At 37.5% G+C, this 72,089-nt stretch overlaps 1 protein-coding gene across 3 annotated transcripts; it reads right to left on the bottom strand.

Annotated features, from left to right (window-relative positions):
• Positions 1-36,810: 36,810 nt before the first annotated feature.
• On the bottom strand, positions 36,811-71,770 carry LOC149281340 (stromal interaction molecule 2-like). 3 transcript variants are annotated; one of them, XM_089499413.1, is made up of 11 exons: positions 71,645-71,770; positions 56,614-56,728; positions 48,032-48,143; positions 45,464-45,579; positions 45,170-45,347; positions 44,344-44,521; positions 43,323-43,505; positions 42,475-42,575; positions 41,249-41,487; positions 37,785-37,986; positions 36,811-37,291 (listed from the first exon to the last, which is right to left on the bottom strand). In XM_089499413.1, the coding sequence occupies exons 1-11, from the start codon at positions 71,690-71,692 to the stop codon at positions 36,811-36,813; spliced, it is 1,953 nt and encodes a 650-aa protein (XP_089355539.1). In that variant the 5' UTR covers positions 71,693-71,770. The 3 variants fall into 3 exon arrangements, with proteins under 3 accessions (XP_089355539.1, XP_089355538.1, XP_089355540.1); XM_089499412.1 differs by having other exon boundaries at positions 37,761-37,986; positions 43,338-43,505; positions 71,645-71,767; XM_089499414.1 differs by having other exon boundaries at positions 43,338-43,505; positions 71,645-71,767.
• Positions 71,771-72,089: the final 319 nt, after the last annotated feature.

Genomic DNA, 72,089 nt, shown 5'->3' with positions numbered 1-72,089 from the left:
ATCTTTGCAAGTGTACATATTAAAAACCCAAAATCATAAAGGAAAAGACTAACTCCCATTTGGAGCCCTCCCTGACTATACACATCCCCACCAGACCCAGCTAAGCCAGGTTCTGGAAAACCTCCTCCATACAAAATGCACAAGTTCAGATGGGTAGTGCCACACGTGGCCTAGGGATTGTCTTCAGGGCTTCTCCTTGCAGGGTAACTTCCTCTCCCCTCAACAGTCTCCTTGATTGTGACAGTTCAGGGGATTTAAATGTCAGGCACCTGTACTCTTGTATGGACTTTGCCTGGGAGGGGAATGGAGCACTGGCACACTCTGTATACATGATTTGTACAGCACCTGTGCCAAACAAATCATCCCCCTGGGGCTTACAGGGTCATAGTATGTACACGTATAAGCGTCAGTATATTTGGATGTAAATAAGATTGTAGAACTAACCTATAAAGCAGGAGTCGTTATACACAAGTACTTAAAATTTAGTGTAAAGTTTACGTATTATACAAAGGCAGATATTACACCTAAGATTTTTACAGTACTTGAGATCTGTTCTTGAAGACCACTTCATATTATCCCATTGCTGCTAGGATGTTGCATTTTAACAAGAATTGTTTTTAAGTAAATTTGTATTCCGCTGGCAGTTTTACAGAGATGTGTACCTTTTCACTCTTTAATTGCCAGAGGGATTTTGGAAGGAATGCTACTCAAACACTGGGAAAGATATGTGTATTCTTAATGGGTCAAATTGGCCAATGAAAACCGTAAAGACAAAAGTTTTGTAGCTGCCGACTGCAGGTGGTATTAAAATACATTTCCGTTAGTTGCACAACTTGTGCGACTAAATGTTTCTATTGTAACAAGAGTTGGTTGATGGTAAACTCATTGCGCACTCCCTCACCATACCAGTTTCAACTTGTTAGCACAAAGTTTAGCACACATGATTAGTAAGTAGAAACATTGTTGGACAAATTACAGTTCTATCTATTAGACTTTTTTCTGCACTAAAAGGTGAAATCCCTCCACTACTGGTAAACTACTCAACATCAAACACAACAGACAGGTTTTGTCTTTGCTTTGGCTCATTTTAATGAAGAAAAAGACATTAATAGTTATACAGGCATGTAGTTTCTTTAAAAATCATTGGTATACTAATATATCATTTTCAAAGTTTATCTGTGATTCCATGACCTTGATCCTATACACTTATTGCATATTTATGTATCTTTATTCATGTCCATTATTGTTTGACTATTAACTAGAAAACAGACCAGCTTGAAATACTCATTCTTTGCATTTGCTATAATTGACTATGTAACAGGGTCAGTTGAATCCTTTTTACTCCTGAACATCAGAATAATAGTTACTTGCATCAATGATTGTTGTATTTCTATGAAGAGATAGTGGTTGTTTGTACAAAATCCTTTTTTCGTTGTATGCCATGCCATTCTATCAAAGTACTTTGTATATTTGTTCATGAAACAGTGAAACAGAGAAAACAGATATAATAGCTAATTCTTTATCCAAAATTCAGGGTCAGTTAATTCTGATAAGTGAAAGATGTAAGCAATAGCGCTAAAGCGATAACACGTATTCTACAAATAGACTATCTAAAGACAGTGACCGGGATCATACTGACAGCATTTTATCACAATACAAAGTCAAGTTTCCAGGACCATCATTGTTAATATAGAGGGAGTTAAAATGCTATCGTGGTTAACAGGGGAGGGCTGGCAGCCTAAGGCCTGGGGGGCAAGTCTAGTCAAGTGGCCCATTGCGCCACCAAAGCGGCTGTGAGCGACATTGAAAGCGGCGGTCGTGCGGCAGTCACTCCACCGGCGCCTAATGAAATTAAAGCGGCCGGCGTGCACGCACCGCCCAATGGCCGTGCCTCATCTCTTCATCCCACCCCTTTTAAGACGTGGGACAAAGAGCTGAGGAATGGCCATTGGGCCTGACTGCCGCACGACACAAGGGAGTACCTAGAGTATTTGGCACCTGTGGCAGATTCTGTATGTGGCACCCCACACACACACACACACACACACACTTTAAAACTGCATAGTTTCTATGGTTAGGCAAACACTGACAGGGGTACAGCATAATTGTTATCATTGTATACTGAGGTACACATTGACAGTGGTACAGCATAACACCTATCACTATATACTTAGGGATTACGCTGTACCACCGTCAATGTGTGCCTATACTTTGAGCCAGACACTGACAATACTGCAGTACAACCCCTATCACTATATACTATGCCAAACATTGATGTGGTGTAGGCCTAACACTTCAGTGACTGGCCTAGTACATAGTAGGGATGCACCGAAATGAAAATTCTGGACCGAAACTGAAAATTCTGCATTCATTTGGCCAAAAACGAAAAAAAAAAAAAACTTTTAAAATACTTTATTAAAAGTAACACACCAAAATAAGACAAAAAAAAAAACAATAACAATATTAATATATATATACCTATATATATACATATATATAATTAACAGCAATCACAATTCTATCATGCCAAGGTTCTAGCATGTACTGGCTGACTTAGCATGATAGGCGTGTGATTGCTGTTTGCAATCATATATATATATTAATACTGTTATTGAATTTTTCTGTCCAATTTTGGTATGTAATTTACTTTTAATAAAAGTGTTGTTAACACACCACAGTTGGACAAAAAAATAAATTGATAACAGCAATCACACTCCTATCATGCCTAGACAGCCTCCCTATGCCATGCTATTCCCCCCACACTTCCATGCAATCTCAAACCCTCATTCACAAACATTCATCATAAACTATAGCATAACACCCATCACTCTCACACACTTACTAATATTTTCCTACCTTTCCTCTGGCACTGTCACTTTTCCTCCCCCTCCTCATTCTTCCTCTTCTTCTTCCCTTCTGTGTCCTGTCCTTCCGGTGCAGAGATCGCAGAAGACGGTGGCCGTGGCTTCAGTGTTGTGCGCCGGGATTTGACATCAAGTCCCGACGCACAGCCACAGTTGCCGCGCGCATCGTTTTTGGAGGCGTGCCGGCACCCCTCAGTGAGCGGCACTCCAGGCGGGCCGCCCCCGCCAGGTACGCTACCGGCACGGCGGACAGTCCCGAACATGAATGTTCGTCTGCCGGCCACCCGGCCAGCCCGGATCCAGGGCGGCCTGGGGGGCAATTGCCCCCCTGTCCCCCGGCCCAGCACGCCCCTGGTGGTTAATGTAATGGGAATAGCATCTTTGAAAACCATTTAAATACTTACACTTGATAAGTGGTGTATATGTGACTTGGAGAAAAAAGTGACAGATGTTATGAAATATATTTCACATTTGCTGAAATCAATGCTTGGCCAAGCTTTAAAGAGATGTAATAATAAGTAATAATAAAAAAATATATGACGATTGATGGAGCCACAGTATATCAGGTAAGGAGGTTGCACACACAAAATATTGTACGTACACTTGTATGTCCTTATTATTAGTCTTAAATTTAGGGGAGAAATGGTGATGACAAAATTAAGCGTCTTTGAAGTACAACCAAACTGCATGTGAAGAAAAAGAAAAAAAACAACAAAGAAACCACCCCAAAGTGGGGAAAGAAATACAATAATCAAATATTATGGGTGAATTATAGAAAAACAAATAAATTAATGTAATTACCAACCATATATAAGGAGGGAAATTGGACTCAAAGGATGAGTAACAACCAATATAAAGAAAAGCAGCTAATCCTGGAAATATGAAACTCCCTAGAAAATAGGGAGAACCTACAAAAGCAAAAAGACACTCAAGAGACAGCGCTTAGGTAAGTATAAAAATACATAATTTTAATCATAACACAATAAATACACAAAACAAAAAACAATACAAAAACAAATAATAAACAAAATAAATAATAATATAAAAGATCTATTTAACAAATGTCCTAGCACAAATATTATACAAATAACAAAAAATACATATTAACCCCTTAAGGACAACGGGCGGTCCCTAAACCCATTGAAAACAATGCAATTTAAGCCCGTACATGTAGAAAGGATGGGTATATAAAGAGATCTATGAGCACATAGGACTTTGAACTGTGCGTTATGAAACATATAAGGAAAATAAAATATAATACTAAACAGTCTGAATACGCTATATGGACAAAAGTATTGGGATATCTGACCATTACAGAGACTTATATGACATTATAAATATATAGACATTAATATATAGTTGGTCCCCCCACCCTTTGCAGCTATAACAGCTTCAACTTGTCTGGGAAGGCCTGTCACAAGATTTTGGAGTGTTTCTGTGGGATTTTTTGCCTATTCATTCAGTGAAACATTTGTGAGGTCAGGCACTAATGTTGGACAAGAAGACCTGGCTCACAATATCCATTCCAGTTCATCACAAAGGTGTTCGATGGGGTTGAGGTCAGGGCTTTCAGTCAAGGCCAGTCAAGTTCTTCTACACCAGACTCATCCAACCATGTCTTTATGGACCTTGCTTTGTGCACTGGGGCACACTCATGCTGGAATAGAAAATGGCCTTTCCCAAACTGTTCCTACAATGTTGGAAGCATGGCATTGTCCAAAATGCTGAAGGGACATACCAATGCATCACTGTGGAGGAACTTTGGCCCACTTTTCTTGGCAGAATTGTTTTAATTGAGTCACATTAGAGAGTTTTCAAGCGTGAACTATCTTTTTAAGGTCATGCCATAGGATCCCAATTGGACTCAAGTCAAGACATTGACTAGGCTGCTTAAGAACCTTCATTTTGTTTCTTTTGAGCCATTCAGAGGTGGACTTGCTTATGTGCTTTGGATCATTGACTTACTGCTTAACCCAACTACACTTGAGCTTTAGGGCATGAACTGATGGCCAGAAATTCTCCTTCAGGATTTTCTGGGAGAGAACTGAATTCATGGTTCCATCAATTATGGCAAGTTGCCCGGCAACAGTAAGAAAATGGAGAAATAAAGAGAAGGATAAAGGGGAGAGATAATAATATAAGGGTGCACCTGAGCCAGACTGAGAGGAGCCCTGACTGATAGAAGACCCAAGACTCTGGGAGGATTCCACTGTGGGTAAAATCTGGTTGCTAGGTAAATCCTGTGGATGCAATCTGGGGAAATCATGTGTCCGTAATCTAGGTGCTGTGGCGAATCCCATTCATACAATCTAGGCAAGTCCTGTGTCTGTGTCCGATCTGCGTCCTGGGGCAAGTGATTATGTGTGCAATTTGGGGGTGGGCAGGCCCTATATGTGCAATATGGATGCTAGGGATGGCCTTTGGGTTGTGCGACCTGTGATCTAAGATGTCAATGTAGGGGTGCGGGTCCTGTGTATGATGCGCTCACATGACTCCGTTCCAAGGATTGAATAAAAGGGGCGGAGCCAAAGGGGTTTTGCCTAAGGTCACAAAAATCCTGGCACCAGCCCTGACACTGACTTTAACTGAGGCAAGTGATGCCCGCAGTTCTTCACATATTAGTCTGGGTTATTTTGATGCACTCTTGGAGGAATTTTGGTAGGCGGCCACTCCTAGTAAGGTTCACCACTGTTTCAAGTTTTCTCCATTTGTAGATAAATGGCTCTCACTGTAGATCGCTGGCGTCCCAGAGCCTTAGAAATGGCTTTGTAACCCTTTCCAAAATGATAGATGTCAGTGACTTTGTTTCTCACCTGTTCTTAAATTTCTTTAGATTGCAGCATCATGTGCTGCTTATTGGGACATTTTAGCCTATTTCACTTTGCAAAATAGGTTCAACAGGGCTGGCAGTAAGCACGTCTAGATGTGTCTAGTGTAATTGAACACAGATATCAGTTACATTTAGTTCATTCTTGATTTCATAACTAAGGGAGCAATTACTTTATTACATAGGGCCATGTAGGGATGGATAGCTTTTTTTTCCCTTCTATACAGCAAAACATTTAAAAACTATATTTTGTGGTCATTTCGGTTATCTTTGTCTAATATTAACATTACCTTGATGATCTGAAATATTTGTGTAATATAACTGCGAGAAATATGGAAAAATTGAAGAAATTGGGAGGTGGCAAATAGTTTTTCACAGCACTGTATGTTGCAAAATATTTACTGTTTTCAGTGAGATGATATATGCATATGTACATATATACTATGTACATATATATTTATGTATATATATACATATATATATTGTCTATCAAATAAAGGCATTGCCCTTATCTACTCATTTTTAACGGCAAAACATGGAATCTTTTGCAAATGTGGTAAGTACAGATACAGAATTATTATTCGTATAAACCAAATGCAGTCCTAAATGACCTTTTCATTGATGTTATTCTATGAATAATCTGTGGAAGCTCTGGTCTTGTCATATTAAGTGGTGCATAGCAGTATTAGTACCATACACCTTGAAGGTTTCTGCAATGATAAATGGATCTGATGCAGCCTCGCTAGTTAGCATGCACAGTGTCAAAATCCCAGAAGTCACAATATTCCAAGAACTATACATCAATGATTGCAGTGTGGTAAGCCAAACATAATAGATTTCATTCAAATAAACTGCACAATTGGGAGGAATTCACATTTTATTTAGCGAAAAAGGTTGCTTTATTATTTTAGATGTGCTAAAACACAAAACAGCTTTTTGGTCAATAAATAGGCTGATTTGGATGAAGTCAATAAAAATGCTAAGCCAAGCTCTTAAAGATATGTGGATATACAGTATTCGGAACTGAAAAATAAAGGAAGTAAGAAGGATCCAGCTTATCTGATGTTTGTTTCTATTTTCACGTATCCTTTCACAAAAATAAAAGCTACATATAACTACAAAAACTATTCAAAAGTAGCAATATTCTTCAGTTAAAAGACTGATATTTAGGCATAGTGCTACTTATCATTTTTTATTATAAAATACAGTGGATATAAATTAAAATTATGAAAAAGTTTAAGTGATATTTCACATGTATTATCAGCGGTAGATGACATGGGGCATAAAGGGCGCATCATTTATTGTTAAAACAATGTTACAAATGGAACAAAGCTCTTCAAATCCATTATTTTAAAAATCCCATCTGGATGTATTTTAACACAACAATTTCATAATGTATTATGTAACTTCAAGCCTTTATGTACACATATTCATAAAGGAACAATGGGGCTTTCTGCTTTCTTTTCAGCAAGAATCTGTTAATTTGGGTTATTGCTTTAGATGGAGGCTGTATGTCAAATCAGAGATTTAACGTGATACTCTAGGTCAAGCAATTTATTTTTTGTTTTCCATTGCTGTTGCTACGGGTGAAGTAGAATCAGATGTTGTACCTGCACAACAATGAAAACGACATAATTTACTTACTTAGTAGGGAAAAATAATGGTCAGATGACTATCTGTCTTATCTTACCAAAGGCATACCAAACCACCAGTTACTTACATAAACATTTTAATAATCACAATGTGTTCTTTATGACACATTATCTCACTCAGTGTCTGCATCAGAGCGGACCCTCAGCTCACAACACAGGGACAGTTTAAAGGTGCACGCTGGTTTTCTTTTTTTGTTTTATAAAAAATAATGAAACACATCAATGTAGACTTCACACATCCGTAAAAGTGCACAAGAATAAGGCATGCTACAGAGAGTGTTTTACCTTAATGCCAAATACAATAATCACCAGCATAATTTTGAAGAGATGTGGAGCAATCTGCAATGACATCCTAAACTTTGTCACAAAGACAGGTCTATTCACCGAAGCTGGAAAAAAGTACATTCAGGGTAAAAATTAAATAAAAGTACATTTAAAAAAAAGCAAAATCAAATGGGGTCTCTTATTAGCAAAGGGGGCTATAATTTTCCCAACTCGTCCCACAGCCTGTAAAGTGTACACCCCCTAGTGGGTATATTGCACAATATACCTCCTCTCTCTCTCTCTCTCTCTCACACCCCCTGCTGATAATCCACAAAGCCCTCATACACAGAAAGGCCCATTGACCCAAAAATTATGCAAAAATAAATAATAATCCATCTTTGCCTGATGGCAGTAAATTCAAAACAATTGGCTCCACTGTTTGAAGCATGTGGTGTATCCTCTGTTGACTTCAATTGGCTGCATAGACATGAATATGAATGAGGTAGGCAACATAGGCCAATATATCCCCACCAGGTTTCTTTAATTATCCCACACCTCACGAGTATAGGGTGAGGGATGCATGAGTGGACCCCTTCCCTAAAGTTTTGTTTTATTATTGTAGTGAGGGAGGTATTTTACAAGTTTTTACTGAGGGCATGTAAGCTCACCTTGAATTCTCATGCCCTTATCTGAAACATGAAAAATGTAAATCACTTGCATGCCCTTGTAAACAACAGGTTTTTGAATCTGGAAGTAGTTTTATGAGTGCTAGCATGCACGAGCATGCAACTGAAGTAGAGTTTGGTCAGTTGGGTGAATCCTTAACTTCTTAGCAAGAGACTCAAGTAACTATGTATTTTTTATTAAGATAACCACAGACAAATTTGCCAGTTTCAGTGCAGACTCCTGAAAATTACACATCATGATTGATTAAAACCTGATAATTGCATTGGGACACAGGGTTATTCACATGGCATTCATTTAAATGAGTGTTTCATTGCCAGTATAGGTAGTTCATTCATAATCTTTGACATACATATTTTTTTCTTATTAAAAAATATTTGTCTGTGGGAAGTGCAATAACAATCGAAAAAAGTAGTAAAAGTATATTAATTATAATCAATTAAATAATTACATTGATGTAATTATTTAATTTCATCAATTGAAAAGAATTAAATTGGAAAAAAGAAATGGCCAAGGATAATTATATGAAGTAACTATATTGACATTAACATTACTTTACATAGCTGTGATTAAAGGTTAATAACATTGTAAACTATGCTTATCAATTTAAGAAGGATGATACTAGAGGCATGTGTTCTGGCTGAAGACACCGAAAGTTAATTAAGCATAATTTTTTTTTAAAAAACACTTGTTTTGTAGATATTTACTTAATACTTTACCTCATGAAACCAAAATCGATAGTAAGCAAAAGGATAGCAACATTCAAGCAAAGCAGCAAAAGACATATCTTGCAGAGAACATGCTCCATGTACATTATTCAGTCCGGTTTAAAACATAAATAAAAAATGTATAGTTAACACATAAAAGGTGTGGATAAGGGATCTGGTCAGCATGAAAAGTCACTTAAATGGCTGCTCTCCCTGGACATCCTTGTGGTTTTGTGTGGAACTGCTATAAGACCTTCAGTTAGTAGCCCAAAATATTTGCTCTCCTTGAATTATCTCCCTGAACAGATCAACAATGATCAGCGATTTAGAAATAGGGGAGAAAAACTGATGTGTTTAAGTATGACTGTTATACCTCAATGTAGCTGAAATCAGTGAAAATGTGCATGAGAATTTGTTTGCTTTCTGCTACCCTTGCAAAGAATGCCAGAACTAATTGTCTTCCATCAAAGGAGAAAAATAAAATAAAGGGGGAGAAATGATCACGCAAACCTTGAGAACAAAAAAAAACATGCCTGCTCCCTTCTCACATGTTGTCTCTATAAGTCAAATTGTTATGCTATATATATCACTTGTTTTTGGTTTGTTTTTTTAAAGTGTTTTATTTGCACTTTGACATAGAGAAAGCAACCGTTGCCATTTCCAAAGTGTTGCATCAGTACATATCACGATACATAGACATGAATACATCCCACATCCTAGACAATACAAAACTGTAGACTGTGGCAAGTAATTGCAACAAGGGCGCAGCAGTGAATAAAGTCACAGACATCATAGCCCTAATGGGTACTGCGCATGGTAAGTAGACAATCAACTGTCAAACACTTCACAAGTGGAGGGGAGAACAGAAAAAGAAAGGAGAAACGAAAAGAAAAGAAGAGAGAGAAAGAAGGAAAGAAAGAAAAACCTTCTTCGCCAATTTACAGGCGGAGCAGTGAATGAACCGGCCTAGGGCTGGGGTATGTAGAAAGCCAAGGCTTCCATATAGCCTCAAACTTCGGCATGGTATCGTGCAATTTGGCGGTAATCTTCTCCATACTGATGAGATGCCATATGTTAGACTGGATTTCACGGAGGGTTGGAGGGGCTCCCTTCCACCTTTTAGCAATAACCTGTTTGATCGCAGCGCATATCCTGTGAATAAGTTGCTGATTTGGTGTGGACAAGGTGCTGCCTGGCACGTCCATCATGAGGAGTGTCACTTCTGGGGATAGGCGTATGTTGGTGTCTAACACTCTTGACAACTGGGCCGAAAAAGAGGACCAAATAGGCTGAACTAAGCCACACGTCCACCACGCGTGGAGGTAGGTGCCCCGTTCCCCGCATCCTCGGAAACAGCAATCACTAGAACCCCTGACCATATGTGACAATTGCACGGGAGAAGTATACCACCTTGCGACCACCTTATAAGCCCTTTCCTTAACCAGCGTGTTGACCGTGATTTTGTGTAGAGTCTTCGCCGCCGAATCCCAGTCATCGTCGGGGTAAGTAGAGAGTAAGTCTGTGTGCCATTGGGATCGATATAGAGGAGGATGAGCGGACGTAACAGAAATAAAGCTGGAGTAATGCGCCGAGATTGATCCCTTAAGCCTTGTTCGAGCCATGAAGCGTCGTTCAAAAATCGTTAGAGTAGACATTTTGCCTCTAGTCAATAAGGAGCGTATAAAATGACGTACTTGTAGATAGCGGAACGTTTCATTTGGAGGTATATGCTTGGATTCCCGGAGTGTGGCAAAAGAAAACATCTGTCCGTCTCGAACTAGGTCGCCAAGAGTGGTTAAGCCAGCATCCGACCACCACCGGAATGTCAACATATGCATGCCTTCAGGGAAAAGAGGATTGGACAACAACGGCGTTAGTGGAGAAAGTGGACCCACTAAACGTAATCTGAAGCGCCAAGCCCACCAGAGAAGGAGTGCAGCTGATACAGCTGCGGAGGAGGAAGGACCGAGGAGCGTCGGGTTATCCAGCCACAGGATCTGCCCAAGGGTCTGGTGCAGAAAGTACGTTTGTTCTATATCTACCCACGGAAGGGTGTTGGCTGGGTAGGACCATGCCTCCAATTGAGATACTCGACCCGCCACATAATATAAGAAGAAATCCAGAACAGCTAGACCCCCTGAGTGCTTCGGTTTATACATAGTAGACTTTTTGACACACGCTCTCCTGTTGGCCCACACATAGTTGAAGACAGTTGATTGAAAGGCCGCAATCTCGTCTTTCTTGACTGGTATGGGTAGCGCTCGAAAGAGATATAAGATCCTGGGCAATAAGTTCATCTTGACAGCAAATATACGCCCTAGCCACGATATGTTGTAGCGGGTCCAGTGTCGCAGCTCTGAGCGTAAAGTCCCCATGAGAGGCGGATAATTAGCTTGATACAGTGTTGCACCTGGTGAGGTGTATGCCCAAGTACGTGATAGAGGAAGGTTGCCAGGCGAATTTAAAATTAGTCACAATGAGTTGTTGGACATGTGGCTCCAGGTTAACATCTAGCGCCTCACACTTGGAGTCATTTATCTTATAACCGGAGATTCGGGAGAAATCCGTCAGCAGGCGAAAAAGGTTAGGAAGTGAGATTAGGGGGTTCGTCAGGGTGAGCAGAATGTCATCGGCAAACAAACTTAATTTGTAGTGCACTCTGTGTACCGCAATCCCCTGTATGTCCGGACTGGCCCTAATAGCTGCTGCGAGATATATCACTTGTTTTATCATATTTACCCATTGTACAGCGCTGTGGCACTATATAAAACAATAAATAATAATATATGATATCTAATATATACATATAGAAACAGGTAAGCTTTTTTTGTAAAAACACAGATAAATAGGTTTACTGTATACTGTAGTGTATGATTTGGGAAATTGGCAAAGAAAAAAAAGCTACTAAATACCCAAGATTAGTAATAAGAATGAAACTTGTCTTTAGTTACAAATGAGAAAGGCTTTGCAAATGTGTCAAGAGTTAATCATGGGGATTTTAATAACCAAGAAAAATACTGTAATAATGAACTAACCAGAGTGGCTAAATAGAATCAGGTTTTCCAGCTTGTTAGAGGGAACCTAACACATAGAAATAAAAAAGGGGTCATATTCATTGAAATAGCATATATGCACATATTGAGATTGTAAAAAAAAATTGGTACAAGATTGATATAACTTTTTTCTTTTTTCTTCTATTGGGTGTAGGTTCCTGTGGCATATTCTTGCTTAGGTGAAGTCCCTGGTCTATTTTACTAAACTAGTATCAGCTTATATCCATTCATTAACACAGAGGGAGATTTATTTGTTTTTGTTTTTGTTTATGTGCACATTTTTCCTTTTTTAATTCTAATATATATTGACATACATGTATCACTTGATTAATTTTGGAAGAGACTGCTAGCCAAAATGTATTATTGACATTATAATTGTAAGAAGAAAAGTGCTGCATACAGTCAATGCAAGATTATTAATAATGAGGATGCTATAGAAGTGTTGCAGATATTTGAACCCATTTTAGTCATGTCGCATTGCCCCCTAAAAAGAACCATACAAAAAAGTTAAAAAGTAAATAAGAATAATTATGTGTGGGGAAAATCAAATTTCCAATAGTAATATGAAATAAAAAAAAAATCACTGCCATCATCCCACATTTTTGTAAATAAAGTAGCATCTATCCCATGTAGAACATTTTCAACAAAATTTTGTATATTTTTAATTATTTCACTATATTGTATTACTAAGTCTTCACAAAATCCCTACTTGCCCCGAAAACAACAATATATAATTTGTGTGGGGAAAAGGGGAATCATAGTCAAACAAGCATGGTTTAAAATGTAAAAAAAATATCTAGTCATTGAGGTAAGAAATTACCCATATCATGAAGATGCTAAATATTGCTTATTTTAATCTTCATGCACCAGAACACGGGTTAACTTATTGTAAATCACTGTGAAATGTAAGATTTTTGGAAAGTGACAGATCCTTCTTATGTTGCACAGAACTCATAGAATTATACAGTATATAAGGATATTGGATATGTAACGCTGTATTTATGAACGCAGAGCTGTATTTACATACATGCCTCTACGCACAATATTTTAATGATTTTAAGATTTTGTTGCACATTAACAATGGCAGATTGCATTTCTGAAATCACAATTAAAAATATACAGAATTCAGCTGCCATGCAATTACCAGTAAACATATGGCTAAAAGAACTTTGCTTGATTCAGCTGTCAATCTAGCCGGTCTATGAAAGACATAAATAACAGCTTGAATCATTTTTCCACCAGATGAGACTTGTGCAGTTTATAAAGAAATCTTTGACTGACCAGTTGGTAGAAATGAAATCCTTTCACAGCAATTGAACCCATGTACCTCTGCTCGATTAACAACTGTTCAGTGATTAAGGCACAACGTAATGTTCATCTTTAATGTAAATAATCAAAAGTCTCTTGAATTATATGCCATGTGAATAAATTAGATGGAACACTGAATTCCTTTTAAGATTTCTGAACCCTCAGATATTTTTATTGGATTGAGATCGATCAGTTTTGTCACCATGACTGTAAAATTACAATTTAAATTACAGTCTTGGAATCCAGCTGTTCTACACCAGATTAATCAGCTTCCTAGGACCCTCATTGGTTTAAGGGGCGCCGATTCCTCTTACATTGACTTCATTATTATATTCTTGTTATCAAAAGTATTATGTTTCTTCATTTATGTATAATAGCATTTTTCATTTGTACTCATTTTTTTTTTGCTAAGGGATCCCAAAAACCTAGACTCACCTCTGCCTAGTACCATGGTGTCAAGTGCCAGACAGAACATTCTCCATCAGACCTCATCCTCTCAGACAATCAAATTTTAGTTTAGTTTTATGACAATTGAGACCATGGAGGTAATTACTAAAATAATAAAACATTAAAGCATTACCTGTGCACAAGGACACTTTGGGAATTATTCACCAAACATCTCATCCAATAGTACTTCTTGCTGAAGAAGCTAACTGAATAAGGTCTTTTGTAGTATAAAGTCAACTCTGCAATGTTTGTTGAATAAATGTCAAAAAGTTTTCTTTAATGGACAGTTAATCCTAGTGTTATTTTCTGTAAAACTTTCCTTCATGGTTATGAACTATGTAGCCTTTGTTCTGCTATCTTTAACCCAACCTCACATTTCACTGATTAACATACTTATGAACTCGGTTAAGGAACTGGGACAACTGGGAATGTAAGAAGTGTTTTTGCCTGATCTATACATTCACTAGAGGTTGTGTTAGCCGAGCATACACATCATTTTTTATGATTTACAAACCTGTCACAAACTGTTCTTGGGTGACAGGTTCTCTTTGTTAATACGTTTGCAAACTAAGAAACCAAAACCTCATTTTTAAGGGAATTGCTGAAATGACAGCAAACCAGATGGAAGCACACTGACTCAATAGATTAGCTTTTACCATGAAAATGGAAAATGAGTACCCTGTAATTATTCCTCACATCCAGAGAGGCAGACTCAGACTAAGCCTGACTTCTTACAAGAAGCACGAACGGGAAGAGCCGTGTTTCATCGACAACCTTGGGCCAATTTCAAACCTTGGTTTTTTAGGGAACGTTTCTCATAAAGTGTTAGAAGCACAAATGCAAACTCATCTATCAGCTCATGGCTTTCTGACCCATTTCATTTAGGTTTCAGTAAAAAAGCACAGCAAGAATAAGCCCATTTCTCAAGTTCAGTGACCTACTGATGGAAAGAGACAAAGTACATTGTTGGTCATAATACTCTTTTGACCTCTTGTTGCATACCGAGGACCATTGTGTCTTAATCGAGTGAATTTGAAAATTGGGGGGGGGGGGGGGTGTCGGTGCAAGGATGAAAATAAGATTTATTTTTTTTACATTTTGATAGCAAGCAAAAAAATCAAAAAAACTCATACCACTCTTCAATTTAGATTTCGGCAAAAATCTGAGTTCATTATTTTACTACTATTCCCATCAGCATTTCAGCCTTTTTTATTACGTCTACTTTGGACTACAAATCTCATCAGCAAGGCATAAGCTTAGCATTTTTCTTTTGCCAGAGGCTTGCTGGGCATGGTAGCATTTGTAATCCAACAACAATAGAGGAACTTTGTATCTAACTAGTTACAGATGCTATTAAATCAGAGTACCAGACACTGGAAATAAAAATTCAAGAACATTTGCAAACAAATAAATGATCCAAATATTAGTCCCCTATAGTCTTTTTGAGAATTTTGCCCCTGAAGCCAGCTTCAGAAAAACAAGAATAGTCTGAGTTGTGTGGGATTTTTTTTATAAATCTTATAATGCTATTTTGTATAGAAAAAAAGTTTATATTCCAAACAGGGGTTTTTTTCAGATTTTACAATGAAACATTGCCCTCTATAGCAACATAAGAATAAGCTTCAACCCATTCTGTATTCATTAAAAAACTTCAAACAATTGAGTCTGAAGGGGATCACATTGCATATATTTGGATGCCTTTTAACTGTTGTTCTCTTAAGATGCCAACAAAGCAAACACAGTTTATACAAGTTTTATCTTTTTTTCTTTATACTGAAGCCTGTAGGAGTTTTACATATTAACCATTTCTGTGTCGGCACAGGCTGAAGATCTCTGCAGTTGTTTTACATTTTTAACCTATTCAGTGGCCTTTTAGTGATCTACAATAACTTAGGAAATATAATTGCTCCAAACCATTGCTCCATCACGTAATAATGAATTGGGATTTCTGCTAACATAGAATACATTTCCCACCACCAGCCAGCTTTGTTTATATTTCTGCTTTATAGTTTGTGACCTTGAAAACCTTTGTGTCTTAAATATAAATATAGCTGGAAGGTCATTGGAAAATCTTTAAAACATTATTGTTTTTAAATGTTGACTATTTAGAATATTTTAACATAAAAAGAGGGGGTATTCTATGGTATTCAATGGAGTTAGAACAAGGAAGCATATGCCCATCTAATCACCCAGCCTTCATCATGTCCCTGTAAGTGTGCTGGCAAAGCTTTAGATTTCCCTGTTGTAAGCAGATGTGCCGGAGACATTGGCCACATTAAGGCAAATCCAGCTTGGCTAACCGAGATTTGGGGTCCTTTGGGGGCATCCTTTGCAATCCCCGTTATATCACTGGAGTCAAAAAGAAGCAATTTTGTGCTTATAACACCTACGTTCAAAATGTGCAGATAGGTGTGACATAAACTGATCTAATCAAGGATTGAAAAGTCATCGCACCATGTGTGCAGTTACAGTGTATACATTGGTCTATGCGCAGCAGTGTTGCTGTTCTGCTGTCTAGTGGTGAGTGTTCGGAAGTGTCCATATCCATGAACAGAAATGGAATGGACAGGTGGTAGATAGATTAAAAGATGAATGGATGTAACCTAAAACCTTACATCAAAAAATGACAGTATGTTTTGATTTATGTTTGATGTTTTGAGTATGAAGTAATAAATCATAAAAAATTACACTGATTATGACACAGTAATACAAAGTAATATTTGGGTGAACAGGTAGGTACCTCTTTGCAAATGAATAAACCATAGTAGTAATCTTTATAAAGAACGTATAATCACCCTGTGGAACTTGTAGAGTCATATCTAAATTTAGGACCAGACACTGGATAAAATGGATCTCTGCACAATACAGCACTTGAACTTTTGGTACTCGAATTAAAACTAATGAGAACTGTATAAAAACACATTAATGGTTCTTATCTGACATGCTACATAAACTTAGATTTATCGATTACATCACAGATGCAGCTAATGGGGTTTTATTTTGCTTTTCTTGATTGCTGAATGTTTAGTTACTGTCCAAATTCAGAGGTATCAGACTAAAACAGAATATTTTGTGTGCCATATTTTGTGCGCTATTGGTCTTCCTAACAAAAGGATAACTCCCTAAAAAAACATACTTACATAAACTGTTAATGTTCAATTTAATAGGCATATCCCATAACAATGACCCCAGTGTCATTCTTCACGGCTCCTTTAAGGGATTTATTACAGATTAAAATACTAGTTTTGACAAGAAATTTAAAGTGGCAACAGGGGTTTTCTAATTGTTTCTTAATTTTTCTTCTTTTTTAACTAGAAATTAAAAAGATGGCCCAGACATGAATCCAGACATTCCCATCCAATCCATGTCTTGGATGTAACAAACTGTAGGCTTGTTATGGCCTACTATTAGATCAAGTGTGCAAAGGTACCTTCATGTTGCCTATCGGATTGATCATCGGAGATTGCATAGAAAGATAAACTCTGGTGTGAAGTGGTAAAGAACAAGCAAGCAACAAAAAACTCATGTGAATTGCTTTTAGCAATTTGTCGAGAAATGTTTTCTCCAAACGCAAATATGGTTGAATTTCTGCTGTAAGCACAGTTTAGTTGATCACCATGTCAATGTTTAGCTACTGTGGCAAGTTAAAATTCTTCATGCAATGCATGCACCTATAACTCACTGTTTAGTAAATAGACCCTACAGAAATGCATTCAGAGCAGCAGATGGAATTATCCTGATGCTGTGTTGACATTTCACCTCTACTACTAAAGCAATCATATAACAGAAGGGTGGCATGTATAAAAATGATGGCTGCTTTATATGTGGCGTGATTTATTTGTTATTAGTATCCCACTAACACTTTGAGCCAAAAATATTTGTCAGTGAGGTTGAAACAAAGAAATAAAAAAACACAATGCTGTTTAATGCAAAATCAATGCATAACTGATCGTAAACACACATCTAAAGACTTTCCAGCCCACATATGGCCTTAGGGACATTTAATGTACACCTCCCATGGCGCATTATAATATCAGCACATAGCACTTGTAGAATATTTGTAGAAAAGTTCCGCTCAGATATGAATCACAAGAGTAAGCACAACATTCACACTGAACTAAATCAGTGTGTGAGGTCCAAGGGGCTTGATTCAGAATACAAATGTATTATCTCAAAAGGATAATGTAAATCAACCACTAGAAATCATCAAAAAATAAGACAAAAATGGGAAACAAATGATCGAAATATTAGTCCCATACAATCTTTTTGTGAATTATGTAAAATAATATGAAATATTCTGTGATGCTGCTACCAGGTTTAATGCAAATATCTATATTATTTTGCTATATATTTTGTACCCCTCTTAAAATGTAGAAAATTGCTAATTTAGATCTTTAAATTCTAGAGTGCATAAACAATTCTTAAAAGCTGCATCTGCCTGGAAGGTTCTTCACTGCAGTAGCCCCTCTGCCACAAAATCATGGACCAGGCTCCGTTTACTTAATGGTTCAATCGGGGAGAGGACAGGTTTCCTTTGCAATTGTCCCATTTACACTATGGAGGCTCTGGCAGCTAGGCATGGTGGAGCCTTAGGATATGATGTAATATCTCGTGGTGACTCTGCAGTCCCAGTTTCTGATAATATAGCAAAAATTACAAAGGAACTATATTCATTTATGAAATCGGTGAGAATTCTTCCACGCCTCCTTACTGTGGCATTGAACTAGTTGTACTAATTGTACTAATTTAACTAGTATACAAAGCAACACAAGGGAGCAGGAGAAATAAGTGCCTTTCGATGGACAGATCTCTCCGCCCTCCAAAATAAGACAAGACAATGGAGAAGTGGGGCATTGGGGAGATATTCCTGAGGCTTAGATGTCAAACGCCCTCTTCAGGGTCTATAAAATGGCTCTGACTGTCGGCATCTAGAGGATCATGGAACATCCCTTGATATCCATTAACGCCTTACATACTGTGGGTCGCACAATGTTTAGCACCGGCTATGGCTGAAGTGGCATCCTCTACCTATATGTTATATATATCCAGTTTTTATACTAAACCCACTCAGAGTTAGAGGACTGTGTAAATGATCACAGGGCAGTGTAATTTGCACCCAACTGAACTGATTACAATCACAGCAGAGCAATAATGCAGTATTTAATGGAATGCTTTGTCACATCAGATGCTGTTGTAATCCCATAAGTATTATGTTTAAATCACTACAACTTGATGTCTACTGTGGCTGTCCCTATCAGGACATTTTCTTGTTTCCTGGGAAATTAATGGCTTCAAAGAAGCACTTTCAAGATTTTCATCTGAATTTACAAGAAAATTGAAGCTACTTTAATGATCATATTTTCTCATTAGAGAACAAAGTTTTTGTATCTACAAAATGTTTATCATTATTTAGAACAAGTGTATTTTCAAACCAATTTATGATTATTTAGTTTTATTGAGTATGTATGGATTTTTACTTTTCTCCCTATTTTAAATCCTTTACATTTTTTTGTCCTGTACAAGAGTGCCCTCTACAGGCTGAGATGATCCTTTACATGATTACTATATATTGCAACAATCTTTGTTCATTAATTGTTTGATGTTAGTATCTAATCTTAGTTATGTGATCCTTTGGTTTCTCACAGCAAACACATCAATATCAAACGTATATCTCGGTATATAATGCTATTTATGGAATATCAAATTCTAAAGCATTATTAAAAATATTAAGTATCCATATTGAATAGATATTAAAACATCAGTTCACCATTATATAGTTGGTATATTAAATAAGAATGGTATTTATGAACACTTAAGCCCTTATCTGTAATCTGTATTTATTCACTTTATGTGTGTGGTTATGTGTTAATTTTCTATGGGGTTTTTTTCTGGAATCTGTATGTTTGTTGGTTATATGACATAATTGCCTATTTAATGCTGTTAACGGTTAGTTTAAAGGCTTTAAGAGCCTCCTGAATAATTTTTCCTTTATTATTTTATTGCCGCAGGCACTGCATTACCCTTTAATTGCAGTGTGTTCCAACTTTTTAGTGGGGTTAGCCCTTGTTTATTTTAATAATTGAAAAGTGAAAACAACAATGTTCTACACAGAATTTATCTTATGTGCCCCTCTTAAAGCCACAGACTGAGTCACTGTCCCCCGGAAAAGAGTCAGGCACTCATAGGGGTGCATTCAGAAAATAAGTCCAGATTCACATGGGCTTCCAACATTGAACTATTCCATGTGGCAATGTAAACCTGTGAAACACTGTTTAGCACAAGGAGGTAAAAGGAAAGTTTTCGGACTATTCCATGCCAAATCATGATAGCTTCCAACCCGACCATGACATTTGGTAGGATGTTAGAGTACATGAACTAACATGGATTTGAAACATTTTAGCCCTCAGTGATCCAAGTTATTCATACAGCAGGGTTGCCAATGTGATAAAAATTAAATTTTCTCTTCATAATCATAACTTTGCACCTAAGTGAGGTTGTTTTGAAGCACGCTTTGTGATAATTTGGTATGGGATGGCCCTTGCTTTTTTTAACACAGTTCTAGAAAAGAGCATCATCCAACTTAATTCCAGTAACAATGCCTATGTTTCCATAATAGCATATTCATGTATTTCAGATATTCATTTCAATTTAGTTGTGGATTTACGTTTTTATTTTTTACACTCAGTTTTGTGTTTCGTCAAAAAATGCAGGAGCCCAAAGATACTTCAAAGTGATGTCATAGAGTGCCTTGAGTTCGTGTTTCTATATGGTCATCTTTATTATATGCAAAATGAGCAAAATCTCTACATGAGATTTACAGTATACAGCTGGCATCAGTTCATAAAAAATTATAGGTTTAACGCATGCAGTTAAATGTTTAAAGCAAACCAATAAAACCAGTAGAGAGTTATCTCTATGCAAGGAATTACATAGGAAGTACATATTTTACTGTTGACTAAATATAAAATAGGTATTTCAGGAAATAAGGGAAATCAGAAAAATGACATTTAGCCATACCATCTGGAATAGTTGTTTTAAATGAAAAACTAAAAAATGCATATCTCTTAATGACCTCATTAGAGTATTAGCTCATCTGTTCATCAATTGCTCAGTTGCTGTTTTTATAGGCCCGCTGTGTGTCTGTGGATAAGCCTTCAGAGAACAAATCAAAATGTTCTTATTTATAGTACATTCAACGCCCTGAATATTTATTCTAAAATAGAAGCTGAATTTGGTTACAGGCCTTGCTATATGCAGATGAACATTGGATCTTATTTTACAATTTGTCTTTCTCTTTTTATGGATTATTATGCTATGTCCTTTTAGCCATTATGTGTTTGTGTGACTATCTTATACATACATACATAAGTGTATATGAGTGTGTATAATCATACATATATAGTTATAAACATTGTTGTGTGTGCTTTTGCATAAACAAACAGGTGGGTCAAAGAACATACCTGCCATGTCAGAGCAAATTCTACATTAAACGCTGCCTTGACATTTAGTATCTGGGTTACTCTAGTGAATGGAAACATAATAAATTGTGTGTAAAACTTCAGGGCGTATAGATGTTAATTGTTTACTTGTTTTCCTAGGTGATGTGGGGGCCTAATTGGTATAAGGGGGTGCCTCTCCTGTAGCAAAGTACCGGTATTTGACTTCCATGCAGGAAGTTCATTTAAAGTAAATCTATAGTTACCATTACACAGTTATAAAAGTAACTATTAGTGTATACAAAGGGTTTTCAAAATGTCTGGATATGTACTCAGAGACAGTTTTAATGCCAGGAATAATGGGCAAACTGCGATTACCTGGTAAGTGTACCTTAAGGAGAATATAGAATTTACCTGGAGATGGGTAGTCCAGGAGATGTCTGTAAATTTCCTTCCATGTTCATCACTACTACAGTTCTTCCTTTATCTGTTGGCTTAATTGTAATTATAATAATTGTATGTATTATTTATAGAATATATATATATATATATATATATATATATATATACATATGTATTATAGTTTACCCGTCAAACTTCATATGGGTATTAAATATGCATACTATACGTATTTCACTAGAGCTGTCCAGTAGTGCAGTTATTCTATTGTAGATAAACCATGCTAGAAATGTTGATTACAAATCAAAACAGAGGTTTCCCGTAGGTAAAGTATAATGTGATATCTGTATCTCCTGTTTTAAAGCTTATATAACTTCCCAGCCGTGTTGCTTTGTTAGTTGCCTATGAAGTTATTTCTGGTATCCTTTATATAATTTACATGAGAAGTAGTCTGATAGAGGCGTTTTTATTACTTCAATTCATGATGTTACCAGAGAAAAGATTGTGAAGTGGTAGATTTAGAGAACTCTGTATGTCAACACATTTTACTATCTCATCTGTTATTGCGGTTCACCCAGTTTTATTGAGAATGTATTTCATTACTATACACTTTGCTTAAACATTGGAGCAAGTAAGTTTGTTATATGTCAGCTGAACCACATATCACAGTTTGTCTTTATTTAAAAAAGCAGTATAGGGTTTGCTTTTATCCTTGAGTGTATATTACAGGCAGTCTTCATTTACAATTACCATGTTATAGCCATTTACACTTACAACATGCATTGGCTTTCAACCTAATCTGAACAAATGTCACAGTATATAGACTTGCGTTGTATTGTGGGTTTCTTGTAGGTTCTGATCACTACACATAATGCTGTCCCATGCTCAGCGGTGTATACTAGGGAGGTCGCTCCATGAGGTGGCCCTGAAATCGGATCCCTGATGTACGACTGTTCCATGAGCCGGTTGAGGAGATCAAAGATTTTCCTTGGAATTGCCACAACATCCATAGCATAGTTTATCCCACACATCCTGTAAATGCAGTGCATCAGGATAGGATTTCAAATCTCGGTGCTCAGCATAAAGGATGTTTTTTGGGGCAGATGGGGTGCTGCTGTAGGTCAAGAGCAGGCCAGAGCTCTCCCAAAATACACCACAGGTTTCCTTCTATGTGAAGAATCCCATTGTGTTATTAGTGAAATTCCTCATAAAGTAACATGAATAACAGTCTCAAAATAGAAAATACCCGTAGAGGAGAGGGCAGTGAAGGCGGACTGCTTTAACTTGAAGATTTTTGACCACTATGAAAAGGCAATCGCATGGGCATTGAGGTTTCTAGCATAACTAGAGTTTTAGGCAGAATTTATACTCACACTGGATCCTTGCAGATTTCTTCATGGATAATCTATTGTCGTGTATACAAAGGGTTTTCATATGTTTTCAGTATGTCTGGATACGTGATCAGTGACAGTTTTGATGCCAGGAATAATGGGCAAATCTGGATTGTCTGGTTAGTGTATCTTAAGGAGAATATAGAATTTAGAAGATGGGTAGTCCAGAAGTAGTCCATAAGATGTCTGTATAATGTCTATAGTGTTATGTGTTACATAAACTGGTGTGTGTGTGTGTGTGTGTGTGTGTGTGTGTGTGTGTAGAACACTGAACACAACCTGTTATCCAACAGATTAACAGCAAGTAATACAGTTTACACATTCCATTCCATATTTCCAGTCTAGACCGGTGCAGTAACAATAGTATTTTGCAACACTACCAAAATAACAAACTATATTTTCTGAAGGGGAAGGCAAATAAAAACTATGTTTTTTTATTCTTTCTTAGATAGTGATCATGCAAGTTAATTTTAGAGAAATAAAAATGACTGATGATGACCCGAAACCGTTTACATGGTTATACTGATTATACTGTATGTTTCTTTTGCACAGGAGTCAGGTTGTCAAATTATAAAATGTTCAAGGAAGGGCAACACCTTGTCATATACGGTAAGCTAACTCAACATCATTGTCACAGTAAAGGGTTTGTATCTATATTTTCAATTGAAAAGCTTAAGCAAAAAAAAGAAAAATTAAAAATGCCTATTTTTGTAGCAGTCCAGGACCAATGAAGGTAGGAAAGTGTGGACTTCTGTTAGCACGAAGCAACCATGGGCATCCATAAGTGCTCTGCTAGCAGCAGCCCAGAAGAACCGAGCTCAAGTCTAGACTCGAACAATAACATTAGCAGGCAGGAACTAATAGAACAGAACAAATACTGCATGAGCTGGTAAAACAGGCAAATAAAGGTTTCTTCTTGATTAGACATCGATTTTGCAAGTCCATTCTGGAGACATAGCAAAAAAATTCAAAGGTCTCTTAAATTGAATGTCAACTCAGATATATCTTGACAACTGCTGATTTTCCAAATCTGATGTTTCTTTACCCTTTAGCGAGAGCTGATGTATTGGCTACATTAACAAAAATCTGGTCGTATAAGACTAATGATGCACCTGGTATGTCATGGGTTAAAATTGACACTGCAACAACAATCTGATGGCAGCCTTACTCTCCTCTCTGTAATCTAGAGTCAGCAACTCGGGCTCTGAGCTGACATACAGAGTGTAATCTCTGTACAAGTGCTGTCACACAAACAGCATTAAATTCCAACACAGTAGGTATGGTTTGTCAGTGTAGTAGAGCCCCTGCAGAGTCTCTAGAGACCCCAATGGAATTTCTGATGGCTTCTTTATGTTCTGCTCACACATACTATTAACCAGAATGCAGTGTTGCAGATCTGAGGCTTATTTTTTTAGATAATTGAAAAGTGAAATAAAAAATTAAAGTTAAAAATGCATACATATTTAAAGAGCATCAGTGATGTTACCTACAGCTTTAAGTGAGATCTGTGGAAGATCTGGTAAATCATGTTCCAGTGCACCAAAAAAAAGGCACCAAAAAAAAAGTTGGAATAGGCTTTTATAAAGTTAAAAACAAAACTTTAGTTTCAAAATATTTCAAAGAACTTTTCTTCTTACCATCAGAAAAATACAATAAAACAAATCATTTTGGTCCTCAAATACTTAGGAGGTATTGCTAAAACCTTTTTTTTTTTTTTTACATTACATGTTTACATCCCTGCAGAAGAAAAACAGACATTCAAGTGAGTTGGTGCAGCAAGTATACTTATAGGGAAAAAAGCAGTTTTTTCCTTGATCATAAAACACGGGGCGAGATGCAGTAATCTAGGTAAGTACCGACTTAATTCCAAAAAAAACATCCTTTATTTGTAGACCTACACAATGCTGTTGTCAGTTATGTGATATTTTCCATGGCTTTCACTATTTAAGTACCACAGTAACATAGTAACATAGTAACATAGTTCATAAGGTTGAAAAAAGACCAAAGTCCATCAAGTTCAACCTATATACATATTGTGTCCATACGGTGTTGATCCAGAGGAAGGCAAAAAAACCCTTATGAAGCAGATGCCAATTGCCCCATACCAGGGGGAAAATTCCTTCCCGACTCCAAATATGGCAATCAGAATAAATCCCTGGATCAACGTTCTGTCCCTATTAATCTAATATCCATAACTTGTAATATTATTGCTTTCAAGAAACACGTCCAGGCTCCTTTTGAACTCTTTTATTGAGTTTACCATAACCACTTCCTCTGGCAGAGAGTTCCATAATCTCACCGCTCTTACTGTAAAGAACCCCTGTCTGTGCTGGTGTAGAAACCTTCTTTCCTCCAACCGTAGAGGATGTCCCCTTGTTATAGATACAGTCCTGGGTATAAATAGGTCCTGGGAGTGATCTCTGTACTGTCCCCTTATATATTTATACATAGTTATTAAATCCCCCCTAAGCCGTCTTTTTTCCAAACTAAATAACCCTAATTCTGATAATCTTTCTGGGTACTGTAGTCCTCCCATTCCCCTTATTACTCTGGTTGCCCGTCTTTGAACCCTTTCCAGCTCCACTATATCTTTCTTGTACACTGGTGCCTAGTACTGTATACAGTATTCCATGTGTGGTCTCACTAGTGACTTGTACAGTGGTAGAATTATTTCCTTGTCGTGGGCATCTATGCCCCTTTTGATGCACCCCATGATTTTATTTGCCTTAGCAGCAGCTGCCTGACACTGGTCGCTACAGGTAAATTTACTGTTAACTAAAACTCCTAAGTCCTTTTCCATGTCAGTCGTCCCCAGTGTTTTCCCATTTAATACATATTCCCAGCCTGGATTTTTCTTCCCCACGTGCATAACCTTACATTTATCTGTGTTGAACCTCATCTGCCACATCCCAGCCCAAGCCTCCAACCTATGCAGATCCATTTGTAATCGTGCACTGTCCTCTATTGTGTTAACCACGTTACAGAGCTTAGTATCGTCTGCAAAGATTGATACTTTACTATACAATCCCTCTACAAGGTCATTAATAAATATATTAAAAAGAATAGGACCCAAAACTGACCCCTGTGGTACCTCACTAGCAACAGTAACCCACTCAGAGTATGTACCATTAATAACCACCCTCTGTTTCCTATCACTGAGCCAGTTACTTACCCACATACACACATTCTCCCCAGCCCAAGCATTCTCATTTTATGTACCAGCCTTTTATGTGGCACCGTATCAAATGCTTTGGAAAAATCAAGATATACGACATCCAGCGATTCACCCCGATCCAGTCTTGAGCTCACCTCCTCATAAAAGCTGATCAGGTTAGTTTGACAGGACCGATCCCTTGTAAACTCATGCTGATATGGAGTCATACACTTATTTTCATTGAGATACTCCAAAATAGCAACCCTCAAACAGTTTACACACAACAGAAGTTAAACTAACAGGCCTATAATTCCCCGGGTCACTTTTTGTCCACTTTTTGAATATTGGCACAACATTTGCTATGCGCCAGTCCTGGGGAACAGACCCTGTCACTATAGAGTCCTTGAATATTAGAAATAGGGGTCTGTCTATTACATTACTTAACTCCCTTAGAACGCGGGGGTGAATGTCATCTGGACCTGGTGATTTGTCTATTTTGATTTTTTTTAGGCGGCACTGCACTTCTTCCTGGGTTAGACAGGCGACATGTACTGGGGCAGTTATCTCATCCTGCTGTATATTACCTGGCATTTCATTTTCCTCTGTGAATACAGCAGAGAAGAATATACTTAATAGATTAGCTTTTTCCTGATCCCCGTCTATAACTTCTCACTCATTACTTTTTAAGGGGCCAACGCTTTCATGTTTAACCTTTTTACTATTTATATAGTTAAAGAACATTTTGGGGTTTGTCTTACTCTCTTTGGCAATGAGTCTTTCTGTCTCCACTTTTGCTGCTTTTATCTGATTTTTACATATTTTATTTTTTTCCCGATAGCTTTTTAGTGCTTCCTCACTGCCTTCCTGTTTTAGTAGCTTAAATGCCTTTTTTTTGCCATTTATTACCCCCTTTACATTTTTATTTATCCACATTGGTTTTCTCTTGTTCCTGACTCTTTTATTCCCATACGGTATGTACCTTTCACAGTGAGAATTTAAGATATCCTTAAAAATCTCCCATTGAGTGTCTGTACTCTTGTTTTTGAGGACATTTTCCCAATTTACAGTGTTAAGGGCTTCTTTTAGTTGATCAAACTTTGCCTTCCTAAAGTTCATGGTTCTTGTGGCTCCTCTAAGAGTTCCCTTATTGAAGGACAAGTTATAATGTATCATATTGTGATCACTATTTCCTAGATGCCCCCTGACCTGCACATTAGTTACTCTGTCAGGTCTGTTGGTTAATATTAAGTCCAGTAGGGCGCCCCCTCTGGTCGGGTCCTGTACCATTTGGGACAGATAATTATCCTTACTTATAGTCAGAAACCGGTTTCCTTTATGAGATTCACAGGTCTCTGTTTCCCAGTTTATGTCAGGATAGTTAAAGTCCCCCATAATAACCACCTCATTGTGATTTGCTGCCTTGTTTATTTGCTTTAATAATTGATCTTCTGCTGCTTCCATTATATTTGGTGGCTTATAGCAAACCCCGATCAGTATTTTATTATTTTTCTTTCCATATATTTCTACCCATAATGACTCCACATTTTCATTTCCCTCACATATATTCTCCCGCAGTGTGGCCTTTAGGCTGGACTCTTTATGGCAAGCAGTCAACTCGAACCTAAGTACATGTGACTCTGTATGGCAGGTATACTAACTCAAATTCAAATGAATGACTGAATGCGACCTGACATGAGAGTGCTTAAATACACTCACAAAATATGCACCGATCAGTCATAACATTATTACCACCTACCTCATATTGTGTAGGTCCCCCTTTTGCCACAAAAAGTAGCCTGACCCATCGAGACATGGACTGCACTAGACCTCTAAAGGTGTGCTGTGGTATCTGGCGCCAAGACGTTCGCAGCAGATCCTTTAAGTCCTCTAAATTGCGAGATGGGGCCTCCATGGATCAGACATGTTTGTCCAGCACATCACACAGATGCTCGATTGGATTGAGATCTGGGGAATGAGGCCAAGTCAACACCTTGAACTCATTGTTGTGTTCCTCAAACCATTCCTGAAACATTTTTGCTTTGTGGTAGGACGCATTACCCTGCTGAAAGAGGCCAATGCCATCAGGGAATACTGTGTCCATGAAAGGGTGTGCATAATATGCAACAATGCTTCGGTAGGTGGTACATGTCAAAATAACATCCACATGAATGGGAGGACCCAAGGTTTCCCAGAAGAACATTGCCCAAAGCATCGCACTGCCTCCGCTGGCTTGCCTTCTTCCCATAGTGCATCCTGGTGCCATGTGTTCTCCAGGTAAGCGATACACACACACACACACAGGGGTCAGCATGGGCATCCTGACTGGTCTGTGGCTATGCTGCCCCATACGCAACAAACTGCGATTCACTGTGTGCTCTGACACCTTTCTATCAGAACCAGCATTAACTTTTTTAGCAATTTGCATCTGAGTTTATATGTGATTACCAGTTGATCTATACATGCAAAGATGGGTGTTTGTGTTATTCTGTTGATCTATATCTGCTATGCTGTGTTTCCATACATTCTTTATGTATACCTGCAAATACAGGGTTTGTATATCTTATTTGGTTGGTCTATACCTGCAGTGCTGTTTCCATGTGTTGGTTATTTGATCTATACCTTCAGTGCTGAGTTTACATGTGATTCCCAGTTGATCTATACTTGCAATGCTGGGTTTGAGCGTTATTCTGTTGGACTATACCTACAATGCTATACACGCAAGTGTTGTTAACATGTTGTTTATTTGATCTATGCCTAAACTACAGGGAGAAAGGAAAATAAAGGCTTAGTGAATGAAGGGACAAAGGGGCTCTGGGGAAGTGTACGGGAGAGAGGACCCTCTACTCTGCAGTCAGTGTGGCAAATATATATTTTTTTGTGTGGGAGCAGAGGGAGTTATTGCATTGTATCGTGCATGGAGGGGGTGCAAAGGAAATATTTCCAATTTTTTCAATATTTAAAGGAAAAATGTTTTTGTTACAAAGATTGCACTGTTAGCTGTTTTTCCCCCCCTATATTTAATGTATTTAAGGTACATTATTGTTACCAGTTATATTTTATTGTACTTGTTTGGAGTTGCAAATAAATAATCTCTAATTAAAACTTGTTGTTTTTTACAAGAATTTTCCCCATTCTTTTTTGTCGAGGGGGCACCAGAGAAGTAGCCCGCACAGAGCGCCTGAACACTTAAGGACAGCCCTGCTCATGACAATGTCACCGGTTCACTGCTTTTCCTTCCTTGGTACACTTTTGACCCAGGGGCATACCTAGAGTATTTGGCACTCAGGACGGATCCTGTATGTGGCACCCCTTCACAAAAACATGTTGGCAAGAATATTTATTTCACAAATGTATAAATTAAATACGTTTAAATAACATTTACTGAACAGATGTGGTACAGCATAACGCAATTGAAATTCACATGTGAACTCAGCACTGAAGGCATAGAATCAGACATACAATGATTGCACAGACCAGCTGTTTAGGAGCAAAGGGAACAATCACAAGCTGTTTGAGGGCAAAGGTGGCATTTTTTGTACTGGGAACCCGTGGTTTCTAGTTTCGCCCTGTTATCTATCCTGAAGGGGTTAATTCTGTACGCACGTAAACTATGCAGTTGCTGTAGTCAATGAGCAACTTTGAAAAAAACCTGATTGCTGTCGGATGCCATGTTTCCTTCAGATGCATTTAGCCATTCTTTAAAAACAAATCACCATTCTGCCACTAGGTGGTAGTAGTTCTTATTTCATATAGTGTCCTAGTTTTATCATTAAATCCACCTTAAAGGTTTTGTAAAAACACATTACTTTACTATTTCATTTTGAAATATAAATTATGGCTTTGGGCCTTGTTTTCCCATAAGCATGACATATTCTACATATTGTGACTACCTCCCTCTGTTAATTAAAATCATTGCCTCTGGATACCTATTCCTGCTTGGGTTTAATCTTTTTCTCTCTTTTTTTTTTTTTTATAAAGTAAGTGGCATTTTTCCTAATAGTGCACAGTGGATTTTATTTTTTTTTGGTTTAAGCCTATCCCCACTTAGCTGTTTATTTAGCAATGACTATTCATTTCCTACACAATTTAATTCAAAACAAATGTATCCTCAAGTGACAATGACATATAATTGCTCACACTTATTGTGCTGAAGCACTCCTGTCACACTAATAAGCTTCAGGCACCCTGACAATCTCAAATGCACACAAACAACTGACAACTCTCAGCCAGACAAAATTGGCACTTAAACACACATTTCAGGCATTAACGGTGCAGTCCTCCTTTCTTGTAGCACACTGCCTCCTGAGCCTGGAAGTGTGTTGACCTCGCATCCAGGTACCAGAGTTTGGTTCTGTCTGGGGTAAGTGGGAAGGATGAGTTTGCTGGTAAGTAAAAGATTTCTTTACTGGACTCTAAAGTTCTCTTGAGTATACCTTATGCTGCAAGGAGTTACTGAGTTACTTCACAGAGCAAAGAGATGCAACTCAAGTTAAATTGAGTCTCTAAAATCTGAGAATAACCTGTTAAAGGGAAATCTTTATAGAGCTCAAAATAATCATCAGACTTCCTAGGTCCAAAGACCCATCATACCAAGACAACCCCAAGGACATCATTGTCTTCTTTAATAATTTGCAGATAAAAAAACCTATTGCTTCAAGAACAAGCCCTGCCCTGAAAAGTTAACACGGATAAATCTGTTCTCTGACTATAAGAAACCACAGAATGTGATTCAATGACATAACTTCTTATGGAATTCCCTACGCGATTAATCATGACACATGATGGGAACTCATTAATATTCACTGATCCTATTGAGACCAGAGGCAAACTGGTCCAGCTGGAAAGCTGGAGTAGGAACTACATGACGTTTTGGGACCCGGATGTCCTTAAAAGGAAGTAATAAGTAACAGAAAGGAAAAGAAGAAATAGTTATTACCTTGGCATTTCCAACGTATACAGTCGATTCTTGCGACTTGTGATACTGACTTTATGATGTTATGGCTTTATACTTGTATAGAGGGCAATAGTTAGCTACACAGTATTTAGATATTACACACGTTAAAAACACAATGCTCTCGCCACGCCTTTTTGACACGTAGCAAACACATAAATTATATTAGTGGAACATTTTACATTAAATTCTAAATAGAGCTTATTACTTAAAAACTTTCAATATATTATCTATGTAAATCACATACCGAGCTATGACAGAGGGCACAACCGCTTGATTTTTCTTAATTACCAAAATTACCCATCTGTTCCAAGCTGCTTGACGTACAACACTTTTTTTTACCGTATGGAGACTGAGATGTACTTTGGAACCCATGAACTGTTATTCCAGTTTTGCTCCATGCTTATTATACAAAACTACTACTAAGGCCGACGCTAAATAAAATATTGTTATCCTTTTGGTATACAGAAAGGGAGGCTATTTTAAAATTAGTGATCTATAGTAAAAATATAACATGTGCATTCCAATCACTGAATTCGTTATAAAGATACTCACAGAATACTTTAATATGTCGTCTTCTTTATTGGGGTTGTCTGGGATTGTAAACCGTGCCTTTCACCAGTCTTTCATGTAGAATTAATGCAGTCAGTATTTCAGACTGACCTCAAATGTCTTATCTTGCAACTAAGCCGTGCAAAAATTACATTATAGTAAACCAAGTATTTTTAAGTGCTATGCGTGTGCCTGCAAGACTCCCAGATGTTCCACACACAGTTTTAGGGAAAATACTCAAAAATGTATTCTGTACCTACTGCCATATAAATTGAACATAACCTATACATTTTCTTAAGTCTCTAAGAATTGTGAACACATGATGATCGGAATTAATATTCACAACAATAAAAGTGTACACTGCTTTGGGTTATGTTTAAACATAAGAGGGTTTAGATGGTATTTAGGGAGTTAAAAGAAGCTGATCTTAAATAGACAGAGCTTTGGAGAGAAACAGAAAGAAACAATGTACGCTGGGCCTGTCCTACCTAAAATAGCCACTTTCTGGCATTTTATGGCAAAATCATGTGTATATCAATCCACTGTCGGTAGAGGACAAATGGGAAAATTACATGGGCAAAGTAGTTTTCTTACTGATCTACTACTAATATATACTATATGGACAAAATTATTGGGACACCTGGCCATTACACCAACAGGCACTTTGATAACATTCCGTAAAAAATAAATATACATTAATATGTAGTTGGTCCCCTCTTAGCAGCTATAACAGCTTCTGCTACTCTTGGAAAAGCCTTACCACAAAATTACGGAGTGTTTCTGTGGGAATTTTTGGCCATTCATCCAAAATGCTCTACAAAACTAGAGCATTTGTGAGGTCAGGCGCTTACATTGGACGAGAAAGCTCGGCTGAAAATTTCCGTTCCAGTTCATTCCAAAGGTGTTCGATGGGGTTGAGGTCAGAGCTCTATGTGGGCCAGTCAAGTTATTCCACACCAAACTCACCCAACCATATATTTTTGGACCTTGCTTTGAGCACCACTATATGGACAAAAGTATTGGAACACACCTCTTAATTATTGAAATTGGGGTTTCAGCTAGGCCCCTTACTTCCAGTGAAAATCTTACTGCTTTAGCATACCAAGATATTTTGGACAATGCTATGCTTCCAACTGTGGGAACAATTTGGGGAAGACCATTTTCTATTCCAGTGCCTGGCCTCACAAATGGTCTACTGGATGAACGGGGACCAACTACATATTAACATCTATGTTTTGAGATGTCATAAAAGTCCCCGAGGGGATAATGGTCAGGTGTCCCAATACTTTTCTTCATATAGTGTATTTATACTTTGCAGAAAATGCAGATTTCCAAACAGTGGATTAATTATATTTCAGCAATAACAATGCTATAATTAAAAGTAGTTTAATGGTTAACTACTCTACCTCTTTGCTATAGCTGCATATGCTGTGGTCAGGAAGCTAATAAACTATGCAGAATTATACTAGTACAAATACCTTAAGGCACCGATTGAATCGCACTAGAGTTCTGACTCGAGAAATGGAGACTAAAATACGACCTACAGCCATACACACCAATATATTTCATAGGTTATAATTTTAATTCTTAAATATTCCTAGATATTATGAAAGTCCTGCAGTGGGGTTCAGAAGTACAAAAATAAATTTACAATATCAGCAGTGCATCCAAGCCTCAAATAGCTCTGTAGTTTTTACTAGACTTGGGCACCAGTGGGCTCTTCGTGTTCGTCTTCATGCTCGTCTTCGGGGGGGGGCGGGGAATCTTCGTATTCCGCAAATATTCGCCTGTTCCTGTCTTCTCTTCGGGCGAATATTCGTGTTCGTTTTCCCAGTTAAGGGGTTAATACGGGGTTAATGCAGCTCTGGCGCCAGGAGTTTAAATGTACGTATGAGCAACTCTATTGGTCGCCAGCAGGGGGCTCGTCTGCCATCAACCAATGGCAGACGAGCCTCCTGCTGGCGACCAATAGGGTCGCTCGTACAGACTGGCAAACTCCTGGTGCCGTAACGGACATTTAACTAATTGAACAGGGAGGGAGACCAGTGGCATCTGCAGGGTAAGTTGCAGCATTGGGGTTTTAAAACCTCAATGCTGCAACTTACCCGGCACATCCCACTGGTCTCCCTCCCTGTTCAATTAGTTAGTCTGTGCCGGGTTAAATGTCCGTACGAGCGACCAATAAAGTCGCTCGTACGGACATTTAACTAATTCAACAGGGAGGGAGGCCAGTGGGATGTGCCGGGTAAGTTGCAGCATTGGGGTTTTAAAACCCCAATGCTGCAACTTACCCTGCAGATGCCAATGGAAATCCATAGGTTCGCTGTCAGGGGTAAACTTACAAAGACCGTGCGAGTGAGCCTATTGGTCACCTGCAGGGTCTTCCTCTGGCATCAACCAATTGGTTGATGCCAGAGGAGCTCCCTGTAGGCGACCAATAGGCTCATTCGCACTGCCCTGTAACCCGTGAAGGCGAACCTGCGGATTTCCACTTCCGGGAATTGCCGCGAAGACAAGGTAAGTTAGAAGCGGGGGGGGGGGGGAATGGTAGACGAAGACGATCACGAAGATCTTCGTGGTGTGTGTCTTCGTCTTCGCCTACATTTTACCGCCGCCGTCTTCTCTTCGGCGTGTCTTCGGAACGAACAAGAAAGCGCACTCTTCGTGTTCGTTTTCATGTGCGCCCGAAGACGAATGCACAAGTCTAGTTTTTACTATTTAAATTAAAGGCAGAGATTATTTAAATAATTCTTGATGACATGACAGATTTTTGTTCATTTTAGGAGGATCTGTAATTGAGACTGTGGCATCCACAGCTTTACATGCAGAATGATATTTGAGATAGCCGTATATAAAGAGACGCCTTTCGTCCAAAGCACTGGCATTCAGCTTAAAGCTGGTGGACTGAATCATACAGGTGCCATTACACTTGCTCTACCAAAACTATCATTTTCATAGATAAATGCAGAACAAACATCACTCTAAAAAAAAGTTTAACGTCCAAACCTATCCCAGAAATAATTCTTTATTCAAGTAAAATTGTCTTATATTTTATGCTCACACTCAATTGTCATGTGACTCCAAAGCAGGCAATAATATGGTGATGTCAAACACAAAATGTTTATAAAATGTTTATTTCATGTGGTTAAACCCATTGAAAAGGCATATATGTGAAAGATTGTGTTTTTTTCTAAGTTGAACAAAATGTTCCACTAAAAGGAAGGTTGATTTCAACTCCTTGGCTTCACTTTACAATATGAAAGCCCACCCCAGTAAGGTCGTTTGTCTCATCATCATGCATTATACAAGTGGCAAGCTCAGTCCTTCATGCTGGAGAAACTTGCCCCTTGATCATAAAGAGTGAAGAGAAAGTTAAAGCCCCTCCCGCATACGCACTCACTCCTGAAAATCTAAATTAATTAGTGTAGCTTTTATTGTACTGAAAACTATTTTTCCCTCCATCTGCTTTGATCTGTAATGTAAATGGCATGATAAGTAAAATATTTACAAAACTCTTTTGTTTGTGCATTATTGAGGTGGTAAAATCTCAAGGAAAGTTCATATGCTAAAAATAATGCAAATCGTTGCAATACCGGATATAGAAATATCAATGACATGATAGACATGTCATATATGCTGAATTTTTTATATATATATATATATATATATATATATATATATATATATATATATATATATATATATATATATATATATATATATATATATATATATATATATATATATATATATATATATATATATATATACACATATATATACACATCTTGAAAAACTACATCAAACATTGCTGTAATTACATCATATGCCAGAATAACTGTAATACAGATAACAGTAATGCCAGGAAATAGTAAATGCGTGTGAAAGAAAGCTCTTTCCAGAAACCGAATAAATTAGTTTATTGGAAAATTTAACATCCTGAAATGTAACAGATCTAAATATAGTGATTCTGATTTTAACAGGCAAACAAATTAATGGATAACGATTGGCAAAATGGATGACACCTATGTTTTGTAGTAGCAAAAGTATTAGTAGTTAAAAGTGGCTTTCAGTATGTTACATCATGTACAAATCTCTTGTAGCAGAGAACCAGAAATCTGTTAGGAGTAGTCAGGGCACCCACTGCAATTCCTAGTCATCTGGGCCGTGCGAAATGCATATGGCATACAAATGGAACAATACCCATGGTGTCAATTTTGAACTAGCAAAACAGATTTGCCTGTAACGCTTTTTCAATAATATAAACAAAAATGTATTTTGCATGTGTGCATGCTTATGTAACAGTGGGGTTTCAGCCCAAAATACAGTAAATGCCTCCAACTATAATGCAAAGATCCACAAATCAAGGAACCCTTTGCCTGTAAACAAACCCATTCTTTCACTTAAATTTCACCATCATCACTTGCATAAGGAGTCAAGAGCATATCCTCTTGTTACATGGTATCTACATATATAATACAGTTTATAACTTTGTCAAAAATATGGTGAAAGTCCTGGTGGAGGGGACAGAAGGAAAAAAAATCTTTACAGCAGGACATTAATCTTGAAAGGTAAGTAATTCTAAACACGCTTCACATACAAAATGTATGAGATCTGAGGAAATCCCGTTCATCAGAAATTCTAGGCTTTACTTAAAAATCCAGGTGATTTAAAAGTGAAAACAGATATTTTGGTATCTGTCATTTTACAAATCTTAAAACAATATCACTTGCAAATATTTGTTTCCATTCTGGAAAACTGTAGTGCAATACGTTTGTTATTTAGTCCTTTGTGTAAAATTTCATATTTCTGTGGAAAGATAAGAAGACGCTCCAGTAAACAAGAATATTGTGTAAGCCCAGGTAAGGCTTACTAGTCCATTAAAGCCTAATGTGTCCGAAGTGGCTTCTTAAAAAACATAACTAAAAACTTAAAAGCAGAAATAAATAGAAAAAGTGACTGTAAACAGATCCACTTTTCAATGAAATTCAGGGATTGTTGGCTTGACCTTCACAGACATTAGTGGACAATTAAATTCTGAAGCATCCAGTCTTGAGAACTCCAAAAAGGAGCTACATTTCTAATATGATAGGCAAGTTTCCTTGTTTTCAGTCAAGGGGTTTATTTTGATATTTTCTTTAAAAGGACCTTTATTTTAGATTGCTTCTTGCTTTTCTCTCCATTTTGGGACACCTCATGAGATGGTGTCTTTAGCACAGGGATGCCATGAACCTCCTGGACTGGCTTTCCATCATTTAAAGAGGAAGGGAAGGATGGATGTGGTAGCTTGGAGATTGGTATAACACTGGAAAGTTGGTGCAAGCTGCAAGACTTCTCCAGAATACCGTTATATACCTTACTTGCTGGACTAAAAACCATGCTTTGGCTTTCTGTTAGACCTGTTGCATCAGGAGATGTTTTAGAAACATCTGCTGTTAAAGGAGAGTCTCCAGATAAGGATTCTTCACATGAGGTTTCTTCTCTTGATATCTTCCTAATGGCAGAAGTAACCAGCTGCACTTCAAAGCTTGAGGGAGGAGACTGTCTTCTTCCAATGGAAGAATTCAATGAATCACATTCTGAACCTGTATCTTGGGTCTCCCTTTAAGACACAAAATAAAAGCACATTTTAGTTGTTTGAGAGTGGTGTCAACAATTTTTGAATGTTCTTGAAACAAAGATTTGTGAGAGAAATGCGGGGCTGTAATATGAAAGGATTAGGAGCCAAACAGTAACCTTTGTTGTGCTCTTTTCCACGGTTTTGTGGAACATCTATTGTCTTAGTCTAAAAATTAAAACAGATCCAAAATTAAAACTAGGTTTTTAGACTGAAAACTTAACATTTAAACAGAGGCTAGTCCCTGAAAAACAAAAATAAAATCATTCTCAATTTTTTTTTTTACTAGGATTTACAGTGCAAAATATAGTCAGAAATCATATGGAAGTACTTAGCGCATCTATACCAAATTACCCAATGGAAACCATATAGCACTACAGGTCATTTACGTTTGTCCTCTTTTCCTTACTGTCTCTTGTTCCAGGTCACACGGGTGACTAAAAAAATTCTATACAAAAATAAATTGACAGTCTCATACCCCTGCTTCTCAGCAATGAAATAGATGGCATCCTCCTCCTGGTCAGTGCGGTACAGAGCAGGACAACTTGACACAGACAAGATATCTGGATCAGGTGACTGTAGGACATGCTGCGCCCTAGGAGAAGGTGGAATAACTGTTCGCCGAGAACGACACATGCTGCTGCTTCTCGCTAAGGTCCCATGGGTTTTTAGAATGGTCCCTGTGGGGGGGGGGGGGGAGAACACAGTAGAAGAATGAACACAAATGCCAAAATGTATCATTTAATACATCAAGCACATAGGCCAAGGATGGTTTTATATTGGGCCTGCAGATGCGGCTAATATATATATATATAAAACAATGTTTTTATTATTATATTAAATGTTCAATAACCACTGGTTTGAATGATTTCTGCAGCAGTTCAATTTTTCAAACACTAGAGGTCTCTGTTTACAATGTAATGCAGGTTAAATACTTCAGCATTATCAGCTAGGAACATTGTCCAAGTTTCCTGTAGCAATAGCATTACAATAAAACAGCTCCAGGTTGCCATGGTGACCAGAAACCACTTCCTGGCACCCAGGGTTTTGCAGGACAAGGGGCTAAAATCTGGCCAGGGCTACCATTGGGAATCCAGCACCCTATGCTTTCCTTTGGGACGCTGTGAAGAGGGTGACTTGAACGTGCAGGAAAGCGTAGGGCGCCGGATTCACAATGGCAGAAAATAGGCAGCTGAGTGGCAGGTCTCTATGAGTGTACACTGTACTGCCAGAGTCAGTCTGTATATGTAGAGTGCTGGAGTCAGTCTGTAAGCGTGTGTATATGTATAGTGCCAGAGTCGGTGTATGTAAATGTATAGTGCCAGAGTCAATATTGTTTACTGTACTGTAGTGCCAGATTCAGTGTGTATGTTTCCATAGTGTTAGAATGTGTGTTTTTATATATGTATAGTGTTAGACAGTGCGTGTATGTCGTTGAATAGTCTGTGCATGTGTTTAAGAGTGTCGTGTTAGCGTGTATGGTGTTATGCATTTAGAGTGTGTGTTACTGTAAATTGTTGGTGTTTGCGAGCATAAGACGTTAGCATGTGCATGTCTGTTAGTGTATGGCGTTAGCGTGTGTAAGTAAGAATAATGGTCAACAATACAAGCTTAAGTCCTAATGTTTTAAAATACCCCTGATCACTAAGAGGTTAACTGCAGTACATATCACTGAAGATATATGATATATGTGATATATGAAAATAAAAAGATGATTGGGGAGGAAAAAGAAAAGTTGGCTCCTAAATTATTTGCCTGGCTTCAAGATCCAAACCAAATGTGTCAACCCCCTGCAATAAAAGACTGGAAAAAAACATCTCTTTTTTTTTATCACATGCCCAGACTACATATAACACAGCCATGCAAGTTCAGTTGTTTGAAATTATACAAGTGGACTATGTGTTTAAAAACTCATTAACTCTTATTGTACATTATGTATGGCCAAGTTGACTTTTCTTGCTGAAGAAGGTCATAGGATTGACCTTCATAATGCACTACTGGTTTATTGAATGCACTAATGTCATTTTTTGCCCCCTGATGTTCATAATAAACTATAACACACAAGTATGTAGTGGGTAAAGGCCTCATATGAGTATCAGCAATGGGTGGCAAACTAAAAATCTTGTATATCACATCCAATCCTTTGGGGCAGCTATTTCAATTTGAGTATTTGCATATGAACATATTGAATCAATTAAACATAACTTTAAAATACATTTTATGATTTTTTTATATATATATATATATATATGTCTGATATCTCATTAGCAAAATGTATTAACTATATAATGCATATTAAAATTATTTATGTTACTAAAACTTGCTTATTCTGTATATTATACACATGCTACAAAAAATCCCACAGTAAATTTTTATTTATGTCGCTTAATAACCAAAAATAAAAAACAAGATAATCAAATGCGAATTGCTTTATTTTTTGCTCTCAGCTATTATAAATTACTGAACTAAATGGCCAATCAGTTTGCACACATCAATTTTAAAAAGGTACAGACACTAATAAAAATATTTTTTAATATGAAATATATTTCTATGAGAAACACTACTTTAAATCTAAGTCCCCATCCTCGTACCCTGTCTAGTAACATAGCATCACAATGATACAAGCATGGTGATCTTGGGCTCATTGGTGAATACATTTGCAAGAGGGAGACGACCTGGGAGCACCCATACATGTGCTCTCTTATCACAAGTTAACTTCAAGCTACTTCAAAAATCCCCCCTTTACTACTTTAACATTTGCACAAGTGCCTCTAATACTGTCTTAGAAAGTGATTCAGGGAAAGCTCGATGATATATGACCTCCCATCACTTACAGCATGCAAGGAAACCTCACATCCATCTTGCTTTTGTTATAGTTCCCATATAAGCACAACTATGAAAGCCTGCATAAATATTTGAAAACTATGCTGTTTTAATTTCACAGAATATGTTCCGTATTTTATCAATATTGGCACTTCTACCTGGTTTAGCTTTATTAATGTTTTTAAAACTAAAGCCATTTAACTGTGAATCATAATAGTTAGTACCAATAGCCTAGTACATACATCCTAACATCTACACAGTGCTTAAAGTTCTTCTGTGTTCCTATACATGGTTAATGTTCTCGTGATTGAACTTGCATTTACCAACTTCAGTTTTTAAGGGAATTTGGGGATTTAATCTTCCCTTGATAACTTTTCCACCTTTTTACTAAATAGCCCCTAGCAGAGGACCTTATCTATGCTGCAGGATCTGACGTTGCTGGCTTCTTAAAGCCCACTACCTAAACAGTCAAATACAGATCATGGGCTGATCTAAGTATAAAAAATATGGTGTTCTAAGGAAGGTCACGGTGCATCCAAAGGTCTCTTGCGGGCTGCATCCGGCCTGCACTCCACCAGTTGGACAGCCCTGTTACAAAGAATAATAATAAAAAAAAAATACTGAAGGAAAAATACAGCTTAAAGCTAGGATTTTAAACTGTATTCACGTACCAAAATAATAATTTTTTTAAAAATCACTGTGCATTGGTGTAAAGATCCTGAGTATCGCTGTCCTATAACTTCAAACATATGATTGATAACTAGTGCAGGAACATAAGTACTGAAGCATATCTAATGTGAGTTTGCTATAGGGGCAGACACTTGGAGGAGCATAGAGGGAGTAAAAAGATATATATTCTTACTGTATGGCATGTTATATGTTTTTAATAATTCACTACAACAGATTATATAACCTGGAAAGTGGCTTAAAAATGCTTTGGAGTTCAGACAACAGTAATGTAGAAGACTTTGGTAAATAGAGGCGCAGCTAAAAATGCATATAAAAAAAGTAAATATTTGCTCTTTTCACTAAGGTAGATTTACAAGGAGCTTGAATTACGTAAAAAAAAGCCACAATGTTTGATTTGCATGTCTGAGATACGCTGAAAGCGGCACATACCATGGAACTGGGAGATTATTGGAGGTGTGTCCTCATCCAGGTCATCAACGCCACCAGCAATAGGATACGGTGGGATTGAAACTCTGGGCATCACCACCCAGCTATGATCAGAGTACAGCGTAGATGTCAGGTTTGGCAAACCAGAATTGTGTACTATTTGAAAACCGCACATCTTCTCTATTTGTTGCCAACGATAAAGTCTCTCTCGCAAGCATGTAGTCAGCTCAGAAAGGGCTTTCCTATGAAACAGTTTACAGTAAATGATTAAAACAAAATACAATGCGTCTTTTAAAAAACATTGATGGCTACTAGGTCTAGGGTGGCAGGTCCAGGGGTTTCTGACACGCTACTGCTCAATGAGCCAGTTAGCAATAAGCAATAAGCATTTTTTTTTTTTTTTTAACATACATAAAATGTTTAATTTTTGTTATTAATTTGTTTAGGCATTTAATACGCCGATAGCCTAATATATGGCACCACAGTCTTTTTTTCTCTGTTTCTTACAATTATTTGTACTTCTTTGTATCACACTCACTGCTCACTCAGCTCCGGATCATACTGGCACGTGTAAGCTGCTCGGTGGAGCATTCATATAGCTTTGGAGTCTGGAAAAATTCAAATCCTTCCTTTTATAGAAACATTTTAACTTTTATTTGGTCACCTGGTAGCTACTAAAATTTGTAGAGCTGTTTTCTTAAAATATAAGCTATAAAAAATGATTTTAGATTTCTTTTGAAAACTTTAGAAAATCTCTGCCTTAAAGCTACATTTGGGTATTAAACCTAAGGCACTGGGGCCATGTCCTATACCTGCTAAGACGCACTTGGGGTGCTGGTACATGAAAAAGCACTAATAATGTGTTTACAGAGTTCTAAATGTTTCAATGCCCTGATATCACTATACATTATGCAGGGCTAACTGAAGCCTTAATAAAGTGAATCAGGGAGTTAAAATGTTGAAAACAGGTTATCAAAATTCACTAAATAATGTTTCACAATCCCTCATGTAGAAAACTAGTAATAAGATTAATGTGACTTATATAAAACATTAAACATTAAATGTTTATACACATTTAAGATTTATAGCTAAACTTGAAGCACTATAATATATATATATATATATATATATATACACACACACACACGTCTCAGAGAAACTGTTCACTTTAATATTCTTATATGCAAAGTAAACCTATTTATCAATGTAAGCAAATCCTTGCTACTTACTTTGCTTCAAGAATTTTATGGTCCACATCATCCAGCGATGAGCTGTGTGCAACATGTAAAGTCCCAAAAACAGTGCTTCTCTTCTTTTTTATTTTTTCAGCCTGGAAAAAAAGGAATAAATATGAGGTGTTTAATGTGCAAGGGAACGCTGTGAAGATTCAGGCCCGACAAGGAACATCAACAAAATAACAATAGATTTTCTTAATCTATGATGTGCCAAGACTAAGAAGGATCTATATGCCAAGCTGCCATACTAATTTATACTAATTCCTTAGCAGACAATGTGAAGAACAACGCAAGCTTTATATAAGGCAAACAAGCACATCACACACATTACATATCCAATATTCTAGAGGGGGGAATAAGTTTATTTAAATGTCCACTGGGTTCAGTAGTTGCTTTATAAATTTCATTTAAAAGTGTATAGCCAGCTGTAACTTGTTGCTCTAAGATACAGCTACAGGGCTATGTATGGAGAAAATAATATTTATTTTTGTGATATAAAACTGCAGGCATCTGCATACATAGTTCATCCTAAATAGCCTTCACATTATCCTTGGGATATCTCATGATATCATTCCTGTAATGTGATAATTAACTTATGGTGAAACATGGTGCCTGCTCATTAACAATGCTAGTTATTCTTAATGCTACAGAGTTTTATATATACTTTTTATTATACGCTTTCATACAATCGAAGTTTTTTTTCCATAGGAACCAAGCTTGTCAAAAGTGAACAATAGCCTTTACAACAAAATTAGAAGAAAGATAACCTAGACACAAAGCAGGTATTAAAAACAAACACAGGAGCTGTGTAATTATGACTATTTATATCTTAAAAGTCAGACATAGATGTAATATACCTCTTCTTTAGCTATCGCAAGTTGCATTTCTGCGTTCTGCTTCTTAATGTTATAGTACTGAACTTCCACCTCATGAGTTAGCTGAAGCCACTTTTGGAGAGCATCAGGGACAGACCAGTTGCTTCGAAGTTCAAATTCTTTCTCTGCTTTTTTTAAAGCCATGCGAACCTACAACACAAGATGTTAATATTTGAGTTTCACATACTAAGCATTTGTTCATAGTCTCTTACATAGTAACATAGTTCTATAGGCTGGAAAAAAAGACATGCGTCCATCAAGTTCAGCCTTTCCTATATCTGTTAATTTGTATCTGAAAAGTTCTCTAAAAAATAAGGGGTTAAAATATAGAGGTCTCGCTTCTGGATGGCAACACCAAGCTTCTTTGGTCAAGTTTGTCTACTTATTTACTTTTGCAAACTGCAGCTACAACTTTCCAGGACGCAGAGCAAGTAATGGTAGCATGGAAATAAACCAGGTGAAAAGAAACAAAGAGCCGTATCTTGGTAGGTTTCCATCCAACCCAATGCCACTGTACTTGTGATTTCATGACAATCACATTAACACTTAGTATTTGATTTAGAGATATACATGGGCCGACCCAGGGCTCACTGCCAACATATCCCTTGCAGAAGGTCATGATTTTTGTAAAATACTCTGTAACCCCCACAGGCCTTCCTGTAAAGACAAATGCTTGTGAGGCATTAAACACTTAATTTTCCTTAAAATACCTGTTACTGACATATCATATGGACTGCGCTAAAACCAGTATTACTGTGCTCTATTACATTGTGTCGAAATAAGAAATATATTTGGACCACAAATAGAACCATGCATTCAGCATACTAAGACAAGCAGCCAAAGACACTATGAAAATAGGCTCATAACATAAAAGCTACTAGATAACACGTCAATAAGCTACAGGCTGCAAAGGTTGGCAAAAAACCTACTGTATATTTACATACACAATCTATTTGAGAGCGCTGAAGTGCTGCTTCACTTCTCGTACCTGTACTAGTTCTTCCTCTGCGTATTTTAGCCGACTGAGCTCACACTCTGCTCCTTCCCTCAGTTCTCGCAGTCTGTGAGCCTCTCGTTTTGCATCATTCATTTCATCCATTAATTTACGTTCCAGATTTTGTTTCTCCACTGCCACTGTTCTGTTCTCCTCCTGGGCTTTGTGTAGCCTTGACCAAAAAAAAAGTGTGTCAATACAAACAACACAAAAACTAAATGCTGCAGCCACCTTAGACAGTCTGTATGAAAGCCAAAAGGCTACAAAGTTTACAATCAGATTTTTGCTGAGTTGGCTCTGATTTCACTGGAAGTACATTGATAATGATGCTCCTTAGGAGAAAGCAGATCTGACATACATTAGTGTTGTGATGGTTTGCTGAATACTCCCCTTCATGCTCGCACCAGGTCTTTGTTCTTGTTTAACTATCAAACGCTAGTTTCTGACCTGGTTCAGCAGAGCTCTTTAGAATATGTAGCAGTGATAAATTCCAAAGAGGTCTGGCCAGGATTTAGTCCTTAAACATTGATAAAAACTTTGCACAATATAGAGTTTTGAATACTCTACTGCTAAGTCTGGTTTTGTGTACCCAACATGTAATAACTGTTGCCAGCAACAATTATGAACAAGACAACATTTTACGTGATTCAAAACCAACAGTACCAGGAATTATGTTTTTAATGCCGCCTTTGGCGTTAAAATTGTCACGGTAGGTGGAACAGCAACCTTAACAAGAGCCAGAAGTATCAATTCAGACATATGGGTTGTTTAGGTATTATTCACATTACTGAATTAATGTTATCAACTCTTAAAATATTACCTTTCCTGAAGTTCAAGAAGACTTAGCTCTGCCTTATGAAGACCTTCCAGATCTTTCATCATCTGTGAGATATGCTCTTTGGATGTTTTATTCTGTGTGTAGGCAAACCAGCACCCTCCAACACCAATCACAATAGAAACCGTCAACACAAAATCCTTCACCCAGTTGTGAGGAGGTCCTAAAAATATATTAAAAGCAGTTATAGTAAAAAAAAAATAAAAAAAACGATATGAAACTAATTACAGATACAATACACATGTTCCATCTTAATGGGGAAGATACGGAAACACTAACTTGTTAATGGTCCAAATAGAACAACATCAAGAGCCTTCAGCTGGAGCTTCTGTCTGTGGCTACGATCAGTAATTCTCAAAAGTGAAATCATGAACGATGGTTCATTTACTGCTATCCTGTGGGATAAAAAAAAAATGTATGTGTGAATGGCGTCAATATCCATAAAAACTGTACAGTATACATTTTGCCTATATTCGTGTTACTATTGCACATAGAAATATATAGAACCCAAAATAAACAAAAACACACAGCTACTGTTTCAATCATGGATTAACCCCTTAAGGACCGAGCTCATTTTTTCTTTTTGTACCCTGTGGGACCGAGGCTGTTTTAATACTTTTGTGGTGCTTGTGTTCAGCTTTAATTTTCTCCTCACCCATTTAGTGTACCCACATAAGTTATTCAGGACAAGATGGGCTTTCTTCAGATACCATTATTTTGATCGTATCATCTTATTTACTATAAAAAAAATTTACAAAAAAAACATGGTGAAAAATTGAAAAAAAAACACATTTTATGACTTATTTTAAAAATCTTTTACTCACCTAAAAAAGCAAGTAAAAAAACTAGCTAAATAGATTCTACTACTTGTCCTGAGTTTAGAAATACCCAATGTTTTTATGTTTTTTTGCTGTTTTTTCGTAAGTTATAGGGCAATAAGTACAAGCAGCGTTTTATGATTTCCAAACCTTTTTTAACAAATCTGGTCAGTCTGCCTCCATCTCCTCTTTGGAACATCTTTGAAGCCAGTTAACTCAATTTAACCCCGTCAAACCATATATTTTTGAAAACTAGACACCCCAGGGTATTTCAAATGCTGTTATTTTAACCCTTTCCATGCAACAGTTATACAACCACACTTTGTCAAACTTTGTAATAGTAGTTTTATTTTTTCTTTTCACACAAATTGTACTTTAGTTATAGATATACAGGTGCTGGTATATGTCACTGTCAAACAACACCCCAATGTGTGTTCAGGAACATCTCCTGAGTGCAGCGATACCCCACATGCATGGGTTTGTCGTGTTTGAGATTTAAAATGCCACATTTGGGAAGTGCGCTTTTTTTCTCCGTTTTGGTCAGTCTGTACCTATACCTATACTCCAATTTACCCCATCAGCCATTTTTTTTTTTTTAATATTAGACACCCCTTGGGTATTTGAAGTGCTTTTATTTTAACTCTTTGTTGAGATTTTTGAGAAATTTTAGCACCTGCTCAAAATAATAAACTTTATTTTTTTATTTTATTATTTTTTTATTTTTTTTAATACTCTAGTGACATCACTGCATAATTATTTTTTTTATTATTATTATTTTTTGAATATTTTACTAATCACATTGTGATTAGAAAGCTGGGCTCCATTGACTTGCAAGTGGAGCCAGAGTTCTCTAGAGGGTCTGGAGACCATCTAGCGAACTTTTAAAACTTGATTGTTTTTTTTACAGGGCGGCCGCCATCTTACTGATGGCGAAGATCAGACTAATATTTCTTTACATGTACACATAGTTTTGTAGTAAAATGTACATTTTACTGTTTACGCTATGAATCCAGCACATTCAATTACACAACCGGGGTAACATCAAAAAGGAAACGGATATCAAGTTTTAAAAATAGTCTAATCACCATAAAGCGCATGTCTGTTGGATGCTATGGTAATAAGGCCGCTTTTCAAAGTATTGCACCAGAATATATTTTTATACCAAATCAATGAGCTTTTTTGACCTGACGTATAACCACCTTCATTTATCAAGTGGCCTAAAAATTAGAGTAATATATGTCTTCTGGCTTGTCTGTATTTGCTTCAAAAATAGCCCTTGTCAGACAGAATTAAACTGCAGATTGTTTGGTTTTTTTTTTTTACTATATACTATTTAAGTGCAAATGGTTGTTGATATGTTAAAAATTAAAGGATGTATTAAGAGAAAACTTGATAAAGCAGGTTGTTCTTTAACCGAGAAAGCTTTCATACACAAGATAACCTAATATAAAAAGTGCACACGAACGGGTGTATTTAACTTTAAAAAGTGGAGATTATATATATATTTACTTAGGATCTGCACAAGGCCATGCATCTCAAACGTTATATCTCACACATGGAAAAACAGTAACAGGCCACCTAATATAAGGAAGGCATTCTCTACTGTTTGAGTACAAGGCGCTGTTATTGTGTTTGTTTTTTTTAAAAACGTGTTGATTTTTACATGGGTTAAAGTGCTCGTTTTTGTTTTTTGTTTTGTTTATTGTGCGAGAGTTGTAAAGCTCTGAGATGTACTATATAGTATATCAGTGTCTATATCATATATATTTAAAAGTGGCTTAGAAATTTAATCGCTGTTATCCAAGATTTCATGCTGCCTGCAGAGCCATTAATTAATTTGCCTTGATTTTCAGGCAAAAATGGAAACTAAGAGGGCTTTTTTATTTTGCTACCATGAGTAACTTAGGCTGGAGGACACTGGCCTATGTCTTAATTCTACTTCCTTATGTAGACATGGTCCAGCTACTGATGTTTACAACTTTACTTACTGCACAATGCTTTGTCAACCAAAAAGCATTAAGCAAGTTACCTTGGAAGAGTTGTTCCTTTCACAGAATTTTCCCTGAAGTTCTTCTCGTACTGCGGAAGTTCCACAAATTCAAGCAGCCACTGCAAGGTCTCTTCTTCAGTCCAGTTATGAACTGGGAAAAAAAGAAATAGAACATATATACAAGTCTTACAATAAATAAACCCTAAAAATTGGTTTATTTGTGATCTTAAACTGCAGCTGGAGGGCTCATCCAGATTAGAAGGTTTGCTTAGCATTTTCTACTACGTTTTCAAATGGATTCTGGGCCTGTAGTTCAGACTTAGCCCAGTAACTGTGCCGACAGCACAGCTTCAGGTGACTTAGAAGACATTCGATATGGGCTGTCAGCCACTGCTGATTTCTAGAACTGCAGTCTCTAAGGTCACAGACAGACCAAGTTCAACAGGGGATTAAAAGCAAGTGAAAAGGATTCTCGTGTAATTTAACACAAAGGGGGTTTATTCACTGAAATGTTTGAGGGCGAGCTGCAGTTTCAACTACCCAACTTCACTATTTAAAGAAAACTTAACCTGGCAAATCGGCCAACATTAACTGTGCAGTATTCAAGGTCAGCCAGTGAGGTTACGAGACGCTCACTAATAGTAGACCCTTCATAATGCATATTTATTTTTAAAGGGAGGATCCTGATCTAATAAACTCATGAGCTTACATTCAATCTAGTCCAAACATAAGTAATTTTATCCTGAACAGCAAAAGAAGCTTTCTTTTACAAGAACATAAGATTGGACTGATTTATAATACAAATTCACAAACAAATTGCATAGCTCCATTTTAATCCACACAGGAGACGTATTTACAAACTGATACTATTGTCCAATTCTGAAATATTCGACAACCTAATTCAAAAGACCGGAATGTGTAACCTATACTAGCTAAATATGGAGCTTTTCTGAGAAATTTAAATAGGGAAGATAGAAATTAATTTTTAAAAAAGTACTAAAGTTTAAACGTAAATACATTTATAGAAAAGGCATTTTTTAAGAAATGAATTGACAAGACAAACATGAAAATATAAATGAAATGGAATGTAACCTAAAATAAAAGAAAAATGAAGACATTCCATACGAAAATCGAGCAATACACCAGCAATATACTAATACATTTATTCACATGAAGGATAAAATAGCCGGTGTGGAAGGGTTAAATGTGCTTGTGAAACAGAATGTATACGAGGACGACAGTTTATAAATATTATTGGTCATGAAATCTATACTTGAAGGCAGATGGGATGAACACAACCGTTTAATTTTAACCAGGGTGCTTCATTCTGGTCAGAGCTTAACAGCTAACAAGCCGGAGGTTGGAATCGAAATACATTAACCACTAAAATGCAGTGACAGTGATGCCCCCCCCCCCGCTATATTATTTATAAAGCCAAGTTAAACTTTGGTAAATTAATTCTAGCTTTAGCAACAAAAACAGGCAGGGGAAATTTAAATTAAATTCCGGGTGGCTTAACATTCCATTGGAAATGATTATGCATCAAGCTGCGAAGCTATGATTGCGGAATACAGTAGGGAAAGAATTACCTGGGTGAATCTAGGGCAAAACATAGGCATTCTTTTAGTTCACACTAAGCAGATTAAATATATTAAGGATGATGTCTGTTTAAAACTCTGCAACAAAAGAGAAGATCAGGGTCTAAACATAATAACAATAACTTAATGAAATAGCACATTACAGGCTTGGACATGCACGCTAAGCCGATGACATAATAAATACTGTGAAAGAATTCAATTAGGGAAGATATTGTTGCAGAAATGCGCAATATGTTATAAACAAGCAAAGATCAAAACGCCTTCAACATGGTAAATGAGGCTAAAGTATGTGAATTCAGGCTTTCCTACTAAAATGTGAAATATAACAAACCCCTGGTACCCTAATATTTACCGCTGCGTTAAAAGTACATGGTTATTATACCATCATTATGGAATTAGACAGTCGATACCCAACGTCACAGCATAACTGGATTTAAAAGATATGTATTTTTTTTCTTAACAAATCTTTACCAATTATCAATAAATGCTTCATTATCTTCTAAGGAGACTGCTACTTGGTTAGCACTTGTCCTGTGAATGCCATGTTACAAATACACAGTATGTAGTGGGTAACACTGCAGTGTATGCAGGGTTTTTTTTATCCTCACCATGTGTATGTATATTTATTTTGTCTTTTTCAACAGTTGTTGAAGTCAAACTACACCATTCTATCCTCATCATCTGTGTCACTGGGGGTGAATCTATTTTTTATTACAGCGACCAATGCAGTTCCGCTAATGAAGAATAAATAGCAAAGCAGTACTTTAATACGCGTTTTTAGTGGAGTGTAGCTTCAGCTTCAGAGCAGCAGCACACCACTCCATCCAATGTCTGATTTTCACTGAAACCAATCTCCTTACACCCTGGAAGTATTGCATGAGCAGGCGCTGGAACTGCCAGACTATGGCTATGGTGCATGTAAGCACTGGCAAGCAGAAGATGATTTCAGCTGACCACACATCCTGCAAGCCCAGGAGCAGGAAAATAGGACAAATTCTTATAGGGATTTTTGATGAATCCCTCCAGGCATTCGCACAAGAGAGAAATGTTAATTTACATGAAACATTCAGCATTAAAGTGCATATGATGGCTGAGGCACCCCTTTGACATGCTAGTGATCTATTTGTAAGTAGTAAGACTTTTCGGTTTTCAGGCAGTCATTTCACACAGTTCTTTAGCTTTGCACCTACTGCTTAACAGCAGTTCTGAGCAGAATACTGTATTTTTATGCATCAACTCAATGATCTCAGTCTCTGTTTTTTATTCTAATTTGAAAAATGGGGACACATCTAACAAGGTAGTTTTAAGTATTGGAATTATGAAATCATTTATACGTGGTTGACCCTCTACCAAATTTCACAGTTGGTACTGAGAAGATAAGCAGCGTTGTCCAGACTTTCGCAAAACTGAAAGATGTCTGTCAGATGGTGAAGCATTATTCATCACCCCAGAGATCCAATGCTGGAAAATCTTACACCACTCCAGTTGAGGCTTGGCGTCGCTGTCTTAGGCTTGTATGCAACTGCTCTCTGCCTTTGAAGACAAATTCCTTAAGCTCCTGAACAACTTACGTGCCAACGTTCCACAGGCAGCGTGGAACTCTTTACAGAGAGTTTCAATACAGGAGAGGTGATTATTACAGGATTCGGCAATCTGCGGCTTTGTTCTGTGAGATTGTGTGGCCTACTACTCTGCAGCTGATCGGTTGTCACTCCTTGATGTTTTCACAACATAACAGCCCTCATGGTTGGGTGGCCACAGTTTGGGCCAAATAATGTACCATAAAGGTCTTTCCTGGGGCATCTATAATAAGACTTTGAAGTTGGTTGTATTCGTCCATTCTGGAAGCTAAATGTGAAATTCTGACAAATAAGGTAGTCAAGTTGACCTGGTGAAGAGCAACCATTTATGGAGCAAATTCATTTCTGATGCTGTTCTTCAAAAGGTATCATTGCAACCATTGCAGAAATAAAGGTACAATACAAGGTAAGACTGGGGAAGATCTCGTGCACTGAGCAATGATTATTATATATCATTATTGAATGAACTATTATAAAAGTGATTATTACCTAGACCGGGTGACTTCCTGTACTGTTTCTGAACGAAAGCCCCTGGTTTCAGCATTACAGTGACTACAGCTCATATGCTGTCAGACAGCAACATAAAAAGGTGAGTATTTCATTAGCTATGACAGAATGCCAACAGAAATAAAAAAAAAAAAAAAAAAAAAAAAAAGATAAAAACCCCAAAAAACTGACTTTTGTCAGTTTACTCTTTAATTGAGCCTCAAGATTTAAATAGCTGAAAAGATCAATGAGCAAAGCAGAAAAACATTTTAAGGAAACAATTCTAGACAAAAGCAAGAAACCATTTAAAGTTCTGTTATTAACTTCTTATGTGGACAGAGAGTAAGCAAATAAGCTTCTGGAGACTTTTGTCCAACCACCCCTTATAAAGCTTACATAACCCTGACAAGCGACATTATATACATACAAACAGCAATGACGTGCCTGATAAGCACACATCATAGACACGCACTGACATTCTCACATGGGCCAAACGCCTTCAAAACCATTTTTACACGTCACCATCCTTGGGTGATGAATTTGGCCAGATTTTTGCCAAAAGATTTGCTCTTACGGTGATAGTTTTGTATCAAACGTAATGCTTCAGTAGTACGTGTCACGGCTTGCCCAGCTTTCACACAACCAGCCTTACTACAATCATTCATTGTACAACCTCTTATCCAGATTAATATTTAGAACATTTTTGTGGATAACACTTACAGGCTGTACTGGATTTTCTTTTGTTAGTTGACTCACCACTCTAGCGTAATATTTTTTCTACGCTGGGAATAATGATTAATAGATTTTTTGCAAAAAAGAGACAATCCTAAATAGCAAACACATAGGCTGAATTATTTTTACAACAAAATACATTTTAACCATCTGTTACAGGGGAACTCCCACCATTCAGTCCATTTACATTCTTTAGGAAGTATTATGTATGTAATATGTATGTAATTAGTATTTTGTCACTTTCATTAATGTTTCATAAGAGAACCTCCCCGTATGTATATACATACATGTACACGCAAACACAGAGTGTCGGAAGTCCCATACACAAGGCACGCATTGCACAATTTATTTTCAGGAATATGCAGCTTCATGTACCAATGTCTGATGTCAGCACAGGTTAGTACCACCATATGACGGGCTAAATCCATCTGGGAAAGGCACGATGCGAGAGATCGGTAAAGACAGGATTTACTGCAGGCTGTGGACATGGAGGAAATCCAAAAATAAGGACACCCCATGGAAAACCTTGGGCAAGATTATTAGCTAGCGTACTTTCAATCTAACCATGTTAGCGATGTGGGGTGTGGGGCTGGAGAACCACTAAAAAAAAAAAAAACCCCAAAAACTGACAAAACACAAGATTCTGTCAAGGTAGCTTGTGAATGCACAAAATTACTTAGTCTCAACCTACCTGTGCAGTGATGCTTTTCATGCATAACAAAAACGTACAAACGCGCTACACAGATTAAAGACTTTGACTTCAGCAATACATCACCTCATTGTTAATTCTTTAATTTATGTCCATTGGCATGCTGTGTTTTATCAGCATTTGTCACAAGACAATGGGAGTTTGCCCTTTATGCCCAAATAATCGTTTAGGACTTCTGGCCATCTTCACTGACAAAGCCACATATAATGGTTCCAGAATAAGCTTGCATTTAACATCTAGAAAATTAGGTAAAATGGTGATTTCTCTATGCATATCTCGAAAGTACCATAAAAGGGAGCATAAGTCAAGATACATATCAGGAAAAACATCTATAGGAATAAGGAATTCAAAAATCATATGGAGGAAGAATATTTAAAAAAAAAAAATACCAGAGCAAGAAGCCATAATCTCCTTTTAAGAAATAAAAGCCTCGAAAAGGTAGAATTACAATTGCCAGTGGATGCTGCAAGGGTTAATATAGTAATGACATGTAGTCATTACTATAGGTTCATATGTATGACATGAGCTTGGGAACCTACTGGACATAAGACAAGACCAAGATAAAGCTTTCAGTTAATTTATTGCGCTGTGGTCCTGTAGTCAAAGATTGTTCTTGACAAGCTGATACCCCACCCTAGCCTGATAAAATAATGATCTGCTGTTATGCACTAATTATTATACTATATACACACACACACACACATATATATTTATATATATATATGTATGTAATGAATAAACATTTATGATCTGTCTCCGCATTACTGTGTTGGTACTTACTCAAACCCACCCTTCACCTTCAGGTTATAACCTCTAAAGCTGGCACAGCTTTCCTGAAATCCAATTCCTTAATTCAGCTGAACTCAGTGGAGTAACACGTAGACCTTTATCGCCAAACTTCTCACCCTCTATATTCTCCCATACAAAAGTAATGGATGCCAAATTAGACATAAAGTATTTCAGTCTGGCAGAGCATGTATACTGGGTTACCATAATACTGTATGATAATTACCAGGAATAATAGAAATAGTTCTATATATTTATATACAGAATTAGCATCAATTGTACCAAAGTTTGTGTTGTTATAATTTAAGGGGGTAGTAGAAGCATTATTAAACACTCATCTACAGAGACCAGACAAGCCAGAGGGCTTGTTTTTCCCTCAGACATCTCATGGTGCTGCCACAACCACAAGGGATTCTGGGTAGGCACATGAGTACGTGCCATGTATTCCTCAGCTGCAAGCTTTATTACACTGCATGTTCTGAGATTTTCCGGTTACTGTTTATGAATGAGGAAGAATGAATTTCAAATAGTGGAAAGCAAAATGAAAAAAAGACAAGGTAACATTTTCCAGATTTAGATTTTATATGTAAAATCCCTTCCCTTAAACAAAGCCTGGGAAACAGGTACAATAGCCAAATCATATACAGTCGTGTGAAAGAGAAAGTACACCCCCTTTGAATTCTATGGTTTTACATATCAGGACAAAAAAATAATCTGTTCCTTAGGTCTAAAATTAGGTAAATAGAACCTCAGATGAACAATACATAACATATTACACCGTGTTATGATTTATTCAACAAAAATAAACCCAAAATGGAGAAGCAGTGTGTGGAAAAACTAAGAACACCTTATTATTCAATAGCTTGTAGAACCACCTTTAGCAGCAATAACTTAAAGTAATAGATTTCTGTATGACTATCAGTCTCTCACATCATTGTGGAGGAACTGTTTAATAAGATCCCAAATAAATTCTGTTTATGAGTATTTGCTTGCATAACCTCTGTTTTTAAAATGTTTGTTTTCTTTTAAACTTTTGCTATAGAAAATATACAGTAGGAATAACTCTAATGGTAAAAAAAAAAAATCAGTGTGATCAGATCACTCTGCAGACTGACAGACACCTTGAGCATACAGCTTGCAATGTCTAAACTAAAAGCTGCTTTACTCAAAGGCTTGGGAATGATGTAAAAATAATGCTTTTTAAGAGAACATGCGGCCTCGAGGTGCGGCCCGCGTGAGATCGGCAGCCAGGATCATAAGAGCCCTGCTGCTTACTTGTGGGAGGGTCCATTCTCTGCTCCAGCTGCTTCCTCTGTGGGGAGAACGAGGGAGGCCGCGCCCCCTGCTGAAGTCTGTGAGCGGCATCGAGAGCTGTAGACCAGGTAAGGGGGTGGGGGAGGTTGTGTGAATGAGTATGTCTGATTGAGGGAATGAATCTGTGAATGAATGAATGTGTGTGTGTGTGATAGCATGGATGTGTAAGTGCTGGAACCTAGGCATGATGGGACTATGATTGCTGTTAGCAATCACACTATCATGCCAAGTCAGCCAGTACATGCTGAAACCTGGCTAGCTGCCCCCACTTGTGTATTGATGCTGCCAGTAGTATGGGGTCTGCACTTACAGCCACCCTGTACCAGCACGTATTGGCTGACTTGGGATGATAGGAGTGTGATTGCTAACAGCAATCACAGTCCCATCATGCCTAGGTTCCAGCATTTACTGGTTGCCTGGGTATAAAAAGAGTGTGTTTGCCGTTAGCAATCACACTCCTATCATGCCAAGTCAGCCAGTACATGCTGAAACCTGGCTAGCTGCCCCCCTTGTGTATTGAGGCTGCCAGCAGTATGGGGTCTGCACTCACAGCCACCCTCTACCAGCATGTATTGGCTGACTTGGGATGATAGGAGTGTGATTGCTAACAGCAATCTGCTAACAGCAATCACAGTCCCATCATGCCTAGGTTCCAGCATTCACTGGTTGCCTGGGTATAAAAAGAGTGTGTTTGCTGTTAGCAATCACACTCCTATCATGCCAAGTCATATTGTTGATTTTTTTTGTCCAATTTTGGTGTGTTACTTTTAATAAAAGTGTGGTTAACACTAAAATTGGACAAAAAATACAATGCCCAGCCAACCAGTACATGCTGGAATCTGGGTATGCCTGAGATTGCTGTTAACAATCATAATATATAATTTTTTTGTACAATTTTGGTGTGTAACTTACTTTTATTAAAAGTGTGTGTGGGGGTCACTTTCAGTTTCGGCTAAGTGAACCCTGAATTTTTGGTTTTGGTCCAGAATTTTAATTTTAGTGCATCCCTAAAATAAATAGAACTATTTTATTTTTACTTATACAGAATCCTGCATTTGTAGGCCCAGAAATCCCAGAAATCAGTGAGAGAAAAATAAAGGTTTTGTGTAATTTACTTTATTTTAATCTGCATATCTTATTAAAGGCCATATTTTCTCTCAGTGAAAAATGAGTGCGGCCCTCGCACGTATACAATTCTGATGAAGTGGCCCACTGCAGAAAAAACTTGGACACCCCTGGCATAGTGCATCCGGCTGTAGGTGAAATTTACCATGAAGGGACATTTGATAATATGCCCATGCCAGATAGATGATAAAGAAGAAAAATCACAACAGCCTCTATCCCATTAAGTCAAAGACATTGCATTCCAATATATACGTAGATAACAGATAAAAAGTCTAAGGGACTATTATTCACCTTCAGATGATTTCCATCGCTTCCACAAATCCTCAACGGTTATGTGCTTGTCTTCTCTGTGCAAATGGTTATGTTTGTGTGATGCGTCCTTATAGTTCATGTCTTCACGGAGAAACTGAAACACAATACAACACACACAGTTAGCTCCCACAAAAGGTTCTTTGTCCTTTTTTTTTTTTTTTGCTAAAGTGACTAGTTAATATCAATGTCAACAATTACTATGTTTAGTGCAGGTCCAATATTCTCAATATTCTCATCTGGTGAGAATTTACGGCAGACTACGAGACTTCAAATTGTAGTAACAGACCAGCTACCCAAGCGCCGCTGGTGGCACGTGGTGTAAAAAGACCCGAGGTAATTCTATAGCTGGGCACACTAAGTGGTCTATCCACTAAACTGTTATTTTAGGGGTTTGGAGGTGAACTGAACATTTCACAATGTAAACAATGGGACAACCTCAGCGAGCTTCTCATCTAAGAATGACTGAAATGGCTGTGCATTATATGTGGGGCCAACTCAGCTCTTACTATAGGGGATAGTTTGCCCTTCATATTGCATAGGAACATGTTCAACCTACCAGCAAACTAATGTGATCACATTCCCATCCCAACACATAGCAAAAGAAAAGATAGGTAAAGTGTTTGCCTACAGCACATAATTGTTGTCAAGTCCTTAGTGAATGTCTGATTTTCTACAATGAATAAGTAGATTTAGTTAATATACCTGCATAGCATGATGTAGCATTTTTTCAGTGTTAAGTAAAGATGTCCATTTAAGGACATCTGTTAACACTGGGCTCTTTTCCATAACTAAACTAAGGAAAATGTTACCAGTAAGAAATTCAGTGATAATATACAGCAGAATGCAGTTTGGGTAACAGAGGATGTCTATTCACTAGAGAGAGCTTGCATAAATATTTTTATATTTTCAAATATTACTATGACTCTTAGGTGATTAGGAAGGAAAGGTTTACACGTATTTCTAATGGTGCTCAATAAACCACCAAGTCAAAATTAATCATGTCACTAAACTCAGGTAGCCTACTTGGCTCTCTAAAGCAGAACTTTATATCCAGACATATCTTGTCATTACAGAAGACAAAATGGCCATTCTAATAGTCCATATGTTCTAGTCACTGAGAACAGCTCAATCTGTTATGTGCACAAGATTGTTGGACCATTAGCATGCCTGCATTTATGGCATCCTCTATTGCGTAAGAGTTATTTCCATTACAAATTACGGAAGACAAACACAAGTTCTAGCTTTGCTACTGCAATCCAACAGGTACATTTCTAACACCTATTTTACAGCGCACAGAAATTTATTGAGATTTGTGTTTGTAAAAACTATGCCAGGCCCCTCTAGGTGGGATGCACGGGGCGGCCATAGGAGGTGCCTAAGAACCAGCTACTAAAGTACTAGAACCAAATATATATTCACAATATTTGTTAACATACATATTGTAGATCTATGGTTTGCTGCAGCCACTTGCCCCATACGGTACTGCAGCTGGCATTTCCTTGTATAAAGAACTTGAGCTATTCGACCGAGTACATTTAACATTCTACTTGGACAGAAATAGGGAGTAACATTTCTGGGCCTAAAATGGCAACATCAGTTCAGGGAAAAAGCCTTCTTCTCTTTTTTTTTTTTTTTTTTTAGATCATTATAAATACCTGAACTAGGTGTTTCCCAAACCTTTGCTTTTAAATAATTGAGTTTTATACACAAATTACTTGGTTGGCATTTAAAACAAATTAAAAACACACTTAAATAATATTGCGAAAGTCCATACGGTTCAAAGTGACTGATCAGACTACATGGACAAAAAAACCCCAAAATATTGTAATATACTTTAAGCCAAAAGGTGCAGCAGCAAAACATTACCAATGCATTATTATTAAATCGGAGGTCATCACATTTTGGCTTTGGTTAAACAGACTTTTCATTAACCTAAACGGCCTTAATCTTTAGGTGGAAAAATTCATGGTAATAGTCCAGTTCCAAACAAAATAATAACTACAACCTGTCCAGTACTTCACTAGCTAATAAAAGAGACCAACTTTTTTAAAGGAATTATTAATAGTAGTAGTTGATTTTTTTTTGTGTGTGGAAATGACACCAATTCTGTATGCTCAGGAAAGAAAGCTATTGTGCTTAACCCACACAGGAAGCACACAAATAAATTACCAAACGCACGTGCGTCATTTGTATTAGAACCTGCCGGACTCCTTGTTTATAACACAATACCCAAAGGGTTCTACAATAACTTGGATTAAACACGCACCAAGTGACTCTAGAAAGACTGACACAATATCACCTCCCTTACTCCTGCCCTAAGCCGTAAAACCACTTTTGCCGCTCACAATATTTTGCTTTTTGAATAAAATACTTTGGTGAAAATATCCTTGCTGTCAGGCAGACCCATAGAAGTCTTGATATTAAGCAGATGTTGGGAGGGAATAGGACATACTCAGCCTCACCAACAAAGAATGTATATTAAAGTACTGTGCGATACCTGCAGGATTACAAAATACAAAACATGCTGGACAAAAACTGATAAAAGTAGACACAATCAGTGGCAGGAACGCAGTTTTCTGTGTCCAGGAAGCCCAACCGAGCCAGTGCTGGAGCTTACCCGTGGCAAATTTACCACGAAGGCACAGCCGAACAATACCGCTAGCGGAGGGAAGATGGCTGTAGGGTCCCTTTAATATGTATTTGTTCTATAATTAAAACGATTATTAGACCAACCTGTGAAGAACCTTAACTGCCAATCGCTCACAATAAGTCAGTCTCTGGACTGACTGTTCTATGGAAGAATACCACTATAACAAGTTACAATAAGCATACTGTATCCCTACTGCCCTACACGTGCGTCTTCAAATTATTCTATACATATATATTATATAGTGTGTGTGTGTGTGTATGTGTGTATATATATATATATATTATGTAAGCACTCTTGAAAAATCTAAATTAAAATAAAAATGTTTCTGCAGTAAAAACAGGAAACCCATTTGATAACATCGGCAGATTTGCTCTGTAACACATCACTGCAAAGTTTAAATCTGACAAGGAAACATGAAAATTTGCACACTTCCTACAGTACACCGCAGCGAGGATGTGAATTAAATACTCTGGCAACGCTTTGAAGAATATTTGCCTTTATTTCGCTCACCGACGTTTAGTATGTAATTTCACAGGGAATTCGGAAGTAAAAAATTATGCATCGATTTCTTTACAAAAAAAAAAAAGTATTTTGCTACATAAAGTTATCAAGTACCTAGTATTTTAGGCAGTATTTCCTAGGAAAATGTTCAGTTAATTATTTTCTATGGATAATACATGAACTCCATTGAGCCACAATACACTTCTTGCTCATGTACGGTGGAAATGTAAGGGATTAGCCGCAATCACATGTATGTTATCTGAACACGGATGTTTTGCTAGCATACATGATTGGCAGCTGCTTTTACCTACAGCATGATGGTAAGAAGAGAGGGTGGGGTGAATGAAATTGATAAGGGTGGGCAAATGAAAGGGGTCTATGTACCTTCTGAATGAGGATTTTAATTAAAAAGCATGTAGGGAAGATTTGCAGCTGGCTAGTAACTCATTTTCATAATGTTTAAAACAGCTTGTGTTTTTAGAACTGGGTAATATATTATACACACACACACACATACACACATACATACCCACACACACCCCCGGCCACTTTATTAGGTACACCTGTTCAATTGCTTGTTAACACAAATAACTAATCAGCCAATCACATGGCAGCAACTCAATGCATTTAAGCATGTAGAAGTGGTCAGGACAACTTGCTGAAGTTCAAACCGAGCATCAGAATGGGGAAGAAAGGGGATTTAAGTGACTTTGACCGTGGCATGGTTGTTGGTGCCAGACGGGCTGGTCTGAGTATTTCAGAAACTGGTGATCTACTGGGATTTTCACGCACAACCATCTCTAGGGTTTACAGAGAATGGTCTGAAAAATAGAAAATATCCTGTGAGTGGCAGTTGTGAGAATGGGCAGACTGGTTGGAGATGACAGAAAGGCAACAGTAACTCAAACAACCACTCATTACAACCAAGGTATGTAGAATACCATCTCTGAATGCACAACACATCGAACGTTGAAGCAGATGTGTTACAGCAGCAGAAGACCACACCGGGTGCCTCTCCTGTCAGCTAAGAACAGGAAACTGAAGCTACAATTCATACAGGCTCACCAAAATTGGACAATGAAGAACTGGAGGAACGTTGCCTGGTCTGATGAGTCTCGATTTCAGCTGCAACAGTCAGATGGCAGGGCCAGAATTTGGCATAAACAACATGAAAGCATGGATCCATCCTGCCTTGTTTAAATGGTTCAGGCTGGTGGTGTAATGGTGTGGGGACATTGGCTTGACATACTTTGGCTGGTTTCTTGAACATGACAATGAGTTCACTGTACTTCAATGGTCTCCACATTCCCCAATAGAGCACCTTTAGGATGTGTCGGAACGGGAGATTCGCATAATTGATCTGCAGATGACCAATCTGCAGCGATTGCGTGATGCCATCATGTCCATATGGACCAAAATCTCTGATAAATGCTTCCAGCACCTTGTAAAAAGTATGCAACGAAGAATGAAGGCAGTTCTGAATGCAAAAAGAGATCCAACCCAGTACTAGCAAGGTGTGCCTTATAAAGTGGCCAGTGAGTGTATATGTATATTATATATATATATATATATATATATACATATATATATATATATACATATACACACACACACACATACAGACAGACACACACATATATATATATATATATATATATATATATATATATATATATAATGGACTGCCTAGATGGCCAACAAAACTCAGAAATACAGTGGATGATCACTTATGATGCCGTTGTGACATCTGCACAGCAAGAGGTATCAATTGTGCTGATTAATATAGAGCTCCACATTGTAAAAATCACCCGTACAAGAAAGCATTTTGAAATATTGTGCAGCGCAGTTACCCACTCTCTTTAATAACATGGAGGAATTGTATCTTTTTCTATGCAGAGTAGACTCAAATATGGTCAGTGTCATTCTTTAGCAAAAGGAAGAGTTTTAAAAAGCTTTTATCTGCCTTAAATGAGTTCTCACCATCATGCACAATCCCACTGTGAAAAGGAGGTGAAACATGGCATCTCACTGCTTTCAGCTTATGCTATAACCCTAAACACCGATGTTAACAAGCGCACGTACATTCATGCTACCCCTGACTTTTTAATGGGAAAAACCCCCACACATCTTAAATGCCTTTTATCCCAAATTATATTTACCGTACGTCACATGAGTTTGAAAGCACGTATGACGTGTACGTCACAAAACAAAACATGTTCAAAAGGGCATGACATGAAATGCGGACACACACACACAGAGAATGAAAACTTACTTTGTAGCTAGCTGGCAAGCATGAAAGGGAAATCAAAATAATTATTTAATATCACAGAATGCATTTAAGAACATGCAGAAGCACCCTAACATTCACAAACGGCTAACCTAGAGGATGGTTTATGGCATTTCATGGAAAAATGCACAATGATTTGTAAACTTGCCAACAAAGGTATATCTAAGCTCACTCCTTTTATACAATTTTATGTGATAAATATTATATATGAGCATTATAAATAAATTCAGCAAACCAAAGCAACATGGATAATAAATATAAGAGGTAAGAGTATGCAGCAAAATAACAGCACAAATTGTACATTATGAAACAAATGCACCATTTAATTTTCTAAACACTACAATGGAACCAAGAAGTTGTTTCATATAAACGATCAATGAATTCCATGTTAATAGGGGAACCAGCATGGTTGTTTCCTATTATTGTTGGCAAGCATGTATTGAATCCTGAAATCCACGACGAAAAAAATGGCTGCTTATAATTTGAAAGGTGCAGGGCAGGTTATAGCATTTGATTACTGTCTCTTTAATCCATTTTACATCATAAAAGCAAGACGAGAACTGTGCACTGGTAATGGTTGGAAAGAATTATTGTGAGCAGATTGTCAGCCGATCCATAGACCCTATTTCAGGTTGAGCCGCTGCACCCAAAGCAAAGGCTGCAGCCAAAGGGTTGCGCTCCATAGCATCTAAAATGAGATGCTTTCACTAAGCACATTAGCAAAGACATAACGGCAGGGATGTACAGAACACTGGGCCTTTTCTCATGCTAATTTCCCATTTAGGATTTCGGAAGTTTGGCTACATAACAATGTATCCAGAAAATAACATCTACGCGTACACTTCACGGTACATACAAAGCTGTGAAATCAAGCACAAGCCTAGCTTTTCTGGTTAAGGCACCATTCATGTAATTCTAAAGCAATTACAGCAACTTTTAATAGGTTTTTACTTCATTGTAAAAAAATTATTTTGTATGTCGAATTAAAATACCAGCACCTGTCACCGAGGATACCATTCTTTTCTTTTTCACCCAATTTTTGGTACTTGCATGCCCGAGGACATCTGGAGATCCATGACAGAAGTTTTGATGAGCCTATATTACCTCCCAGTTTGTGAGTGAATCCAACATTGGGGGGGGGTATATGTACTGTATTACACGGGTTTTTTTTATCTTTCTTCAAGATATCTGTTTGCAAGATCCTTTGAACCAGGAATTTCCAGATATTCCAGGTTCTGTTTTATCTTATTAGATATCAATTTTGTTGGATGTTTATTGTATATTGTTACACACTGTGTGGATGAGGAAACCACATATGTATAAGGTGTTGCTGGTTTTGTAGGTAGGCGCAAGAAAGGTCACTTTTTTTTTTTTTTCTTTCTTTCTTTGTGACATTGTGTATTGCTGATTCATGTTATTCTAGCCTGCTGGAGCTCTAGTTATTGTAAAGAAAGTTAGTGAGCCGAAAGATAGAAATCACACAAAAACTATTAACGCCTCGTCTTTAAGGAAACAGCAGATGCAACATCTCTGTTTAGGTTGAGAAACTGTTTTATGGCATGGGCCATTCTGCGCTGCACGCACGCACGCACGCACACACACGCCAAAAACTAGCCGTGATAAGAAGAAAGGACAGGATGGGTATTAGCCATGTAAATCTGCAGAGGAAACAAGTGTTTGTCATTGATGGGTCCTGTAATAACAATATGGCCCAGTTACGGGTGGAGGTATTAACTACTGGCAAGCAGAGAGCAAAGGTCCACTCAGTCACCACATTTATCAAATGTACATCACAGATTCGGAATAGGGTGGGTTTCCATTCCCTTTTCCAGCGACGTTAACTTTACTTTTACTGTAGTAATACTTGCCCCATAATAAAAAATAAAAAAATCACTGGCAAATACGTTTTCATACATTCACTGTGAAATTCTCTATTTCCAGGAGAGCAAACGAACACAAACATGTAGAAAAGCAAAAAAGGGGGTTATTTTTGTGTCAAAAAGTGAAGTATTTCAGGCTCAGCTTGATAACAAACTGAACATAGCAGCAAGGACTTTACTCTACTGAACACATTATGTGACTCGTACTTGGCACATGCAAAAAAAACCGAGCAGCTGATCCGATGGTTTCTCAGCTAATACATACCGAAACCGTCAGAGGGTTCATTATGAATAAATTCAGCTGGGTCAAATTCTGAAGTTCAGATTATACGTAATAAGGATAAGTCCTGCTAGGTTACATCAGAACTAGTCTGCAAGTTTAATTAAAGACACTGATCCACAAAAACAACATTCACCACCTGCTAAAACGTGATAGCCGGCACGATGTCTCCCATTTCCATACATTAATTACTACTATTACAATAAACGGTAACATGTAGAGCTGGGCACGTAGCTAGTGACTGAATGACTGTTGAAAGATTAATGTCTCTAGACAATTGTCTGTTTTTGGTGTTACTATAGGACAGAACCAGCTTGTTATTTATGCGTCTAACCAATTATTCAACCATTCGAAACCTTGTTCAGAAAGAAATGGACAGGGTGAAAACTATCTAGATGTATGAAGCACAGACTTCGTCAATAAGCACGTCTACTAAAAGGCGCCATCGTTTATAGCAGAACTGCATTCCTCGAAACATAATGGGCCGATCATTAGCAAGACTGGATTCGGATTCCCCTGACACATAAGCAGTTGATTAGATTGACGAACTGGCGCTTGTTTCCTGGTAAAGGTTGCTCATAACGTCAAACAGGTGCATCATTTTAACTTAAAATACTTGGCATTAAATTTCATAGAGAAGACAGAACCAAAGCATGCAGGAACACTAAACCTCCCAAAGGCCCTCATTTAAACTGGGGGAGGACGTATGAGATATACTAGTTAGCACAGTAAACTTTCTGGTCATGTTGGAGTAAACCAAAGACACACAGCAACAAGTCATGCCAGGTAGAGTTTAAAATGCAGAGACTATCTGTATACAATTGATGTGTGGAGATATAAAGTTAAATTCATGATGACGTATTATATTATATATTATTGTATAGATAATTAGATGTCTACAAAATGCTGTTGGCGGTCCATTATAAACCCTATGACCTATGAAGAATACACTCATTTTTAGTTTAGAGTTTTGAACAAATTTGCCAACCGATACCTAATTATTGCCCAAAAAATTTCCTCTAGAGTTGCTATACAGTTTAATGGTGTCTTTACTCTTCTTAGTATTCCCATTGAAGCGTGTTTACAGGGAACATTATTTTTAGGCACATTGAGAAAGATTACCGTTAATTTTGTTTTTAAATGTATTAATGCAATTAGTTATCCACATAGACAGCTCATAAGGCCTGTGACGAAGGAAGTTAGCAGCCCTGTTCAGCCTTATTTTGTTACTTCTGTGAATACAGACTATAGCTCTGCAACAGAGAAAGTATGGTGGCAGCCATTCAAGAGCCACTGAGCCTTAACAAAGCAAGAACACTGTGGCACGTTTGGAAGCATGAGATCGGTTACGTACCAAGGATCAACTGATAATCGGGTTCGTGAAACAGGGTTACCAACAAGCATCCGCAGACATGCTATAAAAACTTCCCTAAAACTCACCAGGGTGCAAGTGTCCTGATTTGGGCAAAACTATTTAGAGAAATCGATGATCATATTAAGTCATCTAAAGGTAAACAGAACAGCCTATTCCTTGTTGCAGCATTTAACTATATATGATTTTAATTATTTCCGCACCCACTGTCCGTAGACTATAGTCTGCAGTTGCTGACAAATGTTTGCATAACCTAAGGTTTAGTTTAGCAGGAGAGAAAAAAGTTTGCATGTACACAAATATTTGAACAGCTGTACTTTATAATGTAGTATTATTTGCATAGGTAAAAATGATCAGGGTTTCCTGATATACGTAATCAATGAAGAAAACCAACTAGAAAGGTTAGAAGAAAAATGCCACTTACGAGAGCTTCTGCAAAGGCTAAGAGCCTTCACATGGACTTGCATAAAGCCCTAACAAAAACCATTTCACACCAAAGAGGGTATTACAGAGGTTATTTCCACTATTCTACCTGGTGAAGATAACCATGTCAATGCCACATCTGTTCTAGATATGTCATGATGGTTCAGGTTTTATCGATCAAATGTATCATACGATTCTAGGAAACGTTCACAAGCTGAAGCAGATTATTGACTGAACATGGCCACCTCCCCATTAGCTATGACTCTGTCTTGCCAGAGAAACTCTCTTGTGTTGGGCTCAATAATGCACAGTCAAGACAGTGAAATATTAGGCTTCGTATCTCAAGCACCGAATATTTCTAGGTATTTCCTTCAAAGCAAATTCAACCGTTTGTCTGTCAAGTCACACACAGAACACTAAGATCTGCGGGATCAGTATCATAACTGCATGTAGATAATGTTACATTTATCTCACAGTATCTTAATAAACCGTTTTTGGAAAAAAAACTCTTGGCAGAACAGAATAGATATCAGAGAACACGAAAAATGCACCGGACATTCAAAGAATGGACATAAAAGCAGCTGCCTTCCTTTATCCCATGGGTAGAAATAGAACACTACACGGCTGATTACCTTTCATTTCTAGAGCGAAGCTAGGGGTTGCCATACACTCATAAGGTTAATATACTGCTCAACCATGACGCTTTCATGTTTTAAGAGGATGACAAGGTCAGGCTTGGATACTGCCTATTCTTCCAACACGCCGTAGATTTTTTTCACTGGATTACATGAAAAGAAAAGTTAAAAAAAAAAAAAAAAAAGAAAAGATATCCAGCCACAAAAGGACACATTAAAAAATGTTTTAATAGGGGTCCCCAGGAAAAGACCTCCACGTAAAAAGAACTTCAGTACAGAGGCCTGTTAAATGAATGCAATGACTACTATGTTTACCATGTGCTCTGCGGAGCAAAAAACAAATAAAGGCAAAATGTATCTTTAATATCAAGTCTCAAACTCAAGCTTTTAAAACTATAAGCCTATTCTAAAAGCTTAGCACAAAGCACAAGTTCATTGTAGACTTGGCAAAGATCACTACAATAATCTGAAAAATATTTACAAAATGTACAATTCAATTAACCCTTCACTGCCTCTAGTGAGCTGCCTAAAATCTAACTTTGCTTAAAGGGAAAATATTTATAGGAAAATACTATTTTAGTGCTATTAACCTAAGACCCCCTCCTCAATATTTGTCTATTGTAAAGGCATTTATTTGCTTGTAAAAAACAGTAAAATCCCAGTTACAAGCCCCTCAATGAATATATTACTTGACCACAAATGTTATAAAAGCTCAGGCGATTTCTGATCATATAATATGCAAAAATGTGCCAAGCGATTTGTAATGGATCTAGCGTAATATAGTGCCGATTACGACTCTGAGTGTCTAACCTGTGATAATAGGGAACAAGTGACAGCTATAATTAATTTTCATGTAAGCATTGTGTGGGAAACTGCAGAATCATGAAGCCACCATTTTAGCCATCTCTTTAGCCACCATTTTTCTTATCAGATTTACTGAAAAACATAAGGGAGGAAGAGGCCGCTCTTAATGTGCAAACATTCACGGAGCACACAGAAGGAAGAGGCAGGAGGAAACCACGTTCCAAATCCCACCTGGCCCTTGGCAATGACAAAGTACGGTAATAATAGTTTATAAGTTTATCAAATACTTCTAGGTATTAGAGCTATTTACATACTTTTTTGTCTAGAAAAAAAAATAGGATTTTTTTTACATTGGAAAAAGAACATAAAATGTATATATTCAAATCCAAGTAAGGGAAATAATATGTAAATAACATAAATCCCAACAATTTAAAGGCATAAACACACACACAAGCGCTTTCGGCAGTGGACAGGGGTCAGCATGGGTCATGGTGATTGGTCTGCGGTTACGCAGCCCTATACGGAACAAACTGCGATGCACTGTGTGTTCTGACACCTTTCCATCAGAACCAGCATTAACTCTTTCAGCAATTTGTCTGTTGTATTTGACACCATGGACAAGCCTTCACCCACCAGGTGCATCAATGACCCTGTCTCTGGTTCACCGCTTTTCTTTTCTTGGCCACTGCAGACCGGAAACACCCCACAAGAGCTGCAGTTTTGGAAATGCTCTGACACAGTGATCTAGCCATCACAATTTGGCCCTTGTCAAAGTCGCTCAGATCCTTACGCCTGTCCATTTTTCCTGCTTCTAACACATCAATTCTGAGGATGAAATGTTCACTTGCTGCCCAATATATCCCATTATCACATGCCAAGATAACAAGATGATTCGTGTTATTCACTTCATCTGTCAGTGATCATAATGTTGTGTGTGTGTGTGTGTGTGAGATATACTGGTATTTCAAAAATACTTATATATTTTTTAGTTCTTAAATATACAGAGCCATAGCTGGGAAATTCTTTGATTTTGTTTAGTGGTAATGTACTCCTAAACACTGCTTAAATGATAATCTTTGTTATTAACCAATAGGGATTCCAATCTGCTTTATAAAACAGAATCAGTTTTAAAAAAAAGTCTTATATAGTTTAATATTTGGTAGACAGAAATCTATTTGTAATTGATGGAATTTATCAGTAAGTTATTAACAGTTAATATTACGCTAGATATCCATCTTTGCAAACCTAAACACAGTCATCCTCCCACATAACCTTAATTTTTTACAGAAATTATTGTATTTAAATATTTTTTTCAATTGATACCAAAAATGTAATATACTGTCGGGAACCATACTGACATTGTTGTTTAGTTTATTATCCTATGCCCATTACAGGTAGGATAAATCAACACCTGCTTAATTAGACTCCAACCTATACAAACCTTCCAAAAAACTCCTCTGGGATATTATTTTCTACAAATTCATTAAAAGTAACAGTAAGGTGTTTTATTAAACTCTCCTTCAAAATTTTCTAGAAAAAAAATTGTCAAATCCATCCAGACCAGAGAAATTTTAAACCTATCACAGAAGTAAACTCATGTTCCATTATTAGTTTGTTTATGGTGCCCAGTTTTTTTTTTTTTTTTTTGAAGGATCATATTCAGCCTGGAATACTCCTCTAGAGATAGATTATATATATATATACACACACACACACACACACTTTTATTGAGATGAGCTCTTGCTGTGGCTTTTTATTAACACCAATTGCATGCCTTAGGCAAAAAACAAATCTATTTTAATAATATATTCTAGATTTGTCTTATTTTGTAAAAAAAAAATAAAAAATGTATTCTCTATGTTCTGGATTGACATTTATGTTTCTCTTAATTCTATAATCAATAAATTATGACTTGCACACGTTATATCTTTTAGAAAAATGTTCCTAACCAGAATAGACTTGAATCTCTTAAACCTATTGTTGAATAGGAGCAGTGGGATTTTGAAAAACATGCAGTTATTCTATTGGACTTCTCTACAGTAAAACTACTTAAAACCAAGGTGAATAAAAAGATTTGGCTTATCAAGTCCGCCATTTTTTCTTGAAGTAAAGATGCAAACCTTAATCAGTCATTGGTATTGTCTTAGACCAGGGGCGTCCAACATGCGGCCCGCGGAACCTCGAGGTGCGGCCCGCGTGAGATCGGCAGCCAGGATCACAAGAGCCCTGCTGCTTACTTGTGGGAGGGGCTATTCTCTGCTCCAGTCCTGCCTCCTCTGTGGGGAGAACGAGGGAGGCCACGCCCCCTGCTGAAGTCTGATCGGCATTGAGAGCTGTAGAGCAGGTAAGGGGGTGGGGGAGGTTGTGTGAATGAGTATGTCTGATTGAGGGAATGAATCTGTGAATGAATGAATTTGTGTGTGTGTGATAGCATGGATGTGTAAGTGCTGGAACCTAGGCATGATGGGACTGTGATTGCTGTTAGCAAAGAAACTACTATCATGCGCCAAGTCAGCCAGTACATGCTGAAACCTGGCTAGCTGCCCCCCTTGTGTATTGATGCTGCCAGCAGTATGGGGTCTGCACTTACAGCCACCCTGTACCAGCATGTATTGGCTGACTTGGGATGATAGGAGTGTGATTGCTAACAGCAATCACAGTCCCATCATGCCTAGGTTCCAGCATTCACTGGTTGCCTGGGTATAAAAAGAGTGTGTTTGCTGTTAGCAATCACACTCCTATCATGCCAAGTCATATTGTTGTGTTACTTTTAATAAAAAAGTGTGGTTACACACTAAAATTGGACAAAAAATACAATGCCCAGCCAAGCAGTACATGCTGGAATCTGGGTATGCCTGAGATTGCTGTTAACAATCATAATATATATTTTTTTTTTACAATTTTGGTGTGTAACTTACTTTTATTAAAAGTGTGTGGGGGGTCATTTTCAGTTTCGGCTAAGTGAACCCTGAATTTTCGGTTTTGGTCCAGAATTTTCATTTTAGTTCATCCCTAAAATAAATAAAACTATTTTATTTTTACTTATCCAGAATCCTGAATTTGTAGGCCCAGAAATCCCAGAAATCAGTGAGAGGAAAAGTAAAGGTTTTGTGTCATTTACTTTATTTTAATCTACATATTTTATTAAAGGCCATATTTTCTCTCAGTGAAAAATGAGTGCGGCCCTCGCACGTATACAATTCTGATGAAGTGGCCCACTGCAGAAAAAACTTGGACACCCCTGTCTTAGACTCTCTTAGGCTGTCCCACGTCTGCTGGGAGGCAATCCCGTTTATCTATCAGTAAAACCTCCTTACATAAGATCTGGTTCCTCAATGCAAATGCACAGCTGAATTCTGCAGAACTCCCCCCCCCCCCCCAACACACACACACACACACACACCTCATTCCTTGCTCACCAGCTCCTATGCTTCCAAGAGAAGACCTCTATGCACATTGCGCAGAAATTAAACAGGATTTCTATGTTTTATCCATCCCAAAAACTATTTCCTTTCTTTCAAAGTCAAAACTGTGGTTAGTTTTGCCACATATATTGCGTTTAAACCAAATATCAAAAAACAATTACCGTTACAATAAAGCAAAAGCAACAAAAGCTATAGGTCCTTTTGATACAGAAACACAAACTGTTCGTTCCTTTTGCATATATCACATTTTGAATTCAGCAGTCCTGAAAGAGCAGGACCAATACACCACCGAAGGAGATATGACCCACCCCACCGTATCTTTTTTATTCTGCTATTAACCCTCCTTAAGCACGGAGTGGACTACCTTGCTTCCAATGTTTCAAGTACACTTTGGTAACAAATTAAAGCTTTAACATAACTGGCTTCTTGCTGTTTTCAGCAAATGCACTTGTAGAAAATGCACTTGTAGCAGCCTGTTTGTTATATAATGGAACATTAAAACCAAAAATACTCAAAAACGCCATAGAACTTATTTCATGTAGTGCAATGCCAAACAAATGCAATGCAGAACCCAAGAGTCAAAATTGGGAGCAAACTTCATGTTTTATAGGAGCCTGAAACAGCTATACCCGTAGAAATCAATATAAAATGCTACAAACACGTAGGCGCCAGATGTAAAAACCTAGAAGCCTCAGCAATTGACAGCACCAGCATTTGTGACATTTAACAGTTCCTTAGTGCACTGTCTCTCACCTCTACACTCTCTTCCACTTCAATGCCACCATCTTTATCATCATCCATTTGTTTGTGTATTGTACGTATAGCTTCTAGGCTTGATCGGTCCTCTTCAGTGAGGCATGGAGGACTCAGGGAGATATAAGGATCTATGAAAAGAAATAACAATTAAAATAGGGCAGGCACATAAAGACAGGATGAAACAAGATAGATTTTTTATTATATTTTACAGAACCCTTTATAAAATTTCAGAGATAAGTATCAAAAATATTTCCGTACTGTTGTGCTGAATACAGAACCCGCTTCTGGTTTGTGAAAGCCGACTACTGGGTTGTATAGCAAGCTTTGACCATATAGATTAAATATACGTATATTTACGCACACAGACATACCACAAATGTATATACGCACACAAGTTTATAGTTCACAGATCTGTTATACAGGGAAATAAAAAGTACAATAC

The sequence above is a fragment of the Sceloporus occidentalis genome, unplaced genomic scaffold (assembly GCF_023333645.1).
Source record: "Sceloporus occidentalis isolate IW3139 unplaced genomic scaffold, rSceOcc1.0.p SCAF_135, whole genome shotgun sequence".
NCBI classification, from domain to species: domain Eukaryota; kingdom Metazoa; phylum Chordata; class Lepidosauria; order Squamata; family Phrynosomatidae; genus Sceloporus; species Sceloporus occidentalis.
Note: the sequence above shows the minus strand (reverse complement) of the source record. Positions and strands in the feature narration are given on the sequence as shown.

Bases quoted from the DNA above. Each gene is read 5' to 3' on its own strand.
- LOC149281340 (XM_089499412.1), bottom strand. From the start codon at position 71,692: ATGGATGATGATAAAGATGGTGGCATTGAAGTGGAAGAGAGTGTAGAG. The intron at 45,580-48,031 runs GTAACTTGCTTA...TTTATCCCACAG, and splicing joins AAAGGAACAACTCTTCCAAG to GATAGCAGTAAATGAACCAT. The intron at 37,987-41,248 runs GTATGTGCCGCT...CCCCCCCCACAG, and splicing joins AATAATCTCCCAGTTCCATG to GGACCATTCTAAAAACCCAT.